The following is a 59,690-nucleotide window of genomic DNA, read 5'->3' as shown; positions in this document are numbered from 1 at the left end:
TTGAGAGAGACACGCAGGTTGCTACTTATCTAAGGCTTTTTCCCACCGGTGGTTGCTTAGTGGCTATAGTGTTGGGCTGCTAAGCACGATGTCGCGGGATCGAATCCCGGCCACGGCGGCTGCATTTTAATGGCGCCGAAAATGCCCATGTACTTAGATTTAGGTGCACGTTAAAGAACCGCAGGTGGCCCAAATTATTTCGGAGCCCTCCCCCCCCTCCCCCAACTACGGCGTGTCTAATAATCAAGTCGTGGTTCTCGCACGTAAAACCCCATAATTGTTATCCAAGCCCTATCACTGTGGGAACTCAATGTCAGAATTTTTATTGGAATAAACTTCTTCCTTACGGACATTAACTTTTATTTAAACAGTAACCACAATGTTTTGATCTCCAAGTCACGACTGTGTTTTATAAACGAACCCAGACGCGCATCTAGATCGCCGTTTATGGCATCAAAGTTGCCCTTGTCATACAGGTATACATTTCTTGGGCGCGACATACTGAGCTCAATTTTTTGCATATCACAGTAGCTGCCACTATTTTGTGGTCACTGATACCGGGTGTCGAGATGACTGATTCAATTAGGTTCCTAACGTTTACCAAACACTAAATCCAGAACATTTCTACTTGTAAAGCCAATATACGTACAAAAATTAACGAACTGATAGAGGTCGTAAGTCTGAGTGATTGTTCTCAGGTACACTTATCTCAAGCCAAGCAACGTCAGCCCCATATTAAGCTCTTCTACAAGTAAAACGGCTTCTGAAGAAAGGGCTGAAAGCGACCGAGACAAATTGAGCAATGGCATAACATTTGTATTTCCGGGTGGCCTGTAAAACCACCAGACAAGGAAGTTGTCTCCTTGTGAAAAGTGAAGGCAGCATCAGGGCCGCTATTTTGTAGCGATGCCTTATGCCTTATTCTATGCTATTCTTATCATCAACCACACACGGCCGCCTGATCCCGTTGATAATGTTGCACACCGTCGCTCTGACCACTGGCCAAGCACGAAAAGCCTGAAAAAGCATAGAATCGGAAAAGGCATCGCTACAAAATACCAGCCCAAATTCACGTAAGTAAATCGATTCCAGAGCTGCAGTGGTGTTCTTTGGCCATACTTGGCCCTTGCCCCACAAAACACCACACATCTTCATCATCCAGAGCTGCAATGTGGCACCATCGTCTTGCACTGGCTGCACGCTAATGCCCAAAGTTGAATGTCCAAAAGTGCGGCGTCCAGGGACGGAAACAACACCCAAAACATTATGTGACTGAAGGAGCAGTGACGTAGCCAGGCGGTGGCACACTGGGTACAGGACACGTGCCCGTGCCCACCAACCTCGAAATTTCTTTGTCACCATGCGGACTGCCCATCTCCCCTCCTACTCCACGCACCATCTCCGGTCAGGTACGCCGCCCCCCCCCCCCCCCCAAAAAAAAAAAAAGAAATGAAAAAAATTCTAGCTATGCCACTGCTGAAGGGTGTCGTTTACGCGTTTCGAGTGACATAGCTTGCAGCTACAAGAAGACAGCTGCTGTGAAAACACGTGCAATGTGGCGTCGACACAGTTATTTTTTTTCTTTTCTTGCCGGCACTGAATTCATTGGGTTCACCAGTCCAGACTCATTTCCATAACCTCGCGCCACTTGGGGCTGCTTTCGCTGTAGAACTGCGAGAACCATTTGCGGAAGGACACAATCATTCGGTCTTCCTTGACCAGGGCAGGCTGCTTGAGGTAGGTCTTGTGATTCCAAACGGCTATATCCCTCTCCACCTGAAAAAAGCGGTATAGAACAGTCGCAGGAATGTCTTTCTTATTGTTTTGTGAGCGCGGAAAAGGTGCGTTGCACAGCGACAGCGTCACGCTTTTTTCATTGAGGACAAGGTGTTCTCGGGAGACTTGAGACAGATTTGGGATTCGTGGAATGTGGGTATCTGGCCGCCTTCGTTACACCAAATTAAACGATGCGAGGCCTTCTAGTGCACATAGGACAACGATAAAAGGCGTCAAAATGAAACTCTTAACGAAGGAGACGCACCAAGTTATCGTAGACCTATGTACCGAGCAGTAATAATGTGTAACTAGCCCAAAAAGACCGAAATAAAGCATGGATGTGCTCGTTTAAACTTTTCCTGCCTAAAACTGGAATCGGGAGTGCGGCTTTACTGAACGGAAAATATGGGCTCATCCCGGAGATGGATGCATTCTAAAAATGTGGGCCGATCCCCAATGTAGTGCAGTTTTAACAGCAAACCACATGGTACACTAATACTCCCAAGAAGACCTTATCTTTCTTTGATGCCAGCCAGTGCCAACAAATCACGCCTCGCAACATTCTGACGAGTTTGGAAAGGAACACGCGTGTACACATTAGCCCGTGCGGCACGAGTTACGGCGTATTGTCACGGTCGCCCAAACTGTTGCTTCCGTACACATATCCACTTTTGCCCAGCGTAAGCAAAAACTTTCCCTACTTATATCTTCGGCCACTCTTTTCTTTGTCAGCTTAAATACTATTGAAGTTATTCAGGTACAGCTGAAGCGCTCCATTAACATGTGTGTACATACGAGTATATATTCCACCTATTGCGGCCAACGAAGACAGGGAAATTGGGGTCGTAGGCTTTTATACAACTTTTCTGGCTGAATAAAGTTAAAATCATTCTCGTATGCTTACTTCAGGAGAGCATATTCGTGTAGAACTCGTACGAGCACGCAGCTCCTTTTAAAGAAAGGGAAAGACCACAAAATCAAGTTTTGTGATAATCTGATGTTCTAGAACAAAAAACAAAAAGTGCTGTACATGCACCGTAGCGAAGAGAAGATCCTTTGTTGAAACGTTGCCTTCGGTATGAGGCTTCTATGCTTTACCCACCATTCATTCACATACGGGGTGAGCATTTTTAAGCTTTCCTGAATTTTTACATATCGCCTCTGGCAGATATCATTATTCTTGTTCTTGACCTATATTACTCGAAGAGGCGGACGTTACTAGAAGGAGAAATCGAAACATACATTGAACTTATTACAATAATTAACTAACTTCTTCATTAGTTAGTTCAGGTCACGTATTGAAATTTACGCATTGTAGCCGGTCAATTTGCAAGATGTATCCACTTGAACTGGACCTGCAGGATGACACCAGTTTCGAGAAATTACATCACAAAGTGTCGTACGAAATACATGGGCGCTCCATATCATGAGAAGCCAAGAAACAAAGACACCAAGGAAAACACAGGGGAAATTACTTGTACTTACTAATTGAATTAAAGAAATGATAAATAAGGGCAATGAAAGTGGATGAGAAAACAACTTGCCGTACGTAGGGTACGATCCCAAATCTTCGCATTACGCGTGCCATGCTCTAACCAACTGAGCTACCGCGGCGCGGTTTCCCCATCCACTTTCTTGGGTATTTATGGGTTCTACTAGAAGTAACCTTGAGAGTGTTAGCCAGCGCCACCACCCTTATGAAAATGGGTTTGGAGTTCCTTTAGAACTCCTAATAAGTTCCTATTGAGTCAAAAGGTACTCTGTAGGAACTCGCGATCTATAGAGTCTTCTAGAATCTCTATAAGAAGTATAAAGAAACCTGTCTATAGAAACAAGTCATTTCACACACAATAGATGTGCAATAAAGGTTGTATTGACGTCATATGTACTAAATTCTATAAAGAAATTTTTATAGAATGTAAATTTTATAGAATGTATTTAAAACTTCTAACGCGACCTGTCTATAGAATGACCCTCCATTCGCCCTCTATAGACGTTCTATAGAGGGTGTATTGATATCATATGTACTAAATTCTATAAAATAATGTCCATAGAGCGTTTTTAACACTTCTAATGTGGCTTGTCTATAGACTGACTTACCACTGACACTCTATAAGCGGTCTATAGAGGGTTTATTGTCATCGTACGTGCAACATTTTATAGAACAATGTTTATAGAACGTTTTTAGTACTTCTAATGCGGCCTGTCTATAGACTGGCTCTCCATTCCCATTCTAAAGATGTGCCATCATATGACATCCTATGTACTGACTTCTATAGAGGAACGTTTATAGGACATATAAAGAAGCCTAAGTGCGGCCTGTCTAATAAATGGCTCTATATTTGCACTCTATAAGCATTCAATAGAAGGTGTGCACTCATGGAAAATTTTGTACACGGAACAAATGATATGAAGAAGTGATGTACATTACTTTAGAGCGAATTGGACTATTGCATTTGCCCTTAACGTGGTGCGAGGCGTATACCGTACTAAGAGCGTACTGATATATTGACACATCATGATAAGATTTACGCACTCTAGCACGTTTAGATATTTTCCTTTTTAATTCTATGTACAGAGCTGCATCACTAAGTTCTTGTGAAATTACCACTCACGCACTTTTCGAGAAACAAAAGGTCTGATTATTTCAACCCCATTTCAGAGGTTTTTACTTTCAAGCAAGAGCGCCTTTAGAAAGACACTCATTGACGAAGGCAAACAAGACACTAATCGAAATTAGAAAAACTAAATTAATGTCATGAAAGCGCGTATTGTGCTTTCTATCGCATATACAGGTAAATCACAAAGATGACCAAGAAACACTAAGCAAAACTGCGCGTAAGCAGTCACGTCACTTCTATTTGCTGAAATGCAGTGGCTGCAGCACTTGGGGTGGAAACACATTAAACGACACCGCACATTTCTGGACCACACCACTTAAATGTGACAAATGTGACAAGTTTTTTTTTTTCGAGGAATCTGGGTGGGGCGCACAATGCACGCAGAAGGCATGGACGACATGAGCGCGATCCGCGCGTGATAAACACACCACCACAAAAGCAAGATACGGACCACATAAGCGTAACGTGCGCCTCATGAGCAAAATTAAATGCCATCATATATTTGTTGCTATGCGACGGACACACTTACAAGGCGCACGGAAACATCATACACTGCACACGTGTACCTCCGAGATCGCGTCAACAATTTCTTGTTAAATATAAACAAGAGTAGGAAGTTACTTCTAAGAGAAACGAAGCGACGCCGCAGGTAGTGCAAGTTCCGGCTGAGCATAACGTCATTTTGGGCTTTAAGGCCAGTGACCGAAGTTGAAATTGTTCAAATCACACCCCAGCGATAGCTTGCTCAGGCGAGCTTGTTCAGATCTTGAAGACCATGCTTTTGCTGACTGCGTGCGGCATAAGCGATTCAAAAGCAAGAATACGTCATGTCATTTATTTCTGCGCTAAACTATAGCGAACAATATAAACATGTCAATACTTCTTTTTGTCTCGCAACATATGCATCTAGATGGGCCCAAAATGGCACAAAACCTGCTGTAGCGGCTGTTATTGCAGGCATCACGGAGGCCACAACGGCCGCACAAGTATACAGACGGCGCTCTCGGCGCCGGTCCATTACATCGGTCCATTGCATCGGTAATTTACAGGCTAGCAATGCAGGCAATCAAATTAAAACTGCAAGCATGGGCAGATAATAATGACATTTTGTGAGAACTTCAGCATGGTTTCAGAATAAGTAGGCGTTTAGATGATAACTTATTTGTTCTTACTTATTGTATTAAAATATCAAAAGTAGAAAGCAGACCGTTATATGTGGCTTTTTAGACATTACAGGAGCCTATGACAACGTAGACCGTAACATTTTGTGGAATATTCTGGAAGGGAAAGTTTAGGTGACGATTGTCTACAGCTTTTGAGAGAGATTTACCTAGAAAATACTGTTTGCGTTGAATGGGAAGGGATGAGGAGCGAGGAGAAAGTTGATATCAACAAGGGACTGAGGCAGGGGTGCCCTTTATCCCCACTGCTGTTTATGATGTACATGGTGTGGATGGACAGGGCGCTAAAAGGAAGTAATATCGGCTTTAATCTCTCATACAAACAGGCGGGTACAGTAGGAGAGCAGCAGCCCCAGGTTTATTTTATGCGGATGACATTGTGTTGCTAGCTAACAAGCAAATTGATTTGCAACGTCTGGCTAACATCTCTGGACAGGAAGGCAACATGTCAGGTTTGAAATTTAATGTTAGAAAATCAGGTGTTATGGTATTCAATGAAAACAGTGAACAGACAGTGGCAATACAGGGCCAGGAAATGCCTCGGGTAACAGTATATAAATACCTTGGTATATGGATAAACGAAGGCAATAGATATTTGGAAACACAGGAAAAAACAATAACAGTGAAGGGGAAGAGAAATGGCAGCCATAATGAAGCACAAAGTGCTATGGGGATACAATAAGTACGAGGTGCTCCGAGCAGGGGCGTAGCCAGGGGGGGGGGGGGGGGGGGGGGGGCTTATGGGGCTTCAGCCCCCCACGAAATTTTTTCGTGCTGTCATGCGCCGCTGAACAAAACAACTCCCGGCGCCGGAAATCATGCTCGATTTTGTCTAGAATGTACTTAATTCACGCTGAAAGACATTTTAGCGCGAACATTGCGAAATCGGGCTGGATTTCACGGCAACGCCCATGCATCGGGAGTCGCATATCGTAACGCAAGGAGCCCCACCGAGCACAAAATTTCAAGGGCGTTTTGATGGCGAGCGGGCTCGTCTCGGCATCTCGCGGAGGCCGCGGAATCTACGGAGTGCTTGGATTTCAATTCTGAAACTTTGTGGGCATAAAGTTCTCATAACATTTTGATGCGAAAGGACCACTGACATTTCCAAAGTAGTGCTTTAGGTTTTCAATTCCGGAACTTTGTGGGTTTAATGCTGTTGTAAACATTTGACGCCAAAGGTGCATCGACTTTTCTAAAGTCGTACATTGGGCCATACAATGAGATAAGCCAAATCAACATACTATCAGACAAGTTGACAAAGCACGCAGCGAGGTCCGATGAGACAAAGCGTTTTGGTGGTTCACTTGTGCCGTCAGGTCACAGAAAAGAATATGAACATTTTTTTTTTCTCCTGCGCCAAAGCATCCATGTCAAGACACTAAAGCCACCATTGTAACTAAGTTCTTATTTATTTTTCTACCTAGACTTTATTCGCGAGGATACATTGAGCCTCTTTCTCATTCTTTTCTCTTTTTTTGTTCTCGCAACCCGCGGGCTGCCGATCCAGCCAGAGCGCATGCGTTTTTCTCGTGCTGCATCGACAACCGCGCGGCGCACTTGGATGCGCGTTCGTTTTCCTCTGGCCGACTGCATTTTCGCCTGGCAGAGTTTTGGACGCTTTCTTGCTAGCAGACAAAAAAAAAAAATTAACAATGCCTAGTCGCTCGCCGCCAGCACTGCGGGTACTCGACAGATTGCAACACGTTCGCTTGAGCGCAACCTTTCCGGAAAGTTTTGTGTCGCCGGTGTAGCATACCGAGCAGTATGCGCATGGTTTTCTGTGGACCAAGCGTCACACGTTTTCTTCGATATTCCTTCGGTAGCCACATTAGGTGCCCAAAGTAGGCATTCGATTGTAGCCAACATGCTTTCAGTTGCGTTATTCTATTTCGCCGCCCCCCGCCCCACAGAAGGAAAAAAGAAGACATTGTTGCGGCGCAGCGAATTGTCGCATGGTGAAAGTTCGATTTTGTTACTTCTTTTGCGGAAAGTTATGGGCCACGGGACGCTTCAGTTGCCGGATACTATTATATTATTGCAATAGCAGCTATATGAAGAGTCCAGGCGCATTCCTGCCGTTGCCCTCATGTTCCGTATAAATAAAGGCCAAGGGCGATAACATCGTGACCGCGCGCCGCATGCTCTATGTGCGAGTGAAAGCATGGGGGGGAAGGGGGAGGGGGCGAGCCGACGATGGTGGCTCAGTCTTGTGTGTGCAAGGGAGAAAAGCGGGGGGGAAGCGCGCCGCCTTCCGCCGCACGCGATACATCTTGGGAGTGTAGGGAGGGGGGTGCTGCTGTAATCGGTCAATCTGTGGTTGCGCAACCTGTTTATTTGCCTTGTTTGACGCATTATGTATAGTGACCTTTTCATAGGTACGTAGATTTATTGGAGACCTATACGTATATTTAAATATCGTGTTGCGAGGTTTTGTGTATATGCGCAGTGAACTTTGTTTCCAGTGACAATTTTTTGCCCTGTATCAAGCTGTATATTCACATTTGTATATTCCATTGTATCTTGGCATTTCTAATGTACGAAGGCGAGTCAAATGAAAGTGCTCTCATGCACTGGGTTGAACATGGTTGCGTGACAAAATGGACACTCCAAAAGTTGAACAGCTTGGTGTCGTGAGGTTTTTGACAAATGAACATGTTTCCCAAAAAGAAATTATTCGCCGTATGGCTGCCGTATGCGCTGAACATTGCGTTTCATTGGCCACTGTGAAGCGTTGTAGCAAACTGTTCAAAGGAGGACATGAACGTTACAAAGACGATCCATGGCCGGGCCAAAGCCACCGTGCAATCACCTCCAACACAAGCGAAAAGGCCGTGGTTGCTCAGTCGCTGTGGTGTTGGGCTGCTGAGCACGAGGTCGCGGAATCGAATCCCAGTCACGGCAGCTGCATTTCGATGGAGGCGAAATGCGAAAACACCCATGTACTCAGATTTAAGTGAAAGGCAAAGAACCCCAGATGAGGATGACGACTTCTTGTCTGCAATTGTGACTCATGGTGCCGCTACTACTAGCCTGAAACACTACGCCAAAGCTTCCAGTGGAAACATTTGAATTCACCACTCCCAAGGAAAACAAAGGCCGTCATTTCTGCCGGAGAAGTGTTGACTTCTTTTTAGATCGTTAGGGGCCATTATTGATCGAATTTTCTAAACCTGGAGAGACTCTAAATAACTTCAGATGTTGTGAAAAGTCGGATCGGCTGTGTGTCGCAATCAAGAACAAACGACGTGGAAAATTGAGCATTGGGAACATCTTGCTTCACGAAATTGCCCGTTCCCACGTCGCTGATGTGGTTAATACAAAACTGGCAAAGTTCAAGTGGGAAACGTTGCAACATCCCTCATGCAGCCCAGACCTGTTGCCTTGCGTCTTCCACATTTGGTAAAATTTGAAAAAACTGCTCAAGGGAACCAGATTCATGTCGGAAGATGACGTGTAGCCATTTACAGATTTTTGAGGCAGCAACCCAAGGCGTTTTATGAGACGGGAATTACGCGACTCGTTTGTAGGAAAAGTGTCTAAATACTCGTGGTGACTACTTTTAAATAAAGTACCCCATTTGTCATATATTCGCATTGGCTCACTTTCATTTGACTCGCCCTCGTATATTTTGCAGAACTCCTGCTTTTTATATGTGCTCTTTGTTGCGACTATAATTTCGGAGCAATTTACAATACACAACCGGTGACAGCTGCTCCTGCGCAATACATTCTAACATAGGACAGCGCCATCGAGATTTTCCCCTGGTCGTTGCATATGTACGAAAATGTAAACAAGGTTGTTGAATGACATTATATATATATATATATATATATATATATATATATATATATATATATATATATATATATATATATATATATATAATGTCATTCAACAACCTTGTTTACATTTTCGTACATATGCAACGACCAGGGGAAAATATATATATATATATATATATATATATATATATATATATATATATATATATATAACTCTCGACTAATCGATCCCTCGACTAATTCTATAATTCTATAAGGAGGAGGCCGAGCTGCAAAGTGAGCCCCCCACGAACGAAATTTCTGGCTACGCCACTGGCTCCGAGGTATGTGGAAAGGTGTAATGTTTCCAGTACTTACTTTTGGAAATGCGGTTGTTTGCTTTAAATCAGGGATACAATCAGGACTCGATGGGAACCAAAGGTCAGTGGGACGCCTCGCAGTGGGCGCTCACGGGAAGACTACAAATGAAGCTGTGCAGAGGGATATGGGCTGGACTAGTTTCAAAGTGAGGGAAGCTCGCAGTAAAATTGAGTATGAAGAACGTCTGAGGAATATGGAAGAAAGTGAATGGACTGGGAGAGTGTTGAGGTATCTGTACACGAAAAACATTGATTCACACTGGAGGAAAAGAACTACCAGCAGTAAAAAGCTTACCAGCAAGTATGTGGCCTGTAGGGTGGGCAACACAGCAACAAAGAAGGTCAAGCGGAAAGTCAGAGAGGCTGAAATAATCTCATAAGTGGCGGCAATGAAAAAGAAACCTGCCATGAGTAACTACTTAAGAGGAAAAAACGAAATCAGGAAAGAAACCATTTATGATGGGGAAGCTCCTTACCTTTCGAAGCGAGATCGGGATGCCTTAGAACACGCACCTATCAAGCGAGATGTAAGAAGGAAGAAGAAGCATGTGCTTGCTACGGTAAAGCTAGGGAGACTATGGAGCATGTTTTATTAGAATGTGAAGACGTCTGCTCAGCGGTTGATTTAGGTACCACTGGCCTCCTTGAAGCCCTTGGGTTCAGCGAGAGCAGTGGAAAAGCAAACATGTCCGCAATAGGGATTAGTAAGAGGCGATTGGAGGATTGGGGGAAGAAAAGTAGGGAAATGACTAAAAATGGAGACGTACAAAAGCAAAGTTCACAGTAGGGGATCAAAAAATGTGGTTGTGGGAGTTCGTAGTGTCTTTTTTTTCTTCTTTCTTGTTTAACCTAGGTAGGACAATAGGCAGTATAATAGCGAGAACTTGGTAGCGCAACCCACCGGCCCGTTCAAAAGGGGACGCTCATAGCATCCATCCATCCATCCACGCGACCGGTAAAATAAGGCTTGCTGTTATTGCTCCGCCTTCAATCGGTAGTGCGAGCTGCTTCGATGCGTTTGTTTGATCGTGTGCTTTTAGGTTTGCTGTAATGAAATAAGACGTAGTTAGCGTGCACGAAAGTGCCAGAAGATGGTTTGCGTCTCGCTGTAAACTCGCTGTATGCGTGGCGCGCCAGCTAAATTTAGACCAACGATTTTAATGCCGTGGAGTGCGTTCTCTTTGTCTCTGCTGGTTGTCGTGGAAAGCATGCTGGGCGTCGCAAAGAAATAATGCTTATTATTAGCATGCCTCAGCAAGTCCATTACGCAACGACATGTACGCTGCGAGTAACATCGTCGACGCAGCCCTGGAAATTTGGAGAGCGCCTTTCGACCCCATCATACCGTTAAAACTGTAAGCAATGGTGCTCGCCAACTACACGTGCGTTCATGCGTGTTGTGCGCGCTTCACGTGTGTGCATAGAGTGCCTTGCGAATGTAGGAAATGGAACACCTACGACAACGGTGAAACCTGTGCTGATGCTTGCGGCGCGCTGGTTGTCACAATTTCGTTACGCAACTCCATTGCCACAATGCGGAATTGCTAATCCTGATAAGCGTTTCCTTCCGCTCAGAAGGGTTTAGGAAATCGTGTTCACCTTGTGCACCTTGTAGGGGTTGAGGGACGGACTTCGGGATGAAAAACAAAACTTGGGAGGTTTATTTTACATTATATACAGAGAGGTGAGAGTCAAGTAACAGACGTACAGTCATTACGGGCCGGCAGCAACTCGGACGCTGCGGCCCGCGGCAAGAAGTTCGAGAGAGGTCAATCAGGGAATGCTCTGGTCTCTCTGGAATGCTTCTTTTAAACCCTTCGAGGACTGGAAGTCGCGTCATGTTCGGCCAATGGGAGAGCCCGCTCCGATGACGCCACCTTCGGCCAATGGTAGGCACCCGTGCGGTGATGTCACACCCGGCGGCTCCCCGCGGTCTTGCCTTGCTGTGGTGCAATGCTCTCTTCAAAGGCGGAAAAGGGGGACGATTGGGCTCCATTGTCCGAGGGCTCACCTGCTCCCGGTGGTACGGCCCTGCTGTGGTGGCAAATGCCTTCTTCAAAGGCGAGAAAGGGGGACGCTTGGGCCTTCCCGGTACATCGCGGCCGTCTTGCTTCGGGACCCACTTTCCTTGCAACAATGCCGGGCCATCCCTTCGTTTTCTGGAAAACTCAAGCATTGAATAGCTACCGGCGGCGTACGAACTTGTTGGCACGTGAACTTGTTGGCTCGAGCGATCCTCTGGAATGTGCTGCGATTCGATGTGGTCCGGGGGAACTCGAAGTAGGCGCAGGAAACAGCTCCATATCTAACAACCTGTGCTTGAGCTCCCGCTTGTCTGCTAAAGTTGCGTAGTAACCACCCATCTACCTCTTGACCGATTCTTTCTTCAATGACGTTTCCTCGCTTATAAATTCGTCGACGTTGTGCACAATCTCTGCTTACGAGGTTTTCGGTTAACGAACCGTTCTAGGGAAAAAATGTAAGCTAATCACAGCTTGCTGCTAATACAGCTTTATTTTCAAGACAAGATGCATTGACATAACTTTGACTTAACCAAACATGACAGGAGAAAGTAATGAAAAAAAAAACAAGATTACTTTGTAATGTACTGTTGCGGCGTGCACAAAATTTTACTTTGATGAAGAGGTCTCTATTATCATGATATTCGACCATTTCAACCTTTTCCTATCGTGCCACATTAGTGCTAACATTGTTTTTGTGACTCTTTAGGTGCTGCTTGCATGTGTTCATGATATGACAGCATTATTGTGCCACTGCTATAAGCTAACACAGAACTTATTTTGTAGTAGTGAGATCGTGACCCACAACACAAACCGCAAGATCGAGGAGCCCCCAGAAATGCAGACCCCGTGGCTGCAGCAGCATGACGTGTGATCTGGATGGCCATGTTGAAGTGTACGTGTTCCAAAAGGTGGGCTTGGTATCATTCATGGTGAAGTTTATCAACACATTACTTAACGCAGCTTACTAAAGAGGATAAATATTTATGCACATTTATTGAGCTTGCGACTTATTTATGTGCATAGCCATTACGCCCACATTATGGTGTTCTGTACAAAACTATACCTAACCTTTCCTGATGTTTATTATTTTTTCTTGCATAAGTTGCTTGGCTGCAAGCTAAATTTTATTTTTGCTTTGTACATAGTATATTTATCACTTTTTATATTGGTTTTATTATTTGAAAAGTATTTCTTATGCTGTATCTTTTATTTATGTATTTCTTTTGTTTGTGCTGCAATCACGTGCAGTTTTCTGTGCATGTAAGAATTCGAAGTGTAGTGGGCTAAATATGTCTCAGGTCTAAGCACGCAGTGTGCACAGCATTGCTTATCATTGAGATGTTCAGTTTTCTTATTTCTGTCTTGTTCCCATAATAACAGCCACTGGCAAATACACATTTGATGAGCTTGAACTTCTTGAAAATTAATATGAAGGTCGGTATTCTCTATGCTGCATTTACTTCAGTAGTAAATAGGCACAGACTGATTTCGATTCCTTGTCATCTACACAGGATGACTTTTTTTGTTGTTGCATTAAAAGTGGCGGGTCGCTAACATGTCTTGCTATATATGTGGTATGCCTCACTGATTTCACTGGTAATTTTTCTACGGTGGATGAAAACAGATGAACGATTATAATCCTACATGAAGACCCGTTGTGGAAATGTACGGCCAAGTTGGACAGCCATACTGGTCTTTTGAATGAAATATGGTGATCTCTTAGGCACCATCACGTAATAGTCTTGCAGAAACCGGACCGGACATTCCGGAAATTTGTTCCCGACCAGGACGAAGGAACCCGTATGGGTTTCCTTTGTAGCAATTGCTACGAACGGGTGGATGTCTCATTTTCCCTTTATTAATTCTTAAGCACATGACAAGGCACCGGCCAGTTTGCCCTATGTATGTTTGACCACGTGTAAAAGGGATACCGTACACTCTTTATGACTCACGCTGGAAAAATTTTGTGGTATCCTTCAACGAGCAAGCCTCCCTTGCCTGCTTGCCATTCTCAATTCACTTGCGCACTGCCATGCATATTCTGCATACTTTATTTTTGACTGGATATAGAGGCATCCCGACAAGGAAGACTTGTTTAAAAATACCACTAAACCTGCCGTGGTTGCTTAGTCGCTATGGTGTTGGATTACGAAGCACGAAGTCGCGGGATCGAATCCCGGCCACGGCGGCCGCATTTTGATGGGGGCGAAATGCGAAAACACCCATGTACTTCGATTTAGGTGCACGAAAGAACCCCAGGTGGTCGAAATTTCCGGAGTCCTCCACTACGGCGTGCCTCATAATCAGAAAGTGGTTTTGGCGCGTAAAGCCCCATAATTTAATTTTAATTTTTTTTTCATCCACTTTCATTGCCATTAATTTATTGTTTCTTTATTTCATTTATTAAGCACAAGTAATTTCCCGTATGTTGTCACTGGTGTCAGTGTTTGTTGGCTTCCTATGATACGACAGCCAAAAAGAACTTGATCAACTCCTTCAATGCGACATTCTACATACTTCTTAGTATATATGCTTAGCATAGCGCTTGTCAGGTCTTGTTTTGCCATTCATCTGCTGTTTCTTTTACTGTACGGCAGCGCATTTAGTTCTTAGCTTATTGCTGACCGTGTACACGGCGCTTACCTATTTTCTGAAGCCTCTGTGACAAGGATCGAATATATGGCAAGTATACTCACGACTCTCTTATTCTTACTGTGTTATTCTGCAAACATGAGCGAACTGGAAGAAAGAATTTACAGCTATCCAATGGGCTAATAATCTCATGGGAGCGCCGACGCAAACGTTGCTCGGCTCTGTGTTGCAGAGTGCATCCATGTAAAAAGCAACGGAAGGTGTATTCGCTCATAGCATACTCTTTTGCGAGCGTCGTGTGCTCTTCTGTTAAGATGAACATAGCCCCTGCTCCTTATCCGCCTACAACGCAAACCGGATATTTCCGGATTCCCCCACTATGGCGTGCCTCATAATGAGATCGTGGTTTTGGCACATAAAACACCATAATTTAATTTTTTTAAATATACCACCAAATTTATCTTGTGTCTGTCAGGGGTAGTGTAGTCTATTCCTTGTGATTATGTGTATATTTCGTCAAATGTACAAATGTACATGCACACTGGCCGGCGCATCAACATGTGCCTAGGGGAGCACCATAATTAACTCAAGGGACCAGTATGCTCGTCTGACTTGAGCATGCACCGATGGGACTGGGGCTTGTTGGGGTTGTCGGACGATCTCGCCGCTGCCACCATTTGTTGGATTTGGAGGACAATACCAATTGCTGTCCCCCAGATTTTGGACCTTGCTGTTGGGTGCGGGAGTTGGCGGAGGTTGAGGAGGACTTTCAGATGAAAGCTGGAGGTTTATTTACATTATTTACAGTGAGAGTACAAAGAAACTAACAGTCATAAAGTAATTACGGGCCGGCAGCGACTCGGACGCTGCGGCCCGTGGCAAGAAGCTTGAAAAAGATGAAAGAAGGAATGCTCTTTTGCTGCTCGCGGTCTCTGGCTTTTAAGCCCTTCGGTGTCTCGAAGTCACGTCACGTTCGGCCAATCGGAGAGCCCGCTCAGGTGACGCCATTTTCGGCCAATCGGCGAGTTCGCTCAGGTGTCGTCATTTTCGGCCAATGGTAGGCGCCCGTGCGATTGTGTCACAGCCGGCGCAGAGGGTCGCTCCTTGGGCTCCAATTGTCCGAGGGCTTACTTCTCTCTGCGGTATTGCCTTGCTGGCTTGCAAGTGCCGTCACAATAGGCGGAACGGGGCGACGTTTCAGTGCTGCAAAGCAGCTTTGCTCGGGACCTGCGTTACCTGGAACCGTGCCAGGCTCCCGCTACACTTTCGGCAAGAGTCAAGCAGTGAATAGCTCCACCTGCGGCGCACGAGGTGCGGGACGCCAACTCGTTTGCACGTACCGCGCCTCGGGAACGGGGTAGATGTGCTTCTGCGCTCCCTAATTAGCTGTGACGCGATTCGATGTTGTCTGGTGAACTCGAAGTAGGCTCAAGAAAAGGTCCCGTATCTAACAGCTCCTCCTCGCCCCAGAAGTTCGGAATGGCCGGTGAAATCAATTCGCTGGCCATGAGGAACGCTGAAAGAACCTGTAGGGTACTGGTGTCAAGCCTCGTTTGACGAACTTCTGGATGCTGGGCCCTGGAGAACGTACGTCAAACAAACAAAACAACACAGCGCTGCACCACGTGTAAGCGCAGGCTCTTCACCCCTGACTCGCCAGGCTATTGTGAGTCAAAATGAACCCTGATCTTTTATTTCCCCAATTTTGACAAAGCAGTTCCAACCACCTATCCAAACCGCTATCCATTTCTCCCCGAATGCCAACAAGGCCAGAGTGACATTGTTGTTGCAAAACAAAGGGCCGTTGTCGTTGGAAACAACAAACGAAAACAGCCGAACATAACTTAAGCGGCCTAACTTCACGAACAGCATGTTTCTAACCAATCGCAGTGGCGTACTTATCTCACGTACTGTTGCCACTGAACAGTCTGGCCAACTCCACAAGTACGTAATCACGAGCGCTCTAGCTTTGTGGTCACTATTCAGAACACGTACTTGCGTCATAGGCAAACGTTTCATTATGCTTACTTACGTTTCTTCCTTTAGTATCTACAGGACACGTAACCTAAACAAGAACTTAATTTGCGTAACTTATGTACTCCGCAGAACCCTTTAATAAATGCCTCTCCTAATAACTCGTTCCACGCACGCTCACTAGAGAAGTCAGAATACGGCTGCCCTCAACACACACGAGCAACCCATTCGTTAACAATCTGCTTTCCTCCGTCCGCACAAGGACACGCGCTAATGGAAATAAGAACGCTTCTCAGTGCAAATCACCCACTTACTGAAAATCTACGCGCTTAACCTTAGAAAATAAAAAAGCACATAAAAAAGGAAGGTTAACTAATACACACACGCGTTACGATAGGCCTCTCAACGATAACCTTGACCTTCAGGTTACTCACGCACACAAAAAAGAAAGCCTATTTACTCATTAACTAACAACACGCTAAACTACAGGTTTACTTAAAACGCGTCTTTCAACTCGGAGCTTCTCAAACAAAAACACAAACAAAGCTCATACTTTTACATATTGAAAGAAACTTAAATCGCGAAATTTTCAAATGCTCACAAATAAAACAAAATGACACATTTTACTTCTACGGAAGCTCTCTTGGCCTCCCGTTCCAAATGTTTACGACTGACTCATCCTTTTGAGCCGTACTCGAGGTGGTCGCGGTTCGAAAGCTATACTGGCTACCGAGGAACAACAAAAGGGCTGACTCACTATCAGTTCCTCCAAGACGTTACAGTCTCCTGCCAATTTGCGTCCTGGCGCCCCTCTTTCATCACGAACTCGACTGACCGCGTCGTGACTCCCTACCACCTGGTCTCGTCTTGCCACCTTGCGCTTCTTTGTACTACACGCTGAACTTCGAAAAGAACGACGGACCGACAAGGAACATAACTGTCCCGTGCCCTTTGTCCGCGTCCGTGCAGAACATGTTTCTCGGTCTCCTTTTGACCGGTGGCTCGAACGTGTTTGATGCGCCAACATCGTCAACGACGACCGCAACTTTCTTTTCCTCGCGCCCTGCCCTTATGGGTCTCTCGTCGTCTTTGGCTGCGCTACATTAGTCACCGCATTCCTATCTTTACGGCGCTTCTTTCTGCGGCGCTTTTTCTTTGAATTCCCTCTCATGCCGCCTTCTCGCGCCTCGTGCTGGCCGGTACACATTTCGTCGGCCCGGATCGGTCTCTTACCCGCACAGTCTGAGTGATTCCTAACTAAATCACCCCTCTCTTGGCTACCTAGACTGGCGGAGAGCCGCACCGATCCTTGAACAATGCAGTTGTCGTCCCTTGAGCTACGTAGCTCGCAATCCTAAGAACTACCCTCAACTGCATCGTCCAGCTGGCACTTCACTTCGGCCTGCAGATGTGGCTCGACATGGGTGCTCGCGTCTGTCGGGTCAACAGCACTCTCTACCTCGTTGGCAACCTCGCTAACGTTACAAGCGACGCACACGCGCGGTAACTGTGCCAATTTGTTCGCAGCTGGCCTAGCTGTCTCTACAGTCCTCTGTTGGCACAGCACCTCGTCGCTCTCACTCTGGCCTTTAACGGCCTCTGCTGCCTCTAAGGCATCGTTAGCTGCTCGCTTTTTCCGTTCACCTACGAATGTGCCGCTACTTTCCCAGGTACTACTCTTCTCGTCGGCTTTTTGTGAAAATCCGCCAGATACTTCCTCATTCTTTTCCTCTGTACTGCCTGCAGAATTTTCAGACAGGCGTTGTCTTTGTTCCTTTAACTGCTGAAAATATTGTATCTGTTTTTCCAATGCTGCCTTCTCTTTCTCGTACTTTTGCTCACGCTCACGTTCTTGACGCTCACACTTAATCTTAAGTTCTTGGCGCTCACCCTTACGTTCACGACGCTCACGCTCCTGTGGTACTTGTATCACCTCCCAAGCAATCTTAATGCTTTCATCATCATTGCCACTATCTTGAATCTCCTTTATGATAGCTGGCTTTTTCATCTGTTCGTCCACCTCAACTCTCAAATCGTTGCACACCAACAAGTCTAACCTCGTTAACCTTCTAAGATCCATGGCAGCTGCCTCGACTGGTGGTTAGAACTGTTTTCCTTAATTAATTTGTGCAAACACAATCTGTAACAAATTCCCGATTCCTAGAACTATCAAAATAAACACACAACATTTGAAGTCTGGCGAATCAAAAGGAAAAAAACCACGCGCTCACTCACGGTTGCAGCACCCTGCCATCTGGTTCATCGGTCCGCTCTTCCCGGTTCCTCAGGACTCTCTGGGTCGAAGGCTCGCTCTGCTTCGCTGTTCCCAGTTACTCAGGACTACTCTGGACGAAGGCTCTTTTTCGCTGTTCCGGGTTCCTCAGGACTCTCTGGGTCGACGGCTCTTTCTTCTTCGCTGTTCCCAGTTCGTTAGGATTTCTCTCGACGAAGGTTCATCCGTAGCGCTGCCACCAGTTGTTGGAACTTCCTTGGACGAAGGTTCATCCCTAGCGCTGCCACCAGTTGTTGGATCTGGAGGACAATACGAATTGCTGTCCCCCAGATTTTTGGACCTTGTCGTTGGGTGCGGGAGTTGGCCGAGGTTGAGGAGGACTTTGAGATGAAAGCTGGAGGTTTATTTACATTATTTAGTGAGAGTACAAAGAAATTAACAGTCATACAGTCATTACGGGCCGGCAGCGACTCGGACGCTGCGGCCCGTGGCAAGAAGCTCGAAAGAGATGAATGAAGGGATGCTCCGTTGCTGCTCCCGGTCTGTGTCTTTTAAGCCCTTCGGTGTCTCGAAGTCACGTCACGTTCGGCCAATCGGCGAGCCCGCTCAGGTGACGCCATTTTCGGCCAATCGGCGAGCCCGCTCAGGTGTCGTCATTTTCGGCCAATGGTAGGCGCCCGTGCAATTGTGTCACACCCGGCGCACAGGGTCGCTCCTTGGGCCTTAATTGTCCGAGGGCTTGCTTCTCTCTGCGGTATTGCCATCCTGACTTGCAAGCGCCGTCACAATAGGCGGAAGGGGGCGACGTTTCAGTGCTGCAAAGCAGCTTTGCTCGGGCCCTGTGTTACCTGGAACCGTGCCAGGGGCGCTATAACGTAAAACTATTCCAAACTTTTCTATTCCAATTCTGCTATCAGCCCTCCACGATTGGTCAAAAACTTTTTTCGACCACCCCCACTTCACCTGTCTGTCACGCGACGTCACGAAAACCACGATACCTCCCCATCTGATATGATGTGTACACAGTGATTATGCATGATTTGACAGAAAAAAGAAAAACAGTTATTTCTGATTCGACCCCTTTTCACCATTAGCCCACCACTATTGGTAAAACGTTTTCGGGCTGCACCCACTTCACCTGCCTGTCACGTGACGCCACAGAACCGCAAGAACTGACCGCGTCAAAGTGACGTGTACGGGATAAAGATACATTAATATGCCGAACAAAAATTATTTTCTTCGGAATAGCCGCAGGCTGCCCCGTTCCGAAAGGAATAGAAGATGGCTGCCGCCGATCGCTCAGACGCCGGCTCCTCGCACCTGCCGGAGAGCATGAGTGTATTTGGGTATAATAAAACTTCTTGCGTGGCCGTGTAACGTTTTCGAGTACTTTCGGCACGTTTACCCCCTCATTCTGCCAACTCTTCTTTGCTGAGGGTCCGTTTTAACGTCATTCTTGAGCTTCCGTTGCATGCCACCGCGATTTTCGACCAGCCACCGCAAGTTAAGTAAGGGAAAGCCGACCAATCGTAGACGCCGGCACCACCCTCTTCATCCGGTAATAGACTTTCAGTGCAGTGGCTCGGCCCCATCGAATCCCTCTCCACTTGAGCGTTCTCCTCGCCTCTTGTCAGCCAATTAGATACGACAAGCCGCTCAGTGTAGGCAATGTTATTCGTTTTCGAAGCAAACGAAAGTGACCTCCTATGAACGAGGAGAGCGTTTGATTGGTCTGTTCAGACAACCCTGCGGGTGCCCGCCCGGTGCTTGCGTTGGTGGTTACGCAAATTTGACGTCAGGAGATTGGAATAGAAACATATTGGAATAGTTTTACGTTATAGAGCCCCAGGCTCCCGCTACACTTTCGGGAAGAGTCAAGCAGTGAATAGCTCCACCTGCGGCGCACGAGGTACGGGACGCCAACTCGTTTGCACGTACCGCGCCTCGGGAACGGGGCAGATGTGCTTCTGCGCTCCCTAATTAGCTGTGACGCGATTCGATGTGGTCTGGTGAACTCGAAGTAGGCTCAAGAAAAGGTCCCGTATCTAAAAGGCTGCGCGCCGGACTGTTCATCTGTTTTGTTCACCTACGGCGACAAATTGACCAAAAAGATTGCTGAGAAATACCACATAAAAACAGTGGGTCACAATCTGTTTACTGAATTCGCTGCAACCTCGAGTAGTAACAAATTTGTTTGTTGCTGCTAGTTTCAGGCACCTTATTTCTTGCCAAATCTTCTGCTTGACCTATAGCGCAGTTATGCAATCAATTTTCCAGTTTACGTAATTTCTGAGTATAATTCTTGTTTTCTATTTTTCACATGCTATGTTGCAAGAAGGACCCTTTTTAATTAAAACTTAATTAACTTTTTAATTACAATTAGGAATTCTCATCATTGCGCTCAGGATACACATCAGTGTACATGCCCGTACTAGATTAGAAACGAATTGGTTTGATAACTCAAAAAGCGCAAATATACTGTGCCCACTGTGTCTGAGAGCGACACTACGACTGTGTTCCAAATACCACAAATTGGCAGTTTTCGAACACAATTTGCGAGAAGAATAATAAAACATTATTTGTCTTTATGCAATGGTTACATGCACTATCATGATTGCTCAATCTAAAGCTCCACGTGAGAAATTTATTACTGGCATATTAAGCATAGTACGTACCAACTATGGCTAACAGTGGATGGAATATTAATTTTCTCTACCGCTCAACAATAGAAGCCAGTAGGTAATTATACTGGCTTCTATTCCCATTTATAACATAAGCCAGCAGCTTATGTTATAAATGGGAATGTGTTGTCATTGGAAGATGAGATTAATGTGTGGCTGGGCTCTTGTCGTTTGGAGATACATCTTTTGTTATTCGCAATGATATTCTAGTGTCAGGCACATTAGCTCAGTGCTAATGTTACAGAATCTTGGGAAAATGAAAATATTCTGAAAAGTGATTCTCAAAAGAACTGCCCCTCTTTGGCAGAGTGGTCAGGGATGTGGGGCGTTCTGCCATTTTTTTAATAATTTTTTTCTGAAATACTGAAGTGAAAGTTAGCATAGTGCTACAACTATATACATATTTGTGGCATGTTTGTGCCTGCTGATACATTAGAGCTGAACGTTCATTACACCTTTTGAAAATTAATTTCAATTGTATTTTGCAGGCTCCACCGTCGCCGATTACTAGACGGACCAAATGAGGCTAAAAATCAGCCTTTCCTCGCTCCTTGCCCGGGAAGTGAAATAGCAGGTGATCATGTAAGAATGAACTTGCAACATGTAAGCAGCAGCCAAAGCTCCATACAGGTCATGGTGGTTGTGGAATGCTAAGACAAACCGCAATATGTATTTGTTTACTTATTCATTTAATATTTATTCATTCATATCTCATGAATGCTTTACAGGTTTCCAGCAAGGAATCAGGTAAAGCAAAGAAATATCGTTGCATCAAAGTAAACGTGTTATTCGAAAAAGCATAATTCACGTAGCACAGTACCATGATTAAACGTTTTTAGGCAACTAGTCGGCTTTTGTACGAATTCATGAAAACTGTAAATTTGAAGAAACAAAGCTGTAAGGTTAACAAACCTTACTCATAAGTAAAAAACGAGATCACATTTCTATTGCACCTAATACCATAATTTAATCTGGCAAATTTGAGATATCATATGCTGCTCTAATATACAATCACTAATTTGTGAGTAGATGCGCAAAACTCTCAAACATTGAAACAATTTCATGTAAGCTGTAAGTTCATATATCAAATTTGTTGACTTTAGACGTAGCAGATGGAGTCTGCAGAACTGCCATATCTGTTTTTGGCACAGAGACGTGAATTATTAAGGTTCGTGGAGTTATTTTTCTTAAACCTGCCAATTTTCAAAAGTATTACCTTTAGGCTCTAAATGAAATTGTTCTTCCTGCAACGAGTGGAATTTACCTTTCTCAAGTGCCACAGACTTAATTCAAATTTGTCCGGTGGTTGCCTCAAAAGCATTTCTTCATTTTGGATGTACTTGAGTAGAAAAATTTACAGAATTAACGGAATTGTGCTAGTTCTTTTTATTTGTTATATACAGTTCCAAACTGAGTAAGTTTTTTTCCTTCAAGTTTTGCTATTTTCAGCAATTTTTAATAAGAATTGATGGCGTTAATGTAAAAACTATGATTTTAAAATGTTTTTATGTATCAAACCTCATCAAATTCGGTCCCATAGCTGGCGAGAAAAACGATTTTATTGTTCATGTGCATTACATAGGAGCTCCCGAGCAAAAACTTTTTTTAGGCATTGCGTGTGTCGGTTTAGTTCGTGTTTCTCACCCTAATTTTAGAATATTGGCTCTGATCTTCTGATTGCTTCCTTACAACGAAATTCAAGCTTTTAAACTTTGTACGATATATGGTTTACTTCTCTATGAAGACCACTATTTGCCACAGTTTTGCAGGGACTGCCAGTGTTAATTTTACACATAAACATAGACTAAAATGCTGTATGGTTTCGGTATATGGTGTACTTATCTATGAAGACCATATTTGCCACATTTTTGCAGGGACTGCCAGTGTTATTTTTGCACTTAAACATAGACTAAAATGCTGTATGGTTTCGTCTGCCTGACACAACATTGCAGTGCACATTCATATCAGTTTATTTTCAAGCTTTAGTACCCAAGCATTTATTTTACACTTCTGGAACAGGCGGTCCTTTTGCAGTTTCAGTGGTAAGCTTTCTTGACCTAGTCAAGCCTGTTATGCTTGCCAGGTGTCCACTGTAATCAACGCTGCCACTGATTTCTTTACCTCATGTTTCGGGCGTTAGCACCACCAGCTTGACCCAAAAAGCATGTTGGCAGCTACAGTTTGTGTGTTGCAAGTTCTGGTCTGAAGCGTGTATGTAACATAAATGAAGCATGTATCTAGTCTGAAGTGCAATAAACATTTCAAACTGAATACTTTGTGGTGCTAGTACCAATTTTTTTGCCACTGCATTTAGTGTAGTACTTATTGGCCACAGTATAGTTCTCTAGAACCTTGGTAAATTGCAGCACTTTACACACATCAGCCTAGCTTCTATAGGCATTTGCCTGTAGGGACTCGAAAGCAACTGCATATAAATATTTTACAGGAATTTGTCTTTAGCATATTCAAAGCAACTCCATAGAAACATTCTATAGAAATTTGTCTTTAGCATCTCTAAAGCGACTCGATATAAATTTTCTATAGAAATTTGTCAGCATCTCTAAAGCAACTCGATAGAAATATTCTATAGAAATATGTATTTAGCATCTCTAAAGCAACTCGATAGAAATGTTGTATAGAAATCTGTCGTTAGCCTCTGTAAAGCAAATCGATAGAAATGTTCGACAGAAATTTGTCTTTAGCATCTCTAAAGCAATTCAATCGAAATGTTCTCTAGAAATTTGTCTTTAGGATACTTAAAGCAAGTCCATTCAGCGATTCTATAGAAACGTGTCTTTAGGGTTCCTATAAGAATGCGATAGCCAAATAACTTTTGGAACTCTATAGGAAAATTCTATAGGCAATCAAAATAAACCCAATAGAGTTGTATAGAGCAAATTCAAGACTTACTAAAAAAAGCACATTAAAAAAATTTTTAAGGGCACTCACAAACCTTGGCGGCGGGTGTGGAACACCCTTTCTGCCGCAGGCGCCACGAGTACGTGATCTTTCTGGGTGAAGGCAACTGATCAATAAACCGGCACATGCTACCTCAAGGCATCAATGTTGCCGGATTCGAGACCCTCGTTGTGTAAGAACGAGAAGGGGGCTAACCGAGGGGCCCGATTTTTATTAATCATATCATGAGAAGCCAACAAACAAAGACACCAAGGAAAACATAGGGAAAATTACTTGTACTTAATAATTGAATTGAAAAAATGATAAATAATGACAATGAAAGTGGATGAAAAAACAACTTGACGCAGGTGGGGAATGATCTCGCGCTTTCTCATTGCGCGTGCGATGCTCTAACCACTTCAACTACCGCGGCGCGGTTTCCTCATCCATTTTCTTGGGTATTTATGTGTTCTATTAGAACTAAACTTGGGAGGTTTAGCCGGCGCCACCACTCACAAACCTTGGCGGCCGACGTAAAGATCTTTTGTGCCGTAGGCGTCACGAGTACGTGATCTTTGTCGGTGACGGTAACTGGTCCCGCACATTACCTGAAGGCACCAATGTTGCCGGATTCGAGACCCTCGTTTGATGGCGACTTTGATGGCGCATATCTTCAAACTGGCTCCATTCTGGAAATTCATTCCAACTGGATACGCTATACAGGATTCTTTCGAGTGTTTTTCCGAGCGTGAAAGAAGCTCGCAAATGCACGAAAAATTGTCGCACGACTGGCCGCTCAAGGCGGGCTTCTTGCACTTTCGGTAAAACGCTTTTATGTAGCATGTATCGAGCAAGAGAAAGCTGTGTCGTGAGTTTTTCATCTTGCTCTACAATTTTCTCATTGACAGTTTTGATTTATTATAATATTTAAAAATTTCATTAATTAATTAAGACTATCAAATTAGGCAGATTGAATAGAAAAATAATCTGAGTATCTCCAAGCGACGGCAACCCACATCGCTCTCAACCATGCGTCGAGCCTATCGCTTGCCAGGGACGACGGCACTTCCTTTCCGTGTGCCATCGCCAAAGATGCTGACGCACTGAGAAGCCGATGCCTATAGAGCCGCGGCCGCTCACTTCGCCACGGTCCGCGCGCGCGGTTCTTTTGCACTAAGCACGGTTGAGAGCGCTACAATACGATAACGCATCAGGGCAGTCACGTGTTTTCAATTTCATATTTCGCGGGCCTACTTTAAACGCCAAAAAAGATCACCACGTAGCATGTACGTTGCTACAAAAAATTGGTTTGGTCGTTTCTGAACCCCCTCTACAGCGCAATGAAACGCATTTATCCTAAAGTGAATATTACATATTTTGCCGAATACAGCTTAGTTAATTAACTAATTAAGCGGAATATAAAAATATACTCTAGGAAGCGTCACTTTACGTCAAACCATGTGCTGTTGGTTTCCTTCAGATGCGGCTACTCACTTTCTTTAAACCCTTGGTTGAAGTTCAAGTGAAACACCCTGTATATGGGAGGTTTCTCTGTTACTTCAGACGGACATTTAAAACCGTCTTTGGCAGTAGCGCCATTCGACATCTTCAGGCGGCTGACGGGAAGAAGTGAACATTCTTTGAAACAGCAAATTCAATTGGGCGGTTAGGTAACTACTAAAATCTCACTAATAATGGTGCTTGAGGAAGCTGGGGCAGACGCCCAGCACCGACACGGACGCTGCAACGGCATCCTTAGGGCACATGTTGAAATTTAGGAAGTGAAACCAGGTAACAACACGCCCTTTTTCACTTAGCAGAAATCTGAAGACCAGCGCTAGTTGCAATATATTAATCCACAAGAAGTGCCACATATTATGCTGATCCTCCAGTTAACTGTTCTATAAAAGCCTCCATCGCGTTATGCAGGAAAAAAATTGTAATGTCAGTGAATTTATTTTGCTGATGTTGAAACAGGTGGTCCTTAATGGTACAGAAGTCTCGGAAATTTCTGTAATAACACATGACTTCGTTATGATCCGGCTTCAATTCAACAATTACAAAACGGAGTCAAACGCAGTAATTAAAATTTTGATTAATGATCCTGTGTTGCTCAGTAAGCCAAACAGTGGGATTTGTTAATATCTGCTTCTTCAAGTTTTCCTCTTGGAAAGGAACAATTGCGATATTGAAAAATTCGTTCGCGAAAACGAATGTAAATGAACTGGGTACGTGGTATCTTATGCAGATGTACGAACGCAAAATGCGAGATCATGAAGAGGAGTGTGCCGCCGCATACAAAAAGAAAGGGGGGGGGGCGGAGGAGGAGGTGTAATGCGGGTGCCCTTTTCAATGTGCTCCTGCGATTTGTGTCATGCATTTTTTTTTGTCAGATCTCGACTCATCCCGACTGCTTAATGTGTGGAACTGGTGTCGTATAACACGGCTACAGGGACGGAAACGCACCATATGCCTGAAGCCGAGGACGTTCAGGCGCCGGATGATCCAAGGCAGCTGGGGCTCCGGGTAGAACCGGTGGACGAGGCGCACTCGGAAAGGCGCCACTGGTGTCAGCGACTGGATGATGAGGCAGTCGCCGTGGCGGCTGCGCATGCGAACCAGCACCAGAGCGGGCCCCACTTGGAGCACCTGGACGCGGTGCTTGAGGAAGTCGGGGCAGGTGCCGAACACCGACACGCATGCTGCCACGTCCACGGAAGCCGTGTGCTCGTGCGGAGTCCAGGTAGCCTGCACGAAAACAACGATACCCGTTCTATACAGGGCCGCCACGCGCAATGTGCGATGCGGATCGTATACGTCACCGTTCCGGATGTATAACGATGTTCGCGGCCATCCAGCCAAACCACCTATTGCCACAGCATCCAGGTGTTTCGCAGTTATTGTGTGCCGCCGTCGTTCAGAGCTCCGTGTTAGAAAAGGGAACCGCAATCATAAACCGGCACCCCGAGTTTATCGGCGCGCCATAGCCTTGGCCGCGTCGCGTTTGCGCCATAAAACTGCCAAACGAGTACCTTCATTAACGCGTGGCGGTGGGGCGCCCCCGAAAATTGCGAAACGAGGAAAGTTTCGACAGAGCTTGCAACTGCCGTACGCAGCGTAGAAGCATTATCAGGGAGGTTTTAAATATCGCATGCGCTACCATTTCAAATGCTAACGATTGCGTCTTCGCGCTATCTTCGAATATATATCCTTATTGGGGCACACGCAAGTACAGCACAAAAGAGCAAGAAAGTCACGAACAAACAAAAAACGAAACACCAAAAGCGCGAAAGGAAACGGTGACTTGACGGAACAGATAAGAGATGGAGCTCCTAGAATTAGCATGCTAAAGGGTTTAAACTAGACAAGAAGAGTGCGCAAGATCGTGCGGACTTTGCTGTATCCGGCTGGCGCAGATTTTACTATTGGCAGCGTATCTTGATTCGTTGCGACCGTAAACGCTGACCTTCATAAATTATTCTAGGTATGGGCGTAGGTAGCTAGACATCGCTGATCGTACAAATTAAATTTGTGATTTTCCAGACTAATTAGAAACGAAGCATCGAATCATTGTTGGTTTTATCTTGACAATCACTGACATTATACTCAATTAGACAATACCATTCTTTAGCACTGGAACTCGAAAGACTCGGCGAACAGCGCATATAACCTTATGTACTGCTTGGTTAGCTCGTCGCTGAAAAAGCAGAACATCACTAGTAAAAGCCGCGCAGCGAACGTCTCCGTTGCTGCCCTGTCACTTTTTAACCTGCTGCGGAATTGCAGACTTGATGGGCTGTTCGTTCATATGTGGCACGTTTGAGAGCACTTGTAATCGCGGCGAGCAAGCGTGTATTTCGCGTGCTCTTTTTTTTAATACTTCGCGGGTTTTGTTTAGGAAGCACAACAAATCATTACGCAACAAGTTGGAAGTTCAAAGCTGCTGAATTAGATGCTGCCTGGAACGTTCTCCAACTTTCGTATTCGAAGTTCTGCCCTAAAATGAATACTTACGAAGTTGGTTATGTAACACTGTGTAATTATACAATTAAGCCCAATACAAAACAAAAGTATTGCTTCCTCCGTTCCGTAGTCAGGGACATTCATTCGGTTGCGTCTTCCCAGAGTGTTTCATATGCACATGTCTAAAGTTATGACTAAAGGTACGTCGGACGTAACCATTCAACTTTTTTACAGGTACGTTAGACGGATCCGTCAGTACTTATATGGAAGTACGTCCGACATATCTCGTTGGTTTCGGCATGTTTCACGCTACGATAAACCGGGAATAAGCACGCGGAAAAGCTAAATACGCACTTCCTCGCGTCAACGTTCCTGTTGCGTGTGTTGCGGCGGAGCGCGCCTGAGTGAGGGCAGATCTGCATGCTAATCACTGCTGCAACAATTGCCGCATCTTCAGCAATGGCGTAGATGCGCAATTTCGCAGAAAGAAAAAACGCATTCCATCAGGCTTATCCGGTACTACGACAACGTGTGCTTGTCACAAATTGAATAATTATACAATTACCCCCTGCTACCAATCAGCTTGAGTGCAAATGGCGCCATGTTGCAACTGTTCTTCGCATATGCGGCAATTACGAACATGTCGAAGTCTTAACTTTGATCCACTAATGAACAGAAACGTAAACTAAACCGAAGCAGCGAAACACAACTCGTCACCGAACAGTTCGTTCCGCTGACCCCTCTCTTCAAGACGCCTTCAATTTGTGTTCGCGAACAAGCGCGAATGACGCTTGTCGTACCGTTTGCTTTGTCACTCACAAGAGCTTCCTACATGAGGTGTCTTCGGGGGACAGGTTTAATCACACCGCTGTGCAGATCAATAATACAAACTTGGAAATTGGTAGCGTGTGTACACGGGCGTCGTATGAGACGTCGGGCTTCTGCGTACGTCTAAAACAATACTGGACGGTGTTCCTACACACATATAATTTGTTGCTTCTTTGCCTCTTTAAGGTAGCGAATTCCGTAAGTGGGCCTGTGCGCTAACGTGGGGGAGAATTTAAGTGCTGTAACTCACTTCGAGGGCTATCAATGTCAACGCAGCCGAGGGTTCGCTTTTTAAACGAAAGAGACGATCAGAAGTGGCTGTAGGCGTGCGATACGTTATAGATAAAATGTTGTGTATAGAATTCAGGTGCACAAGCATTTGTCTTCGGAAACGCCGAAACCATAAAACATCATGCAGAAGTAACCACAACAGTTTCCATACAGTGGTTAATATCCCACGTAGAGTAATGACTGCTATTTTCCCGTTCTTGGCGTTGCGTTAGAAAACCCTAATGCCACACTAGAGTACTCGGGTCTGGTTCAATACCAAGTGAGTACAAATTTTTCATATGTTTTTCCCCTTCGGCAGATTTTATGAAATAGGCAAAACCAATTTCGCCGCTACATCTGACAAGGGCAACATGACAGCAAACAGTGCGTCCTCACTACTGCCCGACAGCCACACAGTCTGTCGGGTCATGCGTTGAAAAGTTCATTTCGCTGCTTTTTTACATGTGCTAAAGCGCAGTTGTAAAGACAGCGAAATAAACATACTGTAGGGACAGCGCAATAAACATGCTAAACGCATGACCCGACGGTCCGATACATGCGACTCTCGAGTGGTAGTGAGCACTCCTTGGTGCCATCTTGCCAGCGCCAAATGTAAGACGCCAAAATGGTTTTAGCCGCGTCAGACAGAGTGCCGCAGGGCACTGTGTCTGAGAAACCTGTGAATTAAAAATGGTGACTTGGTGGTTCGAGCCTGACCAGAGTGCACAATCTGTGTCCTCGCCAAGGTTTTAATGTGGTTTGCATCGGGGGTCCGTTTTGAAGGCAGAGTAATAACAGGCGTGATTGGACCGATCTTGGTAATGGTATCGCATTACAGCCGCTCGGGTGTAGCATGTGGATTTAGCTCCTTTGCCTCCTTCTCCTAGTGTTGAGTCGGTGTCTCGATGGCTATACGTAGGGTAGGGTCTCACACACAGTTGAGGCGCGGGAAAGCACGCAGAACAGCTGTGACGTCAGCCCGGAAGAGTATGGAGTTGTTACGCCTCGCCTCCTGGACGAACATTCGTTTCATGCGGCCAAAACTGACACCAAGTGCGTCAAACTATCGCTCGTACAAGGAAGACGTTACCTACGCTACAGAACTCCGAAAGCTCCGTACATGGCCGCGAGTTTCCAGCGGCTAACATCAAGGAGCATGTACGTGCGCGTACGCGTCTGTGTCCGGTCATGGGCCACTGCGAAACTTTCTCATTTTCTAAAGCGCGTTGCGTGTGGGAGAGTGGCGGCGTTAGAAGCAGGAAGTCGCCAGCGTGGTGGGCTTTGCCGATAAGCCCAGGCATAAAAGTGGAGAAAAGAGCTACGCTATCAAGCTCGGGCACAGCATCAAGCTAAAACGCAAGCTCTTTCAAATTTCCTTCGTTAACCTCGTACATAATATCGATGGTGGTTTTTTTTTCTTCATTCAACAATGAGGTACCTAGTCATTCCTAAACATTAAAGGAAAACAAATGTTACCGAAGATTTCTTTATGTGGCGGCTAGCAACGTACAGTCGGTTTCAACTTGAATTAAACCCTCGAATAAACAATATTAGTGCGCGTTTCTTTAAACACCTTGTACATTGCAAGCGTGTAGGAGAGAAGGAAGGGAATATGGGGATGGTTGGAGTGTTGGGATAGGTCAAATAATTCAAACACCATTTGAGCTATATAGTTGAGGGAACCCGTCCCCAATAGCGCCACCGTACATATATCGCTTCGTCAAGGAGTGCGGGTGAATCGAAAATCGCCTTTTCGATTGCATAATGTAATCGCATTTTTGTTGCAGCAAGGCAGATGAGTCAATGAAGAAAAATCTTCAAAACTTGCAATTCTGGAATGTTCTCTGCCACTTTAATATTAGGCTAAATGAACGACCGTTCCACATGAAAAGCGATTTCGCCCTGTCTTGTGTCCTTGAGAGGAATGGGACAGCAGGATGGAGGGAGGATTAGGACGCCTGCCGCAGCCCTCCGTAACTGCGCTGTTATCTTAATTGTGAATTACCTCTCTATAGTTGGTTACTTACTCGTGTATTTATAACACTTTCCTAAATCAATATTAAACCAAAATTGCGACATGTAAGAACATATAATACGGGATAAACGAACTGGCCCAGAAATCATGGCAGAACTGGACCAGGAATCATGGCAGAAAAAAAAAAAGAAAGAAACAGGCATGGCAAAGGAACGTAGACGTTCAAAGCAGACCCAGTACAGCGAATGACAAGTCTTTTCTCTTGAGGTAGGAAGAAACGAAGTAACCTAACCCTCCCTGACAATGAGCCGCAGGGTCTCGCAGCAATCGGCGTTTAAGGGGCCCCGGTGTAGGTTAAAACAAATTTTTGTAAGAATATGCTTGTATGAACATCCAGGAAAGATCAGTCGTTATTGAAGGGCAAAGTCAAGAGCACTGACGGCACGGATACATTTGCGAAGGACATGAAAAGAAGAGGAGAAATATTGGCAATTATTTTTACTGCCCTTCGGACTTATGTTTATTGTAAAAGACATCGTTCCAAAGTTACCAGAGTGACAAGTGGCAAGCAGAACCACGAGACTGAAGACCTTGTGTTCAGTGTCGACCTTTCCGCGTATAAGGTCCAGTAGACACACTTTAGCCCTATATGAAATGGTCCTATCTTCTCCAGCTTGATGTCTGACTGCAAAGAATAGCAAGGGTGAAATGGGACCCGTTTGTCTCTTTCAATTTTTTTATACAATGTTTCCAGAGCATCCTCTAAGAAATAGCTTTTGTGTTGATGTAGCTGAATGTCTGATGTAAATTTAGAGATGTTCAGCATGTCGCTATGTGACAGATGAACTCAGCAAAAAAAAACGTAACTACTGTTTTGTTGATCCTGCCATTGCGCCCCCACCTATCCTGTTAATTTCCCCAAAAGCCTCTCTCCAGCAGTTCTGGACGATCATAACTAGAACGCCAATGCCTTTTTTTTTTGCAGGTTTAGAGGACGGATATGTCGAAAGCGGTGCTAATCTGCGGATTTATGTAAAACGAAAATGGGGGACTTCCCTGTGGTTCAGCTTCCATTTAGCAGTTGCCTCTTGTGGACTAAAGTGAGCAATTAAAAAAATATTAGTGAGTTCTTTTAGGCTATCTCTGGACATCGTGACTTGCGCGAGTAATGTCCGCCTCTTCAGGTAATCCACCTGAACAGGACAGATGGCGCTCTTTGTCACAGACGATTTTTTTAATTTGCTCGTAATAAAATATTTAAAACATCAGGTAACACAGCCGATACTTGAAGATTAACGACGCCAGAACTACAAATTTTCTAGACTTCTGAGCAGCATCAATTATTTAATTAACGAGAAGGATGAAGTATAACCAAACTTTACTTTAAAACCAGACTTTTCGGAGCCTAACCAGATCCTTCTTCAGGGATGAGATGGCGTGAGGAGTAGTAGTGCTTATATTTCGCTTCTCTTTAATTCTCTTGTCCCCAACCAGGCACATATCTGCCGAACGTTCACCTTTGCATTAATCGTTTGCTGGGTGGCTTAACGATTGCAGTGCCGGACGTCTCTATATGCGCGTTTTTCTGTTTCCTTTAGTTCTAAACTGCTTTATTTCTAAATACAGTTAAGAAACTAGACCGATCATTTTAAAGCTATTAGACTTCCGTAACAAATCGAAAATCCTAAGAAACTGTTATAGGCCAAAGGGGAGCAGTTTTTCAATCAGCGAAGATTTTTCTTGGCGCGTGAGAAACATCAGTAAAACAAACTGGGACTACGCGAAAGCTAGAAAAGAATCGTAGGTTTATGACAAACAGCGTATCAATGGTGACCTATCCCGATGGGATGATGAAACAAATGACGCCGTCCTAATACGACCACATTCTGCTACTTCGATCCCACAAAATCAGGAAGCAGGAAAACCAGCAAGACGCCCTCGGTACAACGCACTTCACACAAGATAACCTTCTGCAATATTAAAGCGCGTAGCATACTAAAGAAAACTGGCGTCCTTGAAAAGTTACTTCTTTATAACGAAACAGATTTTGTTACTTTAATCTAGACATTGCCAACAATTGTTATCATGGATGCTGAAACCACACCGCCAAACTACGTAATCGTAAGGAAGGACCGACTAACACGTGATGTTGGCGTCGCCTTATTGATTAAAACTGAAATTGTTGATATTGTGTTACTTGATGTCATCGGCGTGAAAGGAATTTTTTGTAAGCTATCATTTTCAGCATGCAGTCGCTCACGTGATGTTAATGTGATGGAAAGGCTGAGCAAGATAACATCCTGGGTGCCAGAGTAGTACTTCTCGAAGATTTTGTTCTGCTTAATGTGAACTGGCCAAGATTTCAACACCACTCACTCAGTGCCGATATGTTCTCGATCTCATGCTTTTACGGAATCTCAGCAAAATGGTAACAAAGCAAACAAGGGTTCAAGGAACTACTTCCAACATACCGTGCTTGATTTAGTTCTTGTGAGCCATCATTCTCCTTGTTTGCTTCTCTATTACCAACATTTTTAGTTGTACACCTTGTAAACACCCTCTTTCCATATAATGTTGCATTGTTTATTAGTTACGCAAGATTACACCTTTTTTTTCTTCTCGATGTTCTAGTATTTAAAAAAAGTACATATTTTCATCTATCACTGCTTTTGCAAACACTGAGGTTTTTTATAATGTGTTATGTACATTAGCGCATTCTGTTTATTATGTTGATCACGTATTTTTATCACATGTGTTTACTCGTCCTTTCTTGAATTGGTTTTTTTCGTTTTTTACGCCAGATTCTTCTAGGTAACTGTAGGTTGTACCCATATGTTGAATCTGTGATGTTGTAATTAATTTTTTTGTCTTAGCCTAGCAAAAACGTGTGCAATAATACTCTTGTAAATATATACTGTATTTACATTAGCTTTGTTGCTCGTATCTCCTACAACAATTGTACTTGCCCTTGCTATTATAATTCCATGAGGAATTGACAGTATGTGAAATAAATAAGGGCTCTGCTATTGCTTTGCCTTGTTACTGATGAATATAGTTTTGTACAGGAGGGCCCGATATAGTCTTTGACAATGAGGCCTTCTTCTGCATACAAAATCTTGTAGCATCAGTAAGCTTTCGTTAATAAATTTTGCTCCTTATTCTGTATGAAGCTTCAATAGCTCCCCTAGTCATAAGGATATACCATAAACACCATCAGTACAATGACAGGAGGGCCCAATACATCTTTGTCCTGATGCTAATCACCGAAAGATGAATCTTCAAGCACGGCCGAGAGCAAATGTTGCTGTGCATGCCCATTACCAATTTAAAATAACATAGATCCGGCCATTTTCTCATGCGTGTTTAGACGAACATTTCCAATGACACTGGCAATCCTAGTAAAGTATGTCTTCCATTTATCTGATGAATGTACGTCGCTGGAGGAGGGGATCTTACGGCTTCCAACGGTTCAAATTCCGCTTTTTTCCTAGCTGAAGAGAGATTTGTAGCAGTGGCAGGCAGTGTAATTTCGGCCAAGGAAACGACGCAAGAACAACGAGCTATAAAGCACTGCAGGTTGGATGAAAGTAAGATGTTCTTGCACATTTGGAGGACCAGTGCTCCAGTGAGCAGTAAGAATATAGAAAGGTGGCCCTGGAACGCAATAAGCTGTTACACTTTTCTGAAAAGAATGGTGCCTGTGTTCAGAAACCGCTATTACACTAGAATTTATTTGTAAGAGCAAACTCCAAGCAATCCTGATATTGGACATATTATCAGTGGAGGCCACCGGCCAGATGAAAAGAACACTTATGAACGAAAACCTTTGCGAATTCACAAAGCTATTCATTCTTAAGTGTTCATCGCCGTTGGCCGCTTGCTTCCGCTAATAGTACGTCCAGCAGGTGGATTGGCTGGCATTTCCTCTTACGTACAATACTATCGTAAGAGCTGCTTGTGAATACAGGCCCTCAAGCCGAATTCATAAAGCTTTTCGTTCGGAAGTGCTACTTGCCAATGGGCGGCCGCCTTCGCCAAAAATGTGCCCAGCATTATGATTGGCTGGCATTCCCTTTCATGAATCATTCTAGAGTAAGAGCTTTTCGTCTACGGTTGAAATAACAAAGCTTTTCGTTCGGAAGTGCTACTTCACAATGGACCGCCGCCTTCGCCAATAATAATATGCCTTGCATAGAGATTGGCTGAAATTTCATCTTCCGAAAAATTTTAGCGCGAGAAGGCTTTGTGAATTCGGGCCCTGGTCTTTATAGTATCACGCAAGTCCACTGAAAAACAAAGGAAACTGCAAAATATTTGATAACGTTGCAGTTCGGCATCTTAATGTCTAACTGTAATACCCCTTACTACGCGTTCTTAGGAAGATGCGCCAGGTTCGTAACTGCCTGCGTAGGTAAACAGACGCGGTGCATAGCACCACCAAAGTTCTTGCCTGCCAGGAGTGGTTGACCAAGCGGCCCCACCAAGAGTTTCCGAGTGTGCACTGGAACTGCTCGCTAGTTAGGAAGCACGAGGCACGATGAATCTGATTAAAATGTCCCAGATCGGCGCCATTCTCAGCGATGTCCTGAATGTGCGCCTCGACGATGTGCTCGAAGCGGTGCTCTTCCCTCCAGAGGCCTTTCTCGACCTCGGCCACGTCCGGCAGCTCCCAGGAAGGAGCCGCGCGATCCGCGTGATACCACACGAACAGCAGACCAAGGGATTCACGCGACTCCCATCTGGTGGCTTTCACGAACTCCGGAACTGTAGGGAAAAAAATGGAGGTTATTTGGCACAGAAACGTATACGGTAATCGATCTATTTTGACGACATTGAAAACGTAGGCAGCTATTCTGCAGCCGGCTTCTACGCAGACATTAAATTCTTAAGTGATTAAGGAATTATAGCATGAAGTGATATGATAGCATTCTGGCAAAACAGCCGGGCCCGTAGTCACAAAAAAAGGTTCTTATGCTCTAACTGTTCGTAAGAGCCAATTCTACCTAATCGTGACGATTGACAAATGATTAGCGAAGGAGACCAGCAATGGCAAAGACAACTTACGAACAAAAACCTTCGTGAATTCGACCTCAGTTTTCGCCAGCGTGCGTGGAGAGCCAGTGCATAAAGAATCAACATTAATAAAACGTTGAATTGTGCTATGTCTATGCTCGTACTGTTATTCTACGCTCTTACACAACTCAATGAAGTACAAACGCTAGAAATACAAGTGTTAGTAACAAGAAGAAAAGACCTCAGAAGAATTCACAAAACTTCTGGTACGTAATTAAACTTTGGCATTGGTTGGCCGGCTTCACTAATAGTATGTCCAGCATCAGGATTGGCTGGAATTTTTTCTTACGAACAATTCCAGCCTAAGGGCATTTTTTCGATACAGGCACTGGTAAATGGGTGGTGACGGAAATCACCTGCATACGGTGTACACATACATAAAAAACAACTTGAGCGCATTGAGCTTAAGCCATCAAAAGCATCGCCAAGCGAAGTGAAACATATTAAATGAAAGGCAATAACAGTGAAGCGAATAAATCGCTATCGATTGCAAGCTGTTCGCATACAAATCTCTGGTGAGCCAGGTTCTTGAATATGCCTCCGTTGTGTGGTATTGTAAGCGCAGGCTCTCCACCCCTGATTCGCCAGGCTTTTACTAGGTCAAAATGAACCCTGATGTTTTCTTTCCCCAATTTTGATAAAGTAGTTCCAACCACCTTTCTAAACTGCTTTCCATATCTCCCCGAATGCCGACAAGGCCAGAGTGAAATTGTGGTTGCAAAAGAAACGGGAGAAAGTGAAACAATTAAGGACAACAACCGAACATAACTTAAGCGGCCTAACTTCACGAACAACCTGTTCTTACCCTATCGCAGTGGCGTACTTATCGCACGTAATGGTGCCACTGAACACTCTGGTCAACTCCACAGTTACGAAATCACAATCGCGCTAGCTTTGTGGTCCCTATTCAGAACATGTACTTGCGTCGTACGCAAACGTTTCATCCCGCTTACTCACGTTTCTTTCTTCCTCTAGTCCATACAGGACACGTGCCTTAAACGAACAACTAATGTTGCGTAACATACGCACTCCGCAGAACCCTTAAAATAATGCGTCTTCTAATAACTAGTTCCTCGCACGCTTGCTAGAGAAGTCAGAACGCGGCCGTTCTCAACACACACGAGCGACCCAGTCATAAACATTCTGCATCCTTCCGTCCGCACAGGACACGCGCTAATATAAATAAGAACGCTTCTCAGTGCAAATTATGCACTTAAAGAAAACCTACGCGCTTAACCTTAGAAACTTCGAAAACACTTCTACAAGAAGGTTAACTAATGCACACGCGCGTTGCCATAGGCCTCTTACCGATAACCTTGGCGCTTCAGTTTACTCACACAAAAAAAGCCAATCTACTCATTAACACCTCGCGAAACTAAACGTTTACATTGAACGCATCGCTTGAATCTCGGAGCTTATCAAACGAAAACATAAACAAAGCTCCTACCTTACATATTAAAAGAAACTTTAGTCTTAAATCGCGAAAATTTTCAAATGCTCAAAAATAAAACAAAAGAAAACGTTTGACTTCTACGGAAGTTGTTTTCATCTCCCGTTCATAACGTTTACGACTGACTAATTCATACTTTTTAGCCGTACTCGAGGTGGTCGCGGTTCGGAAGCTCTTGTGGCTACCCAGAAACAACAAAAGGACCGACATACTATCAGCTCCTTCAAGACATTATAGACTCTTGCCAATTTGCGTCCTGGCGCCAGGCTTTCATCATGAATTCGACTGACCGCGTCGCGACTTCCTACCACTTCGTCTCGTCTTGCCACCTTGCGCTCCTTCGCACTACATGCTGCATTTCGGAAAGAACGACGGAACGACGAGGAACATAATTGCCCCTCGCCCTTTGTCATGATCCGCGCTCTACATGCTTCTCGGTCTCTTTTTGACAGGTGGCTCGAACGTGTTTGATGCGCACACGTCGTCCACGACGCCCGCGCCTTTGTTTTCCTCGCGCCCTGGCTTTTTGCGTCTGCCGCCGCCTTTGGCTGCGCTACATTATTCACCGCATTCCGATCCTTACGGCGCTTCTTTCTACGGCTCTTTTTCCTCGAACTCCCTTTCATGCCGCCTTCTCGCACCCCAAGCTGGCTGGTACACATATCGTCGGCCCGGATCGCTCTCCTACCCGCACAGTCTGAGTAATTTTCTTTTAAATCAACTCTCTGTTTGCCTCGACTGGCGGACATTATTATTATTATTATTATTATTATTATTATTATTATTATTATTATTATTATTATTATTATTATTATTGTAATGGGTGCACTGAACAGTTCCGAGGGTAACGTCTCTTCGTAACCGAGGAGGCAGGTGACGCAGAGCAGGAACAGCTGGTTGCCAGAACGGCTCACACTCGTGCCAAGCACTGGCGATCCGGCTGGCCCACTGGTTGCACAGCAGGCACGGAAGAGACGATCTTGCTGGCCTTGTTCTTGTGCTCTTCTTATTACAATTACCCCCGGTGCAAAAGCGGAGCCATCCTGGCGACTTACGACGTGGAGACGAGCGAGTCATAGAATTGTTTCAGGCGGCGCACGTGAACCACATCCCGTCCACGGCGGCGCTTGTCGGATGTCGATGTAAGCGGCTCTATGACATAGTTGACCGGAGAGATGCATTCGACGATGCGGTATGGTCCATCATACTGCGAGAGAAGTTTTGTCGAAAGTCCAGGCGTGGTAGAAGGCACGGACAACAAGACAAGGGTGCCGGGAGCGAAGTTCGGATTCCTAGCGTCGCCATCACGATTGGCTTTTTGTCGTTGTTGGTCAGCGGAGGTGAACTTTCGGGCTAATTGACGGCATTCCTCGGCGTATCGGGCGACGGCTGAAACGGGAGCACATTCTGACGCGTCTGGTGCATAAGGCAAAACCGTATCGATGGTATGGGAAGGATCGCGACCGTAGAGAAGAAAGTACGGAGAAAATCCTGTGGTACTTTGTGTAGCCGTATTATATGCGTACGTGACAAATGGGAGGATGATGTCCCAGTTTGTATGCTCCGATGAAACGTACATGGCGAGCATATCACCAAGGGTGCGATTGAAACGCTCTGTAAGTCCGTTAGTTTGAGGGTGGTACGCCGTGGTGGTCCGGTGAACAATGCGGCATTGAGCAAGCAGAGCTTCAACCACCTGCGACAGAAACACACGGCCTCTATCACTCAGCAGCTCCCGAGGTGGGCCATGACGAAGAATGCAACGATGGAGCAGAAAGGATGCAACGTCACTGGCGGTGGCTGCAGGTATAGCAGCGGTTTCGGCATAGCGTGTAAGGTGATCAACTGCGACGATAATCCATCGTTTTCCAGCGGGTGTTAGTGGTAGCGGCCCGTACAGGTCAATTCCCACACGGTCGAAGGCATGAGCAGGGCACGGAAGCGGCTGTAATAAACCGTGGGCCGGATGAGGCGGAGATTTGCGGCGTTGGCATTGCGGGCTCGAGCGGACAAGCTTTTGGACAAAAGTAAACATTATTCGCCAGTAGTACCGTTGCCGCAGGCGCTCATACGTCTTCAAAACGCCTGCGTGTGCACATTGTGGGTCAGTATGGAAAGACGCGCACATGTCGCAACGCAAAGTCCTAGGGATAACCAGGAGCCACTTGCGACCATCGGGCTGGTAGTTGCGTCGATACAAGAGGTTATCCCGGACAGCAAAATGGACAGCCTGGCGACGCAGGGAGCGGGAGATGGGAGATGCAGGCGAGCCAGAAAGGAGATCCAAAAGAGAGGCCACCCACGGATCCTTGCGCTGTTCTGATGCGAAGGTGTCGATGTCGACCGAGGATACCGCCGTAATGGTGGAGAGGGAGGCCGTGTCGGCTGGCAGCGGAGAGCGGGACTGAGCGTCAGCGTCAGTGTGCTTGCGACCTGAGCGGTATACGACGTGTATGTCGTATTCTTGAATGCGCAGAGCCCAGCGGGCAAGGCGTCCAGACGGATCTTTTAAAGAGGATAACCAACAAAGGGCGTGATGGTCAGTAACCACATTGAAAGGCCTGCCCTATAAATAGGGGCGAAACTTCCCGAGGGCCCAAACGATGGCCAGGCATTCTTTTTCTGTGACGCTGTAATTGCGTTCCGCTTTGGTCAGCGCACGACTGGCGTAAGCAACGACGTACTCAGAGTAGCCAGACTTGCGCTGCGCAAGGACAGCGCCAAGGCCAATACCACTGGCATTGGTATGCACTTCAGTTGGGGCGGTGGGGTCGTAGTGTCGCAGTATAGGCGGAGACGTCAGGAGACGGCGTAAGGTCACGAACGCGGTGTCGCATGCAGGAGACCAGGAGGATAGGTCATTGGCGCCACTTAAGAGTTGTGTCAGAGGTGATATTATCGATGCAAAATTGCGAACAAGCGTCTGAAGTAACAACAGAGGCCGATGAAGGCGCGGAGTTCTTTGAGTGTCTTAGGTTTCGGAAATTGTGCCACGGCGCGAAGTTTTGATGGGTCGGGGCAAATGCCGTCTTGTGATACGACGTGACCTAGAATCATGAGCTTGCGCGCGGCGAACTGGCACTTTTTCAGGTTCAGTTGCAGGCCTGCGTTGGTCAAGGACGTCAACACTTGCCTAAGGCGAAGAAGATGCGTGCTGAAATCAGGGGCGAACACAACGATGTCATCGAGATAGCACAAACACGTGCTCCATTTTAGGCCGCGCAAGATATTGTCCATCATTCGTTCAAAGGTAGCAGGTGCATTGCATAGGCCAAATGGCATCACATTAAATTCGTATAAACCATCTGGCGTAATGAATGCAGTTTTAGGGCGATCAACTGCTGACATCGGGACCTGCCAGTAGCCCGAGCACAAATCCAACGAAGAGAAGAATTTAGCGCCTTGCAAGCTGTCCAGAGTGTCGTCAATGCGCGGTAGAGGGTAGACGTCTTTGCGCGTTATCTTGGAACCGAATGGAACCATCTTTTTTTGTGACGAGAACCACCGGTGATGCCCACGGGCTACTGGAAGGTCGAATGACGCCGCGCTGAAGCATGTCGTCCACGTGCTCACTGATCACCTGACGCTCCTTGGTGGATACGCGGTACGGGCGCTGCCGCAATGGCGCGTTGGAGCCAGTGTCGATGTGGTGGCTGACGGTTGACGAGCGACCCAGAGTAGGCTGAGCGACATCAAAAGAAGAGCGGAACTGGGCAAGCAGGTGAAGAAGCTGGGAGCGCGGCTCGGAAGTAAGGTCATCGGTAATGAAAGGTGGCTGGTGGCCTGTTCGACTGTGGAATAAAATAAGTGTCGTGGAGAGGTTGCACGTTGGCGTAGGGAGGCGACTGCACAAACTCATCAGAGTGCAGCATGCGGCGGCGGCAGAGTCGTGCAACATGGCCGGGAATACCGCAGGCATAACATATGGGCCTGTTGTCTTGCGTGCGCCAAGGATTAGTAAAGGCAGGAGCAGGTCGATGAACGGGACTATGAACGGGTGGTGGCGGCCGAGGATGTAGCGCAACGAGTGGTTGACGAGGGAGCTGCGCGGCGACGGATGCGTAAGTGGCGCGGCGGCAGGGTACTGCTGATGCTGCATTGGTAGAGCCTCAGCAACTTGGTTTTCAATAACCCGCCAGAGCGTAGGAGCGACCTGTGTAGGAGGCTGTTGCGGCAGCGGCTGCTGTAGCTCAGCGAAGGGTAGCAGAGAAAGCTGACGTGCAACTTCCTCCCGCACGAAAGCTTGGATTTGTGTGAGCAAGGAGGAGCGATCAGAGCAGGCTGTCATGGAAGAGAGGGCCTCGTCAGCCACTGAGGGGCGCCTAGTCAACTCGCGCTGCTTCCTCAACTCGTCGTAGCTTTGGCACAAGTTTATGAGCTCTGCTACGGTGCGCGGGCGCTTGGCGATCAACATTTGGAAAATGTCATCGGCGATGCCCATCAAAATGTGCTTCAATTTGTCATTTTCGGGCATAGACGCATCCACACGTTTGCATAGGTCTAGAACCTCTTCAATATAACAGGTGAATGTTTCACCGGGTTGTTGCGCTCGCTCTCGTAACCGCTGCTCGGCGTGCAACTTGTGGACGGCAGAGCGACCGAAAACTGCAGCGAAACTGGTCTTGAAAGCGGACCAGGACTGAAAGTCGGCTTCGTGATTTTTAAACCACAGGTGAGCCACTCCCGCAAGGTAGAATATGACGGCATTTAACTTGGCGGTATCATCCCATCGATTGTGCAAGCTCACCCGTTCGTACGTAGCCAACCAGTCATTGACGTCCTGTTCATCCGTACCGCTGAAAACCGCTGGATGGCGTTGCGGGACAGCGCCAGAGCAGGCAACGGGGGTGGCGGCGACGTCGGCTGGGGAGAGTCAGGCATGATGGGAGGCAGAGTCCGAGACCGGAGTTCCAGGGTGTAGATGTTCTTGAGTACCCCGCACCTTCCACCAATGGTAATGGGTGCACTGAACAGTTCCGAGGGTAACGTCTCTTCGTAACCGACGAGGCAGGTGACGCAGAGCAGGTACAGCTGGTTGCCCGAACGGCTCACACTCGTGCCAAGCACTGGCGATCCGGCTGGCCTTGTTCTTGTGCTCTTCTTCTTCATTACATTATTATTATTATTATTATTATTATTATTATTATTATTATTATTATTATTATTATTATTATTATTATTATTATTATTTATTTTGAACACTTATACACAGTTAACAGGAACGGGAAAGCGAGGAGCAGGCTGGCAACTGCCACCGGAAGGGGCACAACGCCTGCCTACTCTTCTGAAGGGAGGTGAAAGCAATACAGAAATGGAAGATAGGAAGGAGGGGAGGAAAGAGCAAAGGAAGAGCCACAGGAGAAATCTAAAGACTAAAGTAGAACACAGTACACTACGCACGTTGTTCTGCCGAGTTTCGACTCTGCAGCCGAAATTAAAGTGACGCATCGATCCCTGAACCATGCAGTTATCTTCCCTTGAGCTACGCAGCTCGCAATCCTGCGTACTGCCCTCAACTACATCGTCCAGCTGGCACTTCCCTTCGGCACGCAGATCAGACTCGACATGGGTGCTCGCGTCTGTCGGGTCAGCAGTACTCTGTGCTTCGTTAACAACCTCGTTAACATTACAAGCGACGCACACGCGCGGTGACTGTGCCAATTCATTCACAGCTGGCCTAGCTGTCTCTACAGTATTCTGTTGGCACAGCACCTCGTCGCTCTCACTACGACCTTTAACGGCCTCTGTTGCCACTAAGGCATCGTTAGCAGCTAGGCTTTTCCGTTCATCTATGTATGTGCCGCTAATATCACAGGTACTATTCTTCTTGTCGTCTCTTGGCGAAAATCCGCTAGATACTTCATTTTTTTGCTCTGTATTACTTACAGAATTTTCATACAGCCGTCCTCTTTGTGCGTTTAACTGCCGCAAATCTTGTATCTGTTTGTCCAATGCTGCCATCTCTTTCTTGTGCTTTTTCCGTCCTCGCTCATGCTCACGCTCACTCTCACGTTCTTGACGCTCACACTCATGCTCACGTTCTTGCCGCTCACGCTCATGCTCTTGATGCTCACGCTCACGCTCCCGTGTTTCTTGTATCACCTCCCAAGCAATCTTAATGCTTTCGTCATCATTGCCACTATCTTGAATCGCCTTTATGATAGCTGGCTTTTTCATCTGTTCGTCCGCCTCAACTACCAACTCGTCGCACAAGTCTGACTTCGCCAACCTTCTAAGATCCGTGGCAGCTGTCCCGACTGGTGGTTAGAACTGTTTTCCTTGAATAGTTTGTGCAAACACACAATATGCAACAAATTCCCGATTCCTAGAACGATCAAAATAAAGAGGCAACATTTGATGTCTGGCGAATCAAAATGAAATAAAAAACCACGCGCTCACTTATGGATGCAGCACCATGCCATCTGGTTCATCGGTCCGCTGTTCCCGCTTCCTCAGGACTCCCTGGGCCGAAGGCTCTTTCTTCTTCGCTGTTCCCAGTCCCTCAGGACTCCCTGGGTCGAAGGCTCTTTCGTCTTCGCTGTTCCCAGTTCCTCCGGACTTCTTTGGACGAAGGCTCTTTCTTATTCGCTGTTCCGGGTTCCTAAGGACTCTCTTGGTTGAAGGCTCTTTCTTTTTCGCTGTTCCCAGTTCCTTAGGACTTCCTTGGACGAAGGTTCATCCTTATCGCTGCCACCAGTTATTGTATCTGGAGGACAATCCCTCCGCTGTCCACCAGTTATTGGATCTTGCCGTTGAGTGCGGTAGTTGGCCGACGTTGAGGAGGAGTTTGAGATGAAAACTGGAGGTTTATTTACATTATTTAGAGTAAAAACACGAAGTAATTAACATTCATAAAGTCATCGATGGCCGGCAGCAAATCGGACGCTGCGGCCCGTGGCAAGAAGCCCGAAAGAGAAGAATGAATGAAGCAATGCTTCTCTATACTCCCTGTCTCTCGCTTTTAACCCCTTCGGTGTCTCGGGGTCATGTCATTTTTTTGGCCAATCGTCGAGCCCAATCAGGTGTCGTCATTTTACTCCAATGGTAGGTGCCCGTGCAAGTGCCGTCACAATCGGCGGATGAGGGTTGCTCCAAGGGCTTCACTGAAGGACGGGTGACTTGCGACCGGCGTTGCCTCATGGCTTGCAAGCGCCGTCACAATCGGCGGAGGGGGGTTGCTCCAAGGCTCCACTGTAGGAAGGGTGAAGCAGGGGGACAATAGCTCGACGTGCGACACCTCGGGTTGGGGTCGCCAACTTTTCTGACAGGTCCGGGAACGTGTTAGACGCGCTTCTGCGCACTTTAAATGGGTGCGACGGCGATTCGATGTGGTCTGGTGAACTCGAAGGACGCCAGGAAAAGGGTCCGTATCTAACAGTGGTCACCCCATTTTTTGCGGGAGATTGATAAACTTGAAATAGTGAAAAAAAGCGGTTAGATTCAAATACCAGAGTTATGATGGCGATTCTTCACGGACAGTGCAAGCTGCCCGCTTATCACTTTCTTCATCACTGCACCGGTGGACTTATAAACGCGTTTCCTTGCTATAAGAAATACCGCACTCGACATTTGTCATTTCAGTACCCATCAAGCTTTGAAACCCTTCTGTCCGACCAACTAGGCACACGCACCTGCTAAATATTGTGGCCTTTAGATCCTACCTGGACTGTTATAACTTTTTTCCTTTAACTGTTGAATTACGGAACGAATTAGATGATTCATTGCGCAACATACCATTTGATAGCTTTGCTAATCTTTTACCTAACCATGTTACAAGTTGAAGCATTTCATCAGCACTTTGTTGGTATCCTTTATTACAACTGTATTCACTATCTGTACTTACTCCTGCTATGTCTTGCATTCAGACAGGAGTACATGTAAATAAATATATAAATAAATAAATACTGAAAGAAAATTTAAAAAAACGCTGGCTGATTAGGTACAATGTATCACTTTTATTAACTTTTAAAGAGCCGGTTTCTACAATCAGGTGTTACTTGCATGAACCAAGAAACTTTTCTAGCGTGAAAGAATGCGCATCGAGGTTATCCGTCGCTGACCTCAAAGTGCCCCTCTGCTGCTCAGACATAGAAGGGCTTATGAGGACGTGTTTCTCTTTGTTTCATGAATGGCCACACGTGCAACAAGGCATAGATAAATTATGTATACGCGATCAAAATCTGCTTGTATGCACTCCTTTCAACCTGAGACGATGGATCTGAACCTATGTCACGGCCAGCGCCAGCAGATAACAGGAACTGCAGATGGAGTTCAATTGTATACAAAAGACTGTGTGTAGAATTTCCATCAAGTCGAGAAGCTTGACTTATTGAAATGTGATCTTGCCCCTACTTTATCATCATCCCTCGTGAATTCAGTTAGCGCAATAATAGCGAAAATATGTGGTTCACTAATCAGTTCATCGGCTTCAATGTTACATGCAGCACCCACATTTCCATGTCCTTTGCAGGTTCGTTTGGTGTCCGGATAATACGGCTGCATTTAGCTATTTTCTGTGAAATCTGATAAGTTGTTATTGCGTTAGGGTCACACGAGCAACAGCACCATAAGCATTGAAGATGCGCGTTCGAGGTTGTTAGAATATCCCGCACAGGAGGTTTCACCAGTGCTTGAATGAAGTCACGGCCAGAAATGTTCCATGTAGCTCTACTTCCATGGAAGACAGCCCATGTGAAAGATGACAGAATTGATGTATTCCGAATGACCGAATAATAAATACATAGCTCTTAATCTGTTAACACAAATAATTTATGCTTTCATTGTGATAATCATGTAGGTGAAGGAGTTACCGATTGAGCGAAAAATGGTGTAAACACTTTTTTTTTTTTTCAGTGAGAGAATATCCGCATTTATGCGCAGTGTCCGAAGAAGTCAAGATGGACGATGTGAATTGACCCTTCACTAAACATGGCCTGACATGGAGAAGCTGTCGTGTCTTGAATATGTCACCACATCCAAAGAAAATATTTTAGAAATTAAAGTGTGAGGCCTTACGTCCCAACACTGCGCAATTAGTAATGCGAGACGTCACAGTGGAGGGCTCCGTATTAATTTTGATCGCCTGGGTTTACTTATTCTGCACCCAAAGCACAGTACAACAGCGTGTTTGCGTTCCGCCCCGCTGGAATGCGGCAGCCGTGGCCAGGAGTCGAACTCACGTGCTCGCGTTCAGCAGCACCACACCATAGCCACCGAGTCACCGCGAAAAGTGCCGAAAGAATTCGAACGTAAACACGATAAAAACGTCTCCATGCCCTATTGAGGAAGGGGCAGCTACTGGAGGTTCAAATTTGAATTCGCCATCACGAAGGTTCTAGATGGCATGTCTGGCAGTCGTAAGCCAACTCTCAAGCTACGAACTACTTAACTTATTTCGTGTTTTTTTTTAGTAGGTAATAAGTAGTTTAGCACCGGAAAACCATAGGCCATGAACTGCCAAGCGAGTCTTGTCTGTGCTTTAAAAACATCTTGTGGGGAGCCTCATCAAGGCCCACTCCAGCAGCGTATAATATGAATGAGCTTGTTCACTTTCAGTTACATCATGCTTGTTGTTGTTTTTTTCAGAAGAGAGACACTTCAATGACAACGTCAAAATGCTAGTAATGACCCACACTATCAAGGGTCATTCACCTTCTTTAAAAAAGTCAAAAAATTTTAATCGTTGGCCAACGAACAGGAAATAAAAAAACACTTTCCAGGATATCAATTCATACCTGTGGCTCACAGAAACTTGCCCACGGTACCATTTCCAGACGGTAATTGTTTTTACAGAAGAAACAGGTGGAAAGAGGATGCCCATATGCAAATGTCTGCGTATTATAGATGTGCGATAAAACGGGAAGTTTTGATGGCAGCTTTGACATAACAGCTTTAATCAGTGTCCGACCCAGTAAACTGCCTTGCGGTACCACGTATGATAGAAAATTATTAGAGGTGGGTGAGAAAACGCTGCAGTTTTTTGCATGGGTTACTATATATGTTCAGTATAAAGATGCTATTCTTTTGCGTTCTGTTAGGAATAATCTCTATCATTATATGCTTGGCTTGCGGGCCTTTAATTTCATGTTATATGGGTACTAGGCCCTTTCTGATTAGTGTGGCGATGCCCCTATCGTTTTGGAATTTAGGGACGAGGGCGCGGTAGCCCGGGATGTTGGCCGACGTGCCCACGGTTTCTTGTAGCATTATCACATCGGGTTTGGGTTGGATGTTTCTTACGTACTGTTGTAGGACCGGTTTTTCCCCGGCTAGACTTCATCTATTCTTTTCCCGACTAGACTTCATCTTCATCTAGATCTATTGGTCTGGCAGTGGAACTGCCAGACCAATAGATTTTTATCGTGTCTGGCCATCCTGTAGTTTTAAATAAGGAGCTGTTCAGAAACTGGAGCGGTGCGCGGGAGGTGGTGCCACCATGGGAACGTCTGAGATTACGGGATTTATATTATGAGTTCCCGTGTTCGGCTGTGTTGATTTCGACAGGGACGGTGCCCACATCGCACATTCTTCGGGCTTGACCACCCTGGTTGTGAGGCCGGATATGGCGGAAGAGAGATTGCCGATTGCTTTTTGTAGTTCGGTAAGCATGGCTTTAATTTCCGATCTCGCCTGTTCCGCGCGGCTGGTGTCTTGGCTTTGCACGGCTCGCTTTTTCGCCGGTGGCGTTGCTTTGTCCTGTTCCTCGTCATTGTTGCTGGGAGCAGGAGTGCTGACGGGGGTGCGTCTAGGAGGTTGCGTGGGAGGCGCGACCTTTCTCAATTCGCGTACCTCTTGGGTTAGCTGTTGTACTAGGCTCCAAAGCATGGGGCGTTCTCACGTTTTATTTCTGCAGTAATCTCATTGTCTATGTTATTTGTGACTTGCGGTTTTGAGGTAGTTACTCCGTAGACCCCGCGCCTTGGCGCACCCTTGACCACGTCTGTCCAGCTCACCTTTTCGGGGAGGGCCTGGACCTCCTGAGTGCCTTGGCGGCGTCGACTGGATCTGGACCTGGCTCGGCCCGGTCCCGAGGTGCGACCGCGAGCTCTGCTCCTCGACCGGTTGTGCTGGCGGGATCGAGCGGTACCGGTAGCCGATGTCGATCTGGACCTGGCCCGGCCTCTGGATCTGGATCCTGGCTTTTGCAGGGCGGGGGCTTGCTCTCCTCCGGATTCCTTGACCGCCTCGAGTTCTGCTTCCGCTTCGGCACTTTTCTTTTCCCATCTTCGTTTCTTGACTATATACGGGGTCTTGAACTTTGCTCGGCAGGATTTGTCTGCCGTAGAGTGTTCCCCTCCGCACAGGCGGCAGTTCGGGGTGCACTGGTGATTGGGGTCTGGGTTCTTGGCACCGCAGCCCCTGCAGATCTTGTCCTGGGGATTTGGGCAGACATCCATACGGTGCCCCAGTCTACCGCATTGGTGACAAATGTCGACCTGCTTCCTATACAGCGAACAGCGAAGCAGAGTGCCTCCGTACCTGACGAGAGTGGGCACTTTTAGGTATTCAGAGGCGATGATGACTGTCGTAGTGTTGCTAAGACGCTTGGCTGCTAGGGCTGTCGGGTTCCTGTCGTTGACGATCTTAGAGTTAATGGTCCTGGAGCCTTCCTCGAGAGGTATGCCTCGGATGACCCCCTTGGCTGTATGATCGGGTGCCGTTTCATACGCGTTAACCTCGTATTGGCGGTCGCCGAACCCGATTACCTCGAGCTTCCTGTATTTTTCTGCGTTGGTGCTACTGGGTGTGCTGATAACGACAATGTTTTGATGGGTGTTGGGGCAGACGGTATCTTCGCTGGCGTCTTGATCAGACACTCCTGCAGCCCGGTATATGGCTGACGCAATCCTGACAGCGCCGATCGTTGCGGTGTTGAGGCCGCTCTTGGGTCTAACGACGATCTTGATGTCGTTCCTCGGGAGGGCCGGCATTCTGCTGGCTTTGAGTACTCGTTGTTTTACGTTCCGCGAGCCTCGCGGCGGTTGTCGACCGTCTCCATCGCTGGTGCGGGAGTAGGCTTCGTTCTTAGATCTATCCCGCGATGCGCTGGGACCGGACCGGGTTTTGGAGCTGATCATGCACCAGCCGGCATCTCCACCGAATTCTTCGGGAGACAACTCCTCTCCTTCGACCTGGACCTCCATGCTTGGCGAAAAATTGATGCGTAGGGCTTGGGTATTGTTAGGCCTGGCGGGCGGTAGCTCGCCTAGGCTGGCCTCCAGGCATGCGCAGCGCCTTAACGCGTCGTCGGCGTTGCTCGGGCGGAATTGCTTGGTAAAGTAGCGAAAAATCGTTTCGCACCTTGAAACTTCATACCAGCACGCTCCCGGCAGCTTGCTGCATCCGAAAATGCTAGAAGAATAGCATTCTGGCTCGCAGTCACTTCGTCTTCCATCACATCACATCATCTTGCACATCACATCAACAACTTCCATTTTACAGGTTTCACACTATTGGAGCTGTCCTGTGTGAGCGTATTGTCTACCGTTGATTCATAAAATTTATGTACGAGCATCGTCACTATTAGTCTGTATCGTGCACGCTATAAAACCCGTCCGAATGGCTAAGAGAGCGTAGTATGCGACAGTTCAGTGGTTGGCATATCAGTCTTCCAGCTTCCAATTGCTGCAGCGGTAGGACGTAGATGGCAGGTGGCGGTCGCCAAAGTGTTGGTTCTCTCTGCCATGACATCAGCTTCACGTCGCTTCTAGGTCAGTGGTGGTGAAAGTATAGCTAAAAGCTGTTTTGGCCTTGCGATCGAGGCGAGGCTGAACCTGTGGTTTACATAGCTGTACATACGTGACGGCATTCTACTTGGAGACAATAGTAAATTACTACGTTCTGCCTACTCTCACCTGGCCTCACACGCAGAAACGCAGTATACTGGGGACATACTCCAAGTCTGCTATATTCGGATATATCCCTTTTCATGTAGGCTCACATCGTTTTCTTTATTGCAGTAGTGGGCGGTACCAAAAATGTTTGTTGCCGGCTTAAGTATTACAGTTGCTATGCCCTTCTGCTACTGAGGACGAGGTCATGTGTTAAATTCTCGACCGCGGCTACCGCATACCCATGGAGACGGAAGGCAAGTAGCTCCATGCACCGAGGTTTGAATGCACGTCCAAGGACTCCACCTGATCTAAACTACTTCGGAGCTTTTCATTATGACGCTTCTAATAGTCTCAGTGTTACTTTGGGATGTTAAACCTAATCAATCAACCGAAACAGTCTTCCATACAATGTCATTTATTCTAGATGTAACGTTTATTTTCACGTCGCATGGTACAGTCGATCAGTACATTGATGGTGGTAGATGGTCGTCGCTTTACTAAATTAAGACTTAGAGCGACAGAAAACTGAGCTAGTTGGCAAGGATTCATTATGAAAAAAATAGGTGAGGCGTGCAGACAGGACACAAAAATAGACAATTGGACAACACGTGTTGTCCACTTCTCTACTCTTGTGTCCTGTCCGCACGCCTCCCCTCTTTTTTGCATGATAAATTAAGGCATCGCTCATGCCGTGAGGCCCCTAGAGAAAGCAGTTGCCGAACATGACTCATGAACAATACGACCCCAGATGACAGCAGCAAAAAGCTACGACAGCGGTAGCTATCGCAGCAAGTTAGACTTTATGTGTATGATGTTTTATAACTCTTGTAGTATAATTTTTTTTAAACACACACGCCTTACCTTTCACAGCGTATGGGACGTGTGTGCAAGCGCCGGTGTCTCCTTGGAACCTCCACCCGTGGAACGGGCACTCTATGCAGTCTCCCACCACGCGGCCCATCACCCCCAGGTGGGCACCCAGGTGGGGGCAGTAAGCGTCCAGAACATGCGCAACGCCGTCTTCGGTGCGGAATGCTACCAGCTCTAGGCCTTCAAGGAAAAAACGCACAGTTGGAGCCGAAAATTGATGCATAGCAGAACTTTCCAGACTAAGAAAGTTTGTAAATATGTACAAAGTGAATCATTTGCTATTTAATTATTTAAATAAATTCTTGGGTATTACCTCAACAGAGATCTGATTATGAAGCATGCTGTAGGGGGGAAATCTGTATCACGGTGCCACGGATTACTTCTGACCACCTCCGCTCCTTTAATGTTCACCTAAATCTAAGTACAGAAACGTTTTTGCATTTCTCCCTCATCTAAATGTGAACTCCATGGAGGAGATCGAACACACAATCTCGAGTTTATACATTTTCGATAGCCGATAGCCATAGCCGCACTCACGAAGGTTTTCGTTTCGTAAACTGTTTCATTGACTGGCTACCTTCACTAGCAAAGCGATGCGCAGAGTATTTCATACACTAAGATTGTTTGTAAGAGCGGGCCTCAGAGATTTAGCGAGAGCGCACATTCATTTTCAGAAAGCAATCAGCCAGTAAGAAACAATGGTTGCGATAGCGAAGTTTCGTGCATTCGACTCTTTCTTTTCTAGTTTTTTAGTGTCACGTAGGTCTGCCTATATGTTCTATATAAAACCACCCAGTCGGACTAAGATTTCACCTTACGTAATACCAAAACTTCAGCTGGAGCCTAGGCGGATTTTGTAGACCCGCCTGGAAGATTTATAGGCCTCTCTTTAAAGCGGCATAGCTATCTTCCCCTTCACATGACCGAGTCTGGGTCTGCCCTAATACGCGCTCAGCCCTCTGACGTGTTACAGGGCATTCATAATTTTTATCGCAACTTCCAAGTATGCGCAGAGTAAGAACAACTCACCGATGACGTTGAGAGCCTTCACTTCCCCTGTCTGAAGTTGTGCAGACTCAAGAACTGGGATCCATCCATTTGGGAAAACGGGTGGGCAGTTTTTGAAGGCTCGCGCTGTACGTGTACGCATAGGCTGAAAAGACAACAATCACGTTGATTGCAGATGCCTTGTCACTATCACTTCATTTTCACAAACATTGTGAAAAAAAAATCGTGCGCAATTGCGCACATAAGCACAGTTGCTGCTAGACCACGTGAGATAAGTTCTCGAGCCATCATTTAAGTGTAATATCCTGAACTGATCTGAATAGATGAGGCTCCTGTGAAAGTCTAGGCGCTCTAAACCTGTATCGAGCGAAGGAAAAGTCGCCTTCGCCAAGCAGAAGTTTGTATCTCTCAAAGAACAACGGGACACGTATAAGCAAAAATTTGCTCTAATAACAGCGTTACCCCATTTGGTCGCGTCCGGGCACCGGCGACTGATGGTAGCGATAGGCGTTGTAAGCAAATTATATCCGCGGCGGTGGTCAACCACGTAGTAATGCGCACAGTGACCTGCGGGTATACTGGCGTCGAAATTTGTGCTTGGAGGGTTGAATTACAAAATAGGCAATACTTTTTTTCTCTAATGCTACCCGCTTACGTCCAAGCGAATCCGGACTTGGTCGAATGACTAAAAGGGACCTCGATGGGCAGTTTGGGGATAGATTCAGCGCCTTTGACCAACGTTAGGAACGAAGCAAATAGTAAACTGGAACTTCTTAGCCTTAGGACTTTGTGGAGATCTGTACGCTCAGAAAATTATTGTGTGCCGGCTTCTCCTTCATACTTTCCACACCACTAACCATAGTGACCTTTTCGAACCTTCGTAAATGTACACTACTATAATCGAGGATAAGAAAGAACCTGGAGAACAAACTAAGGACCGCGCAACGAGAGAGAAAACAGGTGTAGCGGATGTTCCATTTCAGGTTACGAAAAAGAAGTGTAGTCGAGCATTTAATGGGAGTCGCTTGTGCAAATAACCAGTGGACTCTAAGAGTAACATAATGGGTGTTAGGGAAAGGATAATGTGGTCGAGGAGCACAGAGAATTAGATGGTGTGAAATGACACAACATCAGTGGACACCATCAGGATGTAGTCTACTTATGCATGACAGTGCAACAGGAGTCCGCTGAAGAGGAGCTTTTGTACTGCAGTGGACATGCTGATGATGATGATGATGATTCTCTGCTGTGTCAGGTGCCCACAAAGTGAGATTGACCAAGAATAGAAATGCGCGATGAAACGCAAGTCAAATAGTTATTCAAAGGAGGGCAAAGAAATACTCAAAAGAAAACGCCAATAACAAGAAACGAGAATAGTAAAGCAGGCCGATGAGGACGAGGTTAATGACAACCAAGACGATAATGATCATGATGTCCTTGGTTTTGGGTGTTTTAGAACTTGGTTTTAGGTCATGTAAGCATTGCAGTGATTCTCCGCTGTTTTCTTTATTCGAATTATGCCAAAAAGCTTGAGCTAACCTAACTCACAGAGCTAGGAAAGACAGGATCGGTAAGAAAGACGAAAGAGAATAAGTACAAATCAACTACAAATGCAGGCTAATGTGAATGGCATTTCTGCACATTAAGAGAAAACTAAGTGAACCACTGTTGCATCATTAAGGAATGTGCAATAGAAGTCAGTGGTAACTCCGTTAAACAGGATGCCAGTAAGCTATCGCAGGAGACGAAAGATCTGATCAAGAAACGCCGGTGTATGAAAGCCTCTAACCTTACAGCTAGACTAGAACTGGCAGAACTTTCCGACTTAATCAACAAGCATAAGACAGCTGACATAAGGAAGTATAATATGGATAGAATTGAGCATGCTCTCAAGAACGGAGGAAACCTAAAAGCAGTGAAGAAAGAACTAGGAATAGGCAAGAATCATATATATGCGTTAAGAGACAAAGCCGGCAATATAATTACTAATATGAATGAGATTGTTCAAGTGGCCGACGAGTTCTATAGAGATTTATACAGTACCAGTGGCACCCACGACGATAATGGAAGAGAAAATAGTCTAGAGGAATTCCAAATGCCACAAGTAACGCCGGAAGAAGTAAGGAAAGCCTTGGGAGCCATGCAAAGGGGGAAGGCAGCTGGGGAGGATCAGGTAACAGCAGATTTGTTGAAGGAAGATGGGCAGATTGTTCTAGAAAAACTGGCCACACGGTATACGCAATGCCTCATGACTTCAAGCGTAACGGAATCTTGGAAGAACGCTAACATAATCATAATCCATAAGAAAGGGAACGCCAAAGACTTGAAAAATTATGGACCGATCAGCTTACTGTCTGTTGCCTACAAAGTATTTACTAAGGTAATTGCAAATAGAATCAGGAACACCTTAGACATCCGTCAACCGAAAGACCAGGCAGGATTCCGTAAAGGCTACTCAACAATAGACCATATTCACACTATCACTCAGGTGATAGAGAAATGTGCGGAATATAACCAACCCTTATATATAGCTTTGATTGATTACGAGAAAGCGTTTGATTCAGTCGAAACCTCAGTAGTTATGGAGGCATTACGGAATCAGGGTGTAGACGAGCCGTATGTAAAAATACTGAAAGATATCTATAGCGGCTCCACAGCCACCGCAGTCCTCCATAAAGAATGCAACAAAATCTCAATAAAGAAGGGCGTCAGGCAGGGAGATACGACCTCTCCAATGCTATTCACAGCGTGTTTACAGGAGGTATTCAGAGACCTGGATTGGGAAGAAGTGGGGATAAGAGTTAATGGAGAATACCTTAGTAACTTGCGATTCGCTGATGATATTGCCTTGCTTATGAACTCAGGGGACCAATTGCATTGCATGCTCACTGACCTAGATAGGCAAAGCAGAAAGGTGGGTCGAAAAATTAATTTGCAGAAAACTAAAGTAATGTTTAACAGTCTCGGAAGGAAACAGCAGTTTACGATAGGTAGGGAGGCACCGGAAGTGGCAAGGGAATACATCCACTTAGGACAGGTAGTGACTGCAGATTCGGATCATGCGACTGAAATAATGAGAAGAATAAGAATGCCCTTGGGTGCGTTTGGCAGGCATTCTCAGATCATGAACAGCAGGTTCCCATTATCCCTGAAGAGAGAAGTGTATAGCAGCTGTGTCTTACCTGTACCCACGTACGGGGTAGAAACCTGGAGGCTTACGAAAAGGGTTCTACTTAAATTGAGGACGACGTAACGAGTTATGGAAAGAAGAATAATTGGTGTTACGTTAAGGGATAAGAAAAGAGGAGATTGGGTTAGGGAACAAACGCGAGTTAATGACATCTTAGTTGAAATCAAGAAAAAGAAATGGGCAGGAGCAGGACATGTAATGAGGAGGGAAGATGACCAATGGTCATTAAGGGTTACGGACTGGATTCCAAGGGAAGGGAAGCGTATCAGGGGGCGGCAGAAAGTTAGGTGGGCGGATGAGATTAAGAAGTTTGCAGGGACGACATGGCCACAATTAGTACATGACCGGGGTAGTTGGAGAAGTATGGGAGAGGCATTTGCCTTGCAGTGGGTGTAACCAGGCTGATGATGATTATGATTATGATGATGATGATGAAGTGAACCACATTACTCCCCACAAAAATTCGAATCTCAACACTGTAACAGAAAAAGAAAGAACAAATTTATACAATAGCTTTCAAGTCAAACCCCAAGAAACAGGAGGAGTATATGTTAACCTCCAGTTTCCAGAGCCTCCTTGGGAATACAATGTCTCCCAAGGCATATAGGGAGAAGACTTTTGCGTGTAACTTCTCCCAATCTTTTCGAACCATACAGATCAGAGTATGCGCAGAGGCAATGTGTGTTTTATGAAGTAGAGTCACTTTTTGCGCTGTCAGCCATGCACTGATTGTGTTGTTGAGACGTTGTGTGCGGGTACTCGATTGGCGCAAACTACCGATGAAAGGCCTCTTATATCTACACTTCGAAATAAACGTGCCCTGCGGTATTTGCACGATTCTAAGGTTCACTTGTTTTAAATAAAAGATGCGTTCAAATTTACATGCGCGTTACAATCGTAGCTAATTCTACTCAAAATTAAAAATCAAACCATTTCTCAGTAAAAAAAAGAAACAGCTCAATGCAAGGTAGCTAGCCACACTGCCATCACACGGGTCGTGTGAAGGAAGCGACGCTCAGAGACATCGCAAGGTACTCGTAGTTCCACGGTGTGTGGAATGGCCTGCTGGAGACGGTAGTTGCGCGAGCCTTCAAGAAGGGTGGCATTTCTAATGCAATAAATGGAACTGAAAATGACTTTCTATGGTCGGTAGACAGCGAAAAAGAGGCGCCGTCCCACTATGATAGCGACTGGCCGCTAGGATTCACCTGCGTGCGTGTCTGTGTGCTTTGGATGTTCTATAACATCGTTTCTACACGCTACGCGTCGACTCAGGTTTCATTACTTGATGTGCGGGTAGAATCGTCACCAATTTATGTTTTTTTTTTTTATATTTGGGTGGTAATATAACTGCGCGTTACAATCGGTGGCGCGGTAGAATCGTGCAAATACGGTAATCAACCACATTTCAAGAGAGTCTACGCGCAACGGTATACATTGGTATATTAAAACAAATCTTTTGTGACGTGAGCTCTCTAAGAATGCATGTGGTTATCGGTTTGACAGAAAGCTGCTTGACAGTGGCACGAGGGCCTGCTTTCGAGGCTGAGCTTAATAACTTGCTTCGGCTTCTACCATATCGCAGAAATGATATTAATACAGCTCGAATACTTTTGTGTTCTTATGGAATTATTGACGAAAGAACAAATGCAAGTGCAGCGGCACTTCTGATTTCTATCGTGAAGGCGTTGTTCGGATCCGCAACCTGACTGCGTTGTTTTGTTTTTTTACGACGTGTGAAGGTCATAAATACACATTCACCGAAGCTGATGTGTTTGCGGTTGGTGCCCGTTGTATTAGTTTTAGTCTACAAAGTCGGCACAGCAGAGATTAAAGTGAACGTTTTCCCTTGAGAAGTTTGCCCAACGTTCATTCCGAACAGCGACAGAATTCCGCAAGCTTCAGTTCAATATTGAGTTTCTCGCCAAAAATTGTGTGATAATGTGCTAATGTCGACTTTGTTAATTCGGCCTCTTTGGAACGTGCATAATTATGCTTAGGAAAATAGCGCAAAAGGCACCCCTCAAGCATAGAAGGACACAACTGCAGTGGCGCTTTGCAAAGTATGCTCTCGTTCCGAGTGGCCAACTTTCTAACTGCTGTCATGCAAACTTCACTGGAATTATTTCGTGCATGGTGCGTGCGCCTGCCAAACTTCGCCTTACGATGCATGGCAAGAAAAGTAACCGTATACTCTGAACTGAAGCTTGTTGGTACTCTTTCGTGATAGAAAACCAGCCCAACAACCTACTGCCTTTTAATGCGAAAGCATTATATGTCCCATGAAGCGGGAAATCCGGCCTGCGTCCAGATTTAACACCCTGTTGTACCAAAACCCACGTGACCAAGTGCTGATGTCACGTTCCCGGCGTTAGACCTGCTGCTGCGACTCGCACTGCGAAATTGACTTTGCCCAATTGGACAATTTAGTTGCTCTACGTTCAAAACCAACCTGGCCCACTCCCAAAATTGACTTTGCCCAATTCACAAATTGAGTTGACCCGCGTTCAAAACCAACCTACCCACTCCCAAAATTGACTTGGCCCTCCCCTAAACCTTACTGTGTCCAATTTGAGCACATGACAAAGTGAAAAGTATCGCGTGGAAGAGTCACACTAGTTTCGCACTAGGTGCACGTAAGGAGACTTGAGTGTATCTGTAACTTTTTTCAGCGCTGTATCCTACCGCTTTTTCTTGTCCTGTTTTTCTCTCACCAAGAAAGGTTCCACATGTAGGCACACCAATCGCGTGTAGGTTTTGTTAGGCTACAGCTGATCCCCTTCAACAGGGAGCATATTAGCACTGAATCAAAGTGTCCTAATTATCAAAGTAAGATTGTAGTGAGGCATGGCTAGCAGTCGTGCTCCCCAAAAGTGGAGAAAACAGAAGCGCTGCTTCTCACAGTCCACAGCCAGATGAACTGACTGCGGACCGGTTCTGAAGCACACTTTCTCGCCTTAAGGTACGGACACAGAATCGTGCTCAAACCTGCTGAGACGTGGTCAAACACCCGAAAAATTAATGGTGACATGGCTGGCCCTGCTTACTTAGTTCCACGAACTCCACTAACTAGTGTGGGTGACGGGGCTGACAGTATCACTGCCAGGCAGTAGCAAACCACTCCCTATTCCTGACCCGTCCTGATATAGGGATGTATTCTGCGACGATCCACTTCGGCGATACTATCGCCTTGGCCATCAGGCGCGCTGATTGGCTGGTTGAGCACTACGTCTTCCGATTTTGCTGAACAAGCCAATAAGGGCGCGCCTGACGGCGATACTATCTCCGAAGCGAATTAACCAAAATACGACACTGCAGAAAAAAACACTACAGGAGTCATAGTTACGTGCGTCCTGCTTTTCTTGCACTTTATAATGCGTGCCTATTTCGACTAAGTCTCAGTTATGAGTAACCTTACAGCTCTGACTGCCTTCTCGTGGCTCTCTAAGACGCGTATATTTAGGCAAACTTGTGGTAATGGGCAAAGGTCACGTTCACCTTCGAGCTGTATACCTATACGACCTGTGGTAGCACTGGACGTGATTGAGACTGCATGTGCTCCACGGACGTTCAGTGTTCCCGAGTCCACAGCCTTACTGCTATGGCTGTAAACTCGACTGTGCATGTACAAACATGCCTCCACGCGCACAAAAACGCCATCTCGATCGCTAGCGGGGCAAAGTCACGCACCTTCTCGGAATCGCTGACCAGCTTCTTCTTGTGCCAAAAATAACAAACGCTGACGGCTATGAGCGCAACGGTGGCAGCCGTCGCGAAAGCATGAGCGTCCAAGGAGATCGCGGTTCCACTCGTCTTCTGGGGCAGGCGGTCAAAGCTTCGTCCGAACGCCCCGGAGCCATCCATGGCACATCGCTTGGAGCGCACCAAGAGTTCCGACTGAGAGAAGCGGCGACAGTGGGAGCAGCCCTTTTCTCCGTCGATAACAATCGTTGCGCCAGAGTGGTTCAGTGGCTCGGAAAGGCGGAACCACCGGCGTGCGTCATGTCTGAGAGGCTGAGGGAACAGTCGGCACCGTCTTCCGGCGCCAACGCTGAGCCGATAACTGCGACCAATGCCGACACCGGAGCGGACTGCACTGGAGTAGC

The 59,690-nt window shown here is 45.9% G+C and overlaps 1 protein-coding gene across 1 annotated transcript; it reads right to left on the bottom strand.

Annotated features, from left to right (window-relative positions):
• Nucleotides 1–248: 248 nt before the first annotated feature.
• On the bottom strand, nucleotides 249–59,448 carry LOC126547205 (cholesterol 7-desaturase nvd-like). Its single transcript, XM_072288059.1, has 8 exons — nucleotides 59,275–59,448; nucleotides 52,416–52,539; nucleotides 51,378–51,566; nucleotides 49,167–49,324; nucleotides 48,636–48,810; nucleotides 35,611–35,924; nucleotides 26,591–26,872; nucleotides 249–1,776 (listed from the first exon to the last, which is right to left on the bottom strand). Exons 1-8 carry the CDS (start codon nucleotides 59,446–59,448, stop codon nucleotides 1,612–1,614), a joined length of 1,581 nt encoding a protein of 526 aa, XP_072144160.1. The 3' UTR covers nucleotides 249–1,611.
• Nucleotides 59,449–59,690: the final 242 nt, after the last annotated feature.

The sequence above is a fragment of the Dermacentor andersoni genome, chromosome 1 (assembly GCF_023375885.2).
Source record: "Dermacentor andersoni chromosome 1, qqDerAnde1_hic_scaffold, whole genome shotgun sequence".
Lineage (NCBI taxonomy): Eukaryota > Metazoa > Arthropoda > Arachnida > Ixodida > Ixodidae > Dermacentor > Dermacentor andersoni.
The sequence above is the reverse complement of the archived record's forward strand: the minus strand, read 5'-3'. Positions and strand labels throughout refer to the sequence as shown.

Excerpts from the sequence above, each read along its gene's own strand:
- LOC126547205 (XM_072288059.1), bottom strand. The coding sequence starts at position 59,448 with ATGGATGGCTCCGGGGCGTTCGGACGAAGCTTTGACCGCCTGCCCCAG. Across the intron at positions 49,325-51,377 it reads CGTCCCATACGCTGTGAAAG|CCAAGGGGGTCATCCGAGGC; the intron begins GTAAGGCGTGTG and ends CCGATCATACAG. Across the intron at positions 35,925-48,635 it reads TCCAGGCCCTCCCCGAAAAG|TTCCGGAGTTCGTGAAAGCC; the intron begins GTGAGCTGGACA and ends TTTTCCCTACAG.